This window comes from Cydia amplana, chromosome 26, assembly GCF_948474715.1.
Source record: "Cydia amplana chromosome 26, ilCydAmpl1.1, whole genome shotgun sequence".
NCBI lineage: Eukaryota > Metazoa > Arthropoda > Insecta > Lepidoptera > Tortricidae > Cydia > Cydia amplana.
In genome coordinates this window covers 7,501,492-7,573,580 of record NC_086094.1, presented here as the reverse complement: position 1 = coordinate 7,573,580, position 72,089 = coordinate 7,501,492, and the positions used below count along the sequence as shown (strand labels likewise).

General features: G+C 36.7%; 1 protein-coding gene across 1 annotated transcript; it reads left to right on the top strand.

Annotated features, from left to right (window-relative positions):
- The first annotated feature begins 22,302 nt into the window (after positions 1 to 22,302).
- On the top strand, positions 22,303 to 70,761 carry LOC134660205 (uncharacterized). Its single transcript, XM_063515931.1, has 7 exons — positions 22,303 to 22,470; positions 61,757 to 61,938; positions 62,565 to 63,136; positions 63,958 to 64,747; positions 66,616 to 66,764; positions 68,304 to 68,467; positions 70,335 to 70,761. The coding sequence occupies exons 1-7, from the start codon at positions 22,421 to 22,423 to the stop codon at positions 70,579 to 70,581; spliced, it is 2,154 nt and encodes a 717-aa protein (XP_063372001.1). The 5' UTR covers positions 22,303 to 22,420; the 3' UTR covers positions 70,582 to 70,761.
- Positions 70,762 to 72,089: the final 1,328 nt, after the last annotated feature.

The window sequence follows — 72,089 nt, the reverse complement described above, 5'->3', positions numbered from 1 at the left end:
TTGCTCAGTTTAAATTGTCTCTATTAAATCAAATAACTAGGTATACTGTTAGCTGGAGTATGGTATAAAGATGTAAAGTGTGAACATGGAGGACTTTATTTTTTGTAAAAAAAAGTTAGAGGAAAGATTTACAGTCGCCATCAGATATATCGGAGCGGCTAAGACGCTCACAAGTCACAAATATCTAAACACGCCTCTATTGTCAGAGTGTCTGTTCAGATATTGTGAACACCTTTGCCGCTCCGATAGGTATGGCAACTGTACATATTCTAGGATTTCTAGGTCCATGAAAAAAAACAGCACATTTTGTAGATTATCTTCCTCAACTGACCATAGTTATTTTTAGTAAGTAATTAAGAAATATTTAAATGTCTAAACAACAAAAACTAAAACACTTAAAAAAACCGGATATGTGCGTGTTGCGTGTCGGACTCACCCACCGACTTACTTTACTTACTTACTTACGTACTTTTTAGTATTTGTTTAGTAGAAATACATCATCTGTGAAAATTTCAACTATTTAGCTATCACGGTTCATGAGATACATCCTGGTGACAAACAGACGGACAGTGGAGTCTTAGTAATAGGGACCCGTTTTTACCCATCGGGTACGGAACCCTAAAAACTCAAAGGACTAGTACCTACTTTTCGAATTCAGAATGCTGATCGTGAGAAAAAGATAGCACGATTAAATGACAACTTTAACGTAATGTAATAAGATTCAAATTAGATTGCGTCAAATCGAAATACCTGTTCCATGACCGGCAATGAACTCTTGAAAAAGCGCGGGTAAACTCCGTACTCGTAATGATTGATACGAGCGATTTTCGACTTAATTATCTTACCGTAGAGTTCATTTTGATTTAACGGTATTTTGACAGATTTGGGAGGAACAATTTGTATGGAAGCAAGTTCAAATTAGGAAAATTCACACGTAATGAAAACCATATACACTTTGAGTATATATACATAATAGGAATCATATGAAGAAACCTACAAACGGAACATACAGTAAGAAAAAGGTTAGGCTTGTGTTTCTTAGTTATTCTTTTAGTGATTATATGCAAATATGTTTTAAATTTAGAAAAATTACAAAAATTAGAAAAAGCAGTAGAGTTAGACCAAGATAAGTCTACACCGATTTTGATAGCACACGCAGTGCAAGTGTTATTTTAAACGTCAAACTTCTATGAAATGATGACTTATGGGTTGTGCACAAATCACGCGAGGTGTTTTCGGCTACTTTTTGACCCTCCCCTTCCCCTTGGTGATATTTAGTGAGGTTTTGGCTACCCATTTTTGGCTACACGTGTGAGGTCTCTTAAATTTCCGTGCTTATAGAGAAATACATCAAAAAAATGTGCAAAAGTGCGGGAAAAATGTATAGGAGAGACAAAGTTGACTCTATCTATAGTGTAGGCTCACGTTGGTGTGCAAATTCTAAAAGTATACAAGCTGATTCCCATACAAAAACCTAACCCTAAGTGTAAGACCTGAGTGGACGCTCGAGTTGGGCGTGCAGCGGGGCGGGGCGTGCGGCGTGCATGTTAAACAAATGCAAGCGTATAGGAGCGGCCTTAGTGCACGCTGCTCAAATCACTTGGGAGCTCGACGCCACGCTGCACGCCCCGCCGAACGCTCCGCTTCGAGCGTCCACTCAGGCCTTACACTTAGACGGTTTATTTACACTTTTCTTCGGCCTATTTACATTTAGGTTCTACGGCCGGAGTTCAAATAGTAACATCCTTTCAGACGTTGAGGTTTCGCATTAACACGGTTCTTGCTAAACCCGCCATCTTGGATTTGCGAATATAAGTACAGTCGACGTCAAAGACGTAAAAATATTAGGGGACATCTGATCAACCTAGCCCAAACTAAAGGGTTGATTACCAGTCCGCCGGACGATATCGGCATGTCAGTTGTTCGGATCTGTCACTTTTTGCGTTTAACTGACAGGCCGATATCGTAGGTGACGATACACATACTTATATTAGACTAGCTGTTGCCCGCGACTTCGTACGCGTGGATTTGTATATTGGTGGTTATATATTCTACATTAGCTTAGAACATTATGCAGCAAAAGATCGCAGTAGGACGGTTAATCATTTGTTAATTATTAATATTACAACGCATGATACTTGTCTTTCACAAGCTTCAAGCCCCTAACTGAATAAAATTGTTCTCGATACAATTCCTCTCAACCAGAGGATTTTCATGTCCTCTATTTAATAAAATCTACTACTTAACTACCTATTTACGAAGTTTGATGTTCCTAGCTTTAAATAAAATTTGAACCCTATACAAACTTTCAACCCCTTTTTAACCATTTTAGGGGATGAATTTTTAAAAACGCTGAAATTACTTTTCTTGTATTTTAATAATATGCCCCTATACAAAGTTTACAACGATTCAAGTCCCGCACTCAAATGAATGTTTGACCTCCATACAAATCTTCAACCCCTTTTTCACCACCATGGGGATGAATTATCAAAAACTCTGAAATTAGTTTTCTTCTCTTTTGATGAAATACCTTTTTACGAAGTTTCAAGTTTGTAGCTTTAAATAAAATTTGAACCCTTTACAAACTTTCAACCCCCTTTCGACCCTTTAAGAGATGAATTTTAAAAACGCTGAATTTACTTTTCTCGTATTTTAATAAAATGCCATTTTACAAAGATTCAAGCACTCACAAAAATGTTTGATCTCCATACAAACTTTTTACCCTTTTTCACCACTTTGAGAGATGAATTTTCAAAAACGCTGAAATAAGTTTTTTTCTCTTTTAATAAAATACCTTTTTACGAAGTCTCGAGTTCCTAGCTTAAAATAAAATTTGAACCCCATAAAAACTTTCAACCCCTTTTTAACCCTTTTAAGGGATGTACATTTAAAAACGCTGAAATTACTTTTCTTGTATTCTAATAAATGCCTCTGTACAAAAATTCAAGCCCCGCTCTCACAAAAATATCTGATCTCCATACAAACTTTCAACCCCTTTTTCACCACCTTGAGATATGAATTTTCAAAAACGCTGAAAATAGTTTTTTGCAGTTTTAAATTAATACCTTTTTACGAAGTTTCAAGTTCCTAGCTTAAAATAAAATTTGAACCTATAAGAACTTTCAACCCCTTTTTAACCCTATTAGGGGATGAATTTTACAAAACGTTGAAATTACTTTTCTTGTCTTCTAATAATATCCCCAAATGCAGAGATTCAAGTCCCGCGCTCGAAAAAATATTTGATATCCATACAAACTTTCAACCCCTTTTTCACCACCTTAGGGGATGAATTTTCAAAAACGCTGAATTTAGTTTTCTTGTATTTTAAAAATATATCTTTTTACGAAGTTTCAAGTTCTTAGCTTAAAATAAAATTTGAACCCTATACGAATTTTCAACCCTTTTTTAACCCTGTTAGGGGATGAATTTTACAAAACGTTGAAATTACTTTTCCTGTCTTCTAATAATATCCCCAAATACAAAGACTCAAGTCCCACGCTCGAAAAAATATTTGATATCCATACAAACTTTCAACCCCTTTTTCACCACCTTAGGGGATGAATTTTCAAAAACGCTGAAATTAGTTTTCTTGTATTTTAAAAATATATCTTTTTACGAAGTTTCAAGTTCTTAGCTTAAAATAAAATTTGAACCCTATACGAATTTTCAACCCTTTTTTAACCCTGTTAGGGGATGAATTTTACAAAACGCTGAAATTACTTTTCTTGTCTTCTAATAATATCCCCAAATACAAAGACTCAAGTCCCACGCTCGAAAAAATATTTGATATCCATACAAACTTTCAACCCCTTTTTCACCACCTTAGGGGATGAATTTTCAAAAACGCTGAAATTAGTTTTCTTGTATTTTAAAAATATATCTTTTTACGAAGTTTCAAGTTCTTAGCTTAAAATAAAATTTGAACCCTATGCGAATTTTCAACCCTTTTTTAACCCTGTTAGGGGATGAATTTTACAAAACGCTGAAATTGCTTTTCCTGTCTTGTAATAATATCCCCAAATACAAAGATTAAAGTCCTGCGCTCGAAAAAAATGTTTGATATCCATACAAATTTTCAACCCCTTTTTCACCACCTTAGGGGATGAATTTTCAAAAACGCTGAAATTAGTGTTCTTGTATTTTAATTTAATACCTTTTTGCAAAGTTTCAAGTTCCTAGATTAAAATAAAATTTGCACCCCAAGACGAACTTTCATCCCCTTTTTAACCCTCATAGGGGTTGAATTACCAAAAACATTGCAATTACTTTTTTTTGTATTCGGCTATTATGCCATTCTAAGAAGTTTCAAAGCATTTGTAATGGATTCAAACTTTCAACCCCTTTTTAACCCTGTTAGGGGATGAATTTTCAAAAACGCTGAAATTACTTTTCCTGTCTTATAATAATATCCCCATATACAAAGTTTTAAGTCCCACACTCACAAAAATATTTGATCTCCATACAAACTTTCAACCCCTTTTTCACCACCTTGGGGCATGAATTTTCAAAAACGATGAAATTAGTTTTCTTGTATTTTAATTTAATACCTTTTTGCAAAGTTTCAAGTTCCTAGATCAAAATAAAATTTGCACCCCAAGACGAACTTTTCCCCTTTTTAACCCCCTTAGGGGTTGAATTTCCAAAAACGTTACAATTACTTTTTTTTTGTAATCGGCTATTATGCCTTTCTAAGAAGTTTCAAAGCATTTGTAATGGATTCAAACTTTCAACCCCTTTTTAACCCTGTTAGGGGATGAATTTTCAAATCGCTAAAATTACTTTTCCTGTCTTATAATAATATCCCCATATGCAAAGTTTCAAGTCCCACACTCACAAAAAAATTTGATCACCATACAAACTTTTAACCCCTTTTTCACCACCTTGGGGGATGAATTTTCAAAAACGCTGAAATTAGTTTTCTTTTTTTTTAATATACAATACATACATACATACAATACATTTTTACAAATTTTCAAATTCATAGCTTAAAATAAAACTTGTACCCCATACAACCTTTCATCCCCTTTTTAACCCCCTTAGGGGTTGAATTTTTCAAAATCGCTTCTTATCTCTTGTACACTTTATAAATGCAACCTAGTGTGCAAATTTCAACTTTCTATCTTTTGTAGTTTCGGCTCTGCGTTGATGAATCAGTCAGTCAGTCAGTCAGTCAGGACACTTGCATTTATATATATAGATACTAGCTGTTGCCCGCGACTTCGTACGCGTGGATTTGTATTATTGGTGGTTATATATTCTACATTAGCTTAGAACATTATGCAGCAAAAGATAGCAGTAGGGACGGTTAATCATTTGTTAAGTATTATACAACTTAATTATTAGATTTGTCTTTCACAACCTGGCTACGAAGTTTCAAGCCCCAAACTGAATAAAATTGTTCTCGATAATAAGTAATCCCTCTCAACCCCCAGAAGATTTTCAAGTCCACTATTTAATAAAACCTACTACGTAACTACCTATTTACGAAGCTTGAAGTTCCTAGCTTAAAATAAAATTTAAACAATCTTTCAACCCCTTTTTAACTTTAACCCTTAAAGGGACGAATTTAAAAACAAACGCTGAAATTACTTTTCTTAAGTTCTAATAATATGGCTTTATACAAAGATTCAAGTCCCGCACTCTCAAAAATATTTGATCTGCATACAAACTTTCAACCCCTTTTTCACCACCTTGGGGGATGAATTTTTAAAAATGCTGTAATTATTTTTCTTGAATTCTAATAATAAGACTTTATACAAAGATTCAAGTCCCGCACTCTTAAAAACATTTGATCTCCATACAAACTTTCAACCCCTTTTTCACCACCTTGAGGGATGAATTTTTAAAAACGCTGAAATTATTTTTCTTGAGTTCTAATAATATGGCTTTATACAAAGATTCAAGTCCCGCACTTTTAAAAATATTTGACCTCCATACAAACTTTCAACCCCTTTTTAACCACCTTAGGGGATGAATTTTTAAAAACGCTGAAATTATTTTTCTTGAGTTTTAATAGTATGGCTTTATACAAAGACTCAAGTCCCGCACCCTCAATAATATTTGATCTCCGTACAAACTTTCAACCCCTTTTTCACCACCTCGGGGGATGAATTTTTAAAAACGCTGAAATTAGTTTTCTTGTTTTTTAATTTAATACCTTTTCGCAAAGTTTCAAGGTCCTAGCTTAAAATAAAATTTGCACCCCAAGACAAAGTTTCATCCCCTTTTTTACCCCCTTAGGGGTTGAATTTCCTAAAACGTCGCAATTACTTTGTTTTGTAATCGGCTATTATGCCTTTCTAAGAAGTTTCAACGCATTTGTAATGGATTCAAACTTTCAACCCCTTTTTAACCCTGTTAGGGGATGAATTTTTAAAAACGCTGAAATTACTTTTCCTGTCTTATAATAATATACCCATATACAAAGTTTCAAGTCCCACACTCACAAAAATATTTGATCTCCATACAAACTTTCAACCCCTTTTTCACCACCTTGGGGGATGAATTTTCGAAAACGCTGAAATTAGTTTTCTTGTTTTTTAATATAATACATTTCCACAAAGTTTCAAATTCCTAGCTTAAACTAAAACTTGAACCCCATACAACCTTTCATCCCCTTTTTAACCCCCTTAGGGGTTGAATTTTTCAAAATCGCTTCTTATCTCTTGTACACTTTACAAATGCAACCTCGTGTCCAAATTTCAACTTTCTAGCTTTTGTAGTTTCGGCTCTGCGTTGATGAATCAGTCAGTCAGTCAGTCAGTCAGGACACTTGCATTTATATATATAGATATAAATAGATACTTACATACATAGAAAACACCCATGACTCAGGAACAAATATCTGTGTTCATCACACAAATAAATGCCCTTACCGGGATTCGAACCCAGGACCATCGGCTTCACAGGCAGGGTCACTACCTCACTACCCACTAGGCCACAACGGTCGCCAAGACATGTTTTCATCACCTATGTATTCCAAAGCTGTAAGGTGCAACGTGAAAAGAAAAAAGATGCCCAAAATCTTCGCTGTTCGCGGAAAGCCTCTAGTTTTTTTTAGGGGATTTCCGCCGGATCCGGACTTTTGTCAGGTTATTTTGAATTTTCATATTATAACAACTAGATACAATCTGCAGCAATAGTTGCTAAGCGGGCGAGGTGTTTAAAATGATCATGACGCGACTTTATTGTCAAGAGAATAAGAGCGCGTCAAGGTAATTTTGATATCGGACAGGATCATCGTCTTAACTAAAACGATATTAAACTTGAAAATCGATAACGCACCGGTAATAAATAAAGTAGATCCGTTTTGTATGAGATAAGATAAAAATACGGTAAAGGTAAAGGGCTCTTTCCCGTGTGCTTTCTGACCATTGATAACTAGATTACATACTATGTAAGCTTTCTTGAGTCCATACATACATACAACACCATCTATCAATTCCATACATTTATTAAATAGGTAGGTGTTTCATGGTCCCATATTGGGATACCCTCCTCCAATCCAGGGGGGAGTTAAATCTTCTCGAGGCAGAGTAGGGTTGGAGCCGGTATAGCTTTATTTGACGTTCATAAGCGCATTGTAATATGCCTACTTGAATAAACTATCTTTTATCTTTATCTCTTTATCATGGGTATATATGGGGTAATATATAAGCACTCTGGTCTTTCTTCGGTCACTTTTTTGCAAGTAGGCCTTTATTACTAACTAATTCATACCTAATTAATAAACGCCATCGAAGCTGCCTTGCCACACACGTTTTCTATAATTTCTAGAAAATGTTCGTAATCACTTAATCTTTGCCACCATTTTGAATGACCCTTTGCTAAGATGTAAAGTACCTATGAGAATAATCGAACGAACTTTAACACGATGCAATAGGGACCAAAACTGCATCAGAGTTTAATAAACAAAACGCAATAGTAAATTTGTCTCAATTTCAGTAAAACCACGATAAATATGCACTTTAAATTACAAACAGATCATAAAGTACACCTTAGGACTTAAGCAATAAAGTTTAATTTTAAAATAATAAAATTGATCAGCTGATAGATACCGTGGTCACACTTGGCGGGAGAGTTCAGGATTACACATTCCAGATTTGAAAGTCAACGCCTACAACGGTACCGCAACGGCCATTCGGTTTCGCGCGCTTTTCGCGACCTGAGATAACCGCAAATATATCTTATCACCAGGATTTACAGTTGATTTTCGTAGAGCGTTTTGTTATGCCACTTGACAGATAAACTTTTTTTCAATGACCGTAACAGATTATAGGCGATAGGTTTTTTTTCTAAGAAACATGTGTTTTTTCTAACAAGAACATCCGTTTTTGCCCATACGTTTAGACAGGTACCTACTTTGCAATAAATGTTTTGAAAATCTGTGCCGGAACAGAATGTTAAAAGGCGAACATTAATAGATACATTATTATTCTAAACAGGGAAACTACTGTTAGGTATATAATTATGTAGGTATAGGGCCTATTCTATTCGTTTACAATAAGCATTTAAAACAAATGGCCTTGTATTATTTTTAATAATAGCCAATTAGATAGGTATATACTTATCGTTTTCCTACATTATAATGATTTTGCATAGGGAAAACATTGTATTTATAAAGTATGCAATGCACATATGTAGGTTTTACAAATTATAAACACTTGACTCAAATCCAATTAATAGACTAATTAATACACTTCATAGTGTACACTTATTTACTAGTAATAAGTAAATAATTGTTTTGTTTTTGTTAACGCGTCCTGAAAGTACCTTTTTAGGGTTGACAACAACATTTTTTTGGATTTCTACCATTTTCTACCATAACCCGCAATAACTTGATTGAGAGGTACAAAATATTATATGAACACATAATAAAAGTTATAGTTATGAAATAGGTACCTACAACGTCTAGGTGCATTTTAAAGTAGGGCTTAAAAAAAGAAAAAAAGTAGGACTAGTGTTAGGGAACTCGAAAAAATTACTAAAATAGGTAGGAAGGTACAAATGTCTAGTTTAAAAAAAGTGTGTTTAAATTCAGAAAAAAAGTTGTTTGATCAATTTATGAAACATTATTTATAATTATAAAAATAATTTATATTTAAACTTTAAGAGCTATAAGTATAAATTCAATTAACAAGTGGCACGACAATATATGCAACCTCACGTAAAACTCTGGCATTAAGTTTTTGCGCTAAGAAATACCAAACTAAATGTAGGGGAAAGTGGGGAGGATTCGTACACTTTTTAACAAAAATAGGATGAAGAATGACCTTCACTTGTGCCTTAAGCGCAAACTCCTCGACATGTTCAGGCTGCCGATCCTACCCTGATTTATTAGCTTAGGGTAGGAAGGCAGCATGTATATACAATGTCGAGAACTTATATACTTATATAGTCATTAACTGAGGCTTTAAAGTTCAAACTCAAGGTTAGCCAGCGAGCGATGGAGCGTAGCATAGTATACTATACTAGGTGTTCGCAGAACTGATCGAAACATAAACACGAATCTACGCTCCAAAACTCAAATTATAGGTGTAGCCGTACCGCTAAGCTTAAGTGGGACTGGGCTGGACATGTCTACCTCATGCACTTGGAAAGGAGGGCCAAAATGGTCACTGAGTGGGACCCACGGAAAACCATAGATGGCGCAGGTCGGGGTGCAGGCAGGCCGAGAAGGATGACGTAACAACTTGGATGCATTATACCCGATGGTAGGAAAATACCAACGATAGGGTTGAGGGGAGGCCTTTGCCCAGCAGTAGGTAACTAAGATAGGCCAATAAAACTAAACTAGAAAACTAATCCTTGCCGTGGGAAGCCTATGCGTAGTCGCCCATACAAATATAATGGGGTTGGCCGGTCGAAGTATTTAGCAGATGGCGCCATCATTAGCTTGCCCTGTCAATCCCTAAAATTGTGTCAAATTTTTGTATTTTTAAAGCCCTGAAAACCATCAACCCTTTAAACCAAATCTCATAGTAAAAGGGGCAAACTATGATGGCGCCATCTATGCATCTGCCATCTATGCAAACCTTTGACAGTTGCGAACCCCATTGCGTCAGCACGTCTAATATCTCCAATACGAGTACGGGCACTGTACGAATGCTCGCTCCATACAGTCACCTGCAGTAATATGTTACACAACGAAGGCCGCAAACATATCTGACACGATCTTGTTTGTAGAGCCATAAGAGCGTGTCACATATTTTTGCAGCCTTCGATGAGTAATATATTATTGCAGATGACTGTACCAGTCTTCCCCACTTTCCCCTTAGTACTTAATGTTTTTCAGAAACTAACAGTGCTTACCTACAGCAAATATTGTTTACATAATAAGCAGGCACACAACGGTTCACGGCGTTTTGTGGCGAGTTACAGCTTCCATTCATTTACATTATTTAGTAGGTACGAGTAGAAAATGTTAATAATTATTTGTTGTACATTATTGTACAAAATTGTTGTTTAACTCCTTGTGATAATATTAAAGGAAAATACTAATTGCACACTGTTACCAATCAAATCCAAACTGATAATAAATATTTATCATTCAAAATCATAATTTAGAATTCAATTCCACCAGCTAACACGATAAAATAACTCGAAATTCACTCTTATGGATAAAATGCTACCTTTTTATCAGTTTTTAGGGTTCCGTACCTCAAAAGGAAAAAACGGAACCCTTATAGGATTACTCGTGCGTCTGTCTGTCTGTCCGACCTTTATCTCCGAAACGACTGGGTCTAAAATTTTGAAAAAGAATCCCAAATAGTTCTTTATCTATTATAGATGACAGGAAAACCTATTAGAAATTTGCAGTCAAGCGTGAGTCGGACTTAATGTACGGAACCCTTGGAACGCGAGTCCGACTCGCAATTGGCCGGTTTTTGAAGAATAAAGAGTACACGATATTAAACTACACACAGTTTAATAAAGAGTACCTTTAAAATCTTTCAATAGGAGCTGGTGTGAAGATATATTATGTTATATTTGTAAGGGTAAGGGTACCCTTACACATACTATCTCAAATCTCAGACATTCCATCAGTACGCGTGTTGTATCATCATGGTGTGCACGCGCAAAACTTCCGGTGCCCGTGCACCGTGTCTCCGTGGTGACGTCACTGATAGCGTAACGGCTGACTGCTATCTACTCAAACATATGCTTGGTCTTAACTTTGCACCGACATTGGCTCGATATGGTCAAACTTTGTATCCTAGATTTTAGCAAGGATATCTAGTACCAGAAATAAGTTATTATTTGAAGAAACGTCACTTTTTGACACTGACATATAATCCATATCGTATTTGGACGTAATATTTGACGTACCTTAAAGTTCGAATCGGGCATTTTTGAGGATGGTTTAGGGTTTAGGATGGGTGTAGGTATTTTGGTAGGTATAAAGCGTGGTTTGGAACTTTGGACTAGCAAGACCTTGCATGCAATTTTTATTATATTGCGGTATCTTATCAAACTTTTGAATGCAGTTTACCTTAGTAGTCGGCAATGTAACGTAAATTGTTTCTAACCATTCACAATGACAATTGATTGTTTATGGACGGAAATAATGACCATAAAGGCTTCTGTAGTGTTAACAGTAATAAACACTCAAAGACATTTCCGTTGAGATACAAACGATGACCAAATACGAATTCTTAGAACACAGCTCCAGATGGGAACAGTATTGCTCAAATACTTTGCAAGTGGGTATAGGAAGTATATAGGTATATATAAATAGTTTAACTTGCCGTACGTATGCTAGTTTTTACCCTTAGTCTCCTCTTTCGGAAACTTTGAGTTAAAATTGTTAAAACATAAAAAAAGCGGCCAAGTGCGAGTCGGACTCGCCCATGAAGGGTTCCGTATTTAGGCGATTTATGACGTATAAACAAAAACTACTTACTAGATCTCGTTCAAACCAATTTTCGGTGGAAGTTTACATGGTAATGTACATCATATATTTTTTTTAGTTTTATCATTCTCTTATTTTAGAAGTTACAGGGGGGGGGACACAGATTTTACCACTTTGGAAGTGTCTCTCGCGCAAACTATTCAGTTTAGAAAAAAATTATATTAGAACCTCAATATCATTTTTGAAGACCTATCCATAGATACCCCACACGTATGGGTTTGATGAAAAAAAAAATTTTGAGTTTCAGTTCGAAGTATGGGGAACCCCAAAAATTTATTGTTTTTTTTTCTATTTTTGTGTGAAAATCTTAATGCGGTTCACATAATACATCTACTTACCAAGTTTCAACAGTATAGTTCTTATAGTTTCGGAGAAAAGTGGCTGTGACATACGGACGGACAGACAGACGGACAGACAGACAGACAGACATGACGAATCTATAAGGGTTCCGTTTTTTGCCATTTGGCTACGGAACCCTAAAAATACTAGAGTAAGTCCAAAGAAAGTCTGCAGCGCTAGATTAAAAGTAGTTTTTAGAAATCGGTATGTGACAACACCACAGAAAATGGATTAAATAGTCTTGATACTTGTGATATTTCTACCATATTTACCGTCTATGAAAAAATTAAGCTGTGCATTATGGTTAAATAAATTTAATTCCAACAATAGATGTCACTATTAATAATATGTAGGTATACATATACACACTAATATTGATAAATAATATTGGAGGAATGTGACATTTGGCTTCATCAAAACTATTGAGCTTTTGTAATATCCGCGACGGCATAGTGGTAAATAGGTACAACTTAGAGGGGAACAAGGGAAAAGTATATAAGACAGTGGTGCGACCAGCCCTAACATACGGAGCAGAATGCTGGACTATGAAAAAAGCCCACCAACAACAACTGCACACGAATGAAATGAAAATGTTGAGATGGGCTGGCGGTGTGACACGCCTGGATAAAGTCCGCAACGAGCATATCAGAGGCTCCTTCAGAGTAGCTCCTATCGTAGAAAAAGTGAAAGAAAGTCGCTTACGTTGGTATGGCCATATCCAAAGACGCGAAGACGACTATGTGATTAAGAAAGTACTCAACATACCAAATTCGGCCAGGGGAAAAGGCAGGCCACCCGCCACTTGGTGGAATAACATTAAGAAAGAGATGGACCAGGACAACCTTACTACTCAGACAACCCAGAATAGAGTTCTCTGGCGCAAATGTACAGGGAGACCCGACCCCAGATAAACTGGTAACATGGGTTGGACAAAGAAGAAGAGGTACAACTTAGAGGGCCTACCGCGAACACCGAAGTTCGCAAATTGCGGGCATCTTTCTCTTTTACTCCCATTAACGCGTAGGTAGATTGACAGAGAAATTTGCCCGCAATTTGTGAACTACGGTTTTTGGAAAAACGAAATAAACCATTAAAACAATAAACGTTATATTAAATATACATTTAAGCTTTAACTAGTAGGTACCCATTCCGTGAGCATAAGCATGGAGGTTGTGGGTTCTAGCTCGAAACCCGGCTAGTTCCAATGAGTCTCTCGAAATGTTAGAGGAAGTTCATAAGTACCTATGCCTATACCTATTAGGTGTGTTCAATTTGCTGTGAAACCTTAGTCTAAATCAATATTATAATATACCTATACGAGCAATTCTTGTTTATTTATATATATATTTCGGCGATCTCGGAAACGGCTCTAACGATTTCGATGAAATTTGGTATATGGGGGTTTTCGGGGGCAAAAAATCGATCTAACTAGGTCTTATCTCTGGGAAAACGCTCATTTTCGAGTTTTTATATGTTTACCGAGCAAAGCTCGGTCGCCCAGATATTATTAAGTATTCGCCAGGTGCGAAGTCGGTGGAGGGGGAAGTGGCACTGATCGTCACAAACACAGGTAATCTTATGGAATGTCCGCCATTAGTACTAGCGGCAGCCGCTTGAACTAATTTTACTCCATAAGATTTAACGTAGAAAGTCTGCCAAAATGAGGGCAGCACCAGTCGTGCACCTAGCGAATATTATCTACATATGGTGCAAGTAAGTATTAAAATGTATCAGTCCACTTACCCGTCATCAACTCAAAATTTTGTAAACATTGTCGTTTTTGAGCTGGAATCGCCTCGTTCTATATTTACTAGTGTAAAATTATTCGTCATGCGGAAAAATAACTAGGCTAAATAACTAACCTAACCTAACCGCACGCCAGTTTTGTAAGGTTTCACCATGTTTTCTCCGTTCATCACAAAACACAACGAATATTTAAACGATTTTGACAAACACATACCATAGTGAATGACGTTTACTGACTGCTAAAAAACGTTGCCATATATAGTTTTTTAATTCGCTGTCAAATTATTGCGCTGCAGACTTTCTTTGGTCTTACTCTATTTACATACAATCGCCAAGATATATAAAAGCATTCAAGCCGACAAGAATAGTCATATGAACGCAGATTACAGGTGCTTATACTCTGTAATAAAATAATAATACATATTTACAAAGTGATTTAAAAATTAATATGTCGGTAAAGATAAGATAAGATGAAATATAGTTTATTCAAGTAGGCATATTACAATGCGCTTATGAACGTCCAATAAAGCTACACCGGCTCCAACCTTACAACTCTGCCTCGAGAAGATTTGAATCCCCCCTCAATTGGAGAAGGGTATCCCAATATGTATTTACCTACGTTATTTTTTATCTAGGTATCTTTTTTGTAGTTATAATTACGTTTCCTATCCATAGTCTGTCTAGAAGAGATGCAACATGCAAGTGAATAGTGATAAGACCACCCGTCGCCATGTTTCTTATTATTTTTTTAGCTTGTATGTTCACTTTGCGGACAATACAGAACATTATCTGAAAATACTCCAAAAACCGAAGTAGCAGTCTAAGAACAGCTTACTTATTTGCACTTTCTAACAAAACACAATGGACTCAAAGCACTTGAATAAGTTTAAGGTTTGTAACTTCCTGTGGGCCCTGGCCATTAATTGACACCTCAGTTCACCTTGACAATGACATGGACGGTCCATTGTGGCGTATGGTGGCTACGGATACTTAAGAATAAAATAAGATACTTATAAAAAACGCCAGGATGTTGTGATACCCGGTATGATACCGTTGGTACAGTCGCCATTAGATATATCGGAGCGGCCGAGGTGCTCAAAAATAAGTATCCGAACACGCACTTTAGCGCCTTGACAATAGAGGCGTGTTCAGATATTTATGGGAACCTTGGACGCTCCGATATATCTGATGGTGACTGTACTATTCAAAGACATAATTATTCTCTGTTTGTATATCCCGAGCATTATATAATCTGTGCCCGAGCCGATCCCCTGTTTCACCAAGATCACAATTGTCACATTGAAAATTCACTGTAGGTGATATTTTTACGAAACTCGCGTTCGGCTCATTTTAAAAACCCGCAAGCGTTTTTTAATGTATTTCATTATGTAGCAGACACATAAACTACTATTAAAATACCTAAGAAGCTAAAAGGCCTCAAATGTGACGTAATTCTCTAGGCCTAGGCTCATTTATGCGTAAACTCACGATTATCATAAAATTATTTCGACGCAATCAGCTGTTGGGACTAAAAAACTCATTTAGAACTGGTTTCGAACAGATTTATCTGATGATGCTAGTCAGCAAAAACTGGATATGTGCAGAAAACGTGTCACGAGGCTCTATTAGGATATACAGAGTGAGGCTTGACACAGGGCAAAAATTATAAAGGTTGACTTTTTTTTAATTTAGTCGCTTCCAGCTGTATGTCTGTCCCTACTCCCTATGTATGCTTAGATCTTAAAAACTAATTTTGATGCGGTTTTTTTAAATAGATAGAGTGGTTCAAGAGGAAGGTTTATGTATAATTTGTTGTAAACCGGGGCGGGTCGCTAGTTACTTATATTTTGTTATGCCATGAGAAATAAATATATTATTTTTATTTTCATCTGGTCTTCCCCTAATGACGTACGATACATAAACAGTGGATGCTGCGACATCACGATATCGTAATTAATTATCGTTAATTGTTAAATAAAAAGGGTCTCAAGTAAATAGCTTACTGACCTTTCAGTTACTTTACGATTGACGAATTTAATTATAAGAAGTCTAATTAATTAAATTTTCTACCATAATACAAAACGTAGTTGTTTATTGTTTAAGATGTGTAGCCTAATCGTGTGTATATGTATTATATATTGACTTAACACCCTGTTTGTTAATTGTTTGTTTATTCGCCATATACCTTATACCTACAGGGGGGCTACCGCGAAAATCATTCGCAACATGCATCTTTCTCTTTTACTCCAATGAAGGCGTAATTAGAGTGACAGAGACAGATGCCCGCAATTTGCGAACATAACGCGATTACACCTTCGATGCGACGAGATTCACGTTACACCTTGTATATTTAGGAGATATTAGATTCGTGAGAAAACTACAAATGAATAGCAATAAATAATATGACCTTTCATATAATAAAAAGCGGCCAAGTGCGAGTTGGACTCGCCCATGAAGGGTTCCGTATTTAGGCGATTTATGACGTATAAAAAAAAACTACTTACTAGATCTCGTTCAAACCAATTTTCGTTGGAAGTTTACATGGTAATGTACATCATATATTTTTTTTAGTTTTATCATTCTCTTATTTTAGAAGTTACAGGGGGGGGGGGACACACATTTTACCACTTTGGAAATGTCTCTCGCGCAAACTATTCAGTTTAGAAAAAAATGATATTAGAAACCTCAATATCATTTTTGAAGACCTATCCATAGATACCCCGCACGTATGGGTTTGATGAAAAAAAATTTTTTGAGTTTCAGTTCGAAGTATGGGGAACCCCAAAAATTTATTGTTTTTATTTTTTATTTTTGTGTGAAAATCTTAATGCGGTTCACAGAATACATCTACTTACCAAGTTTCAACAGTATAGTTCTTATAGTTTCGGAGAAAAGTGGCTGTGACATACGGACGGACAGACAGACGGACAGACGGACAGACAGACAGACAGACAGACATGACGAATCTATAAGGGTTCCGTTTTTTGCCATTTGGCTACGGAACCCTAACAATCGTAAAAATTCTCCCCGGATTAATGCTTAAATTAAGCGCTATTAAATAAAACTTAAATAAACAATAGGCTACATGACAAATTTTCATTTATGGTATCAATCAATCAGGTTTGTTTTTAGGATCAAATGTCTCTATGGGACCCATTGCATTAAAGTGATTAAAGCAATACAAAAGTCAGAAATCATAGTCAAAGTCTGACAGTCGACTTCACTCGCGAAACGCCCCGAACAAATCGCTATGTGAACGTGACGTCAAGATCACTGAGAGTGCATCTTGAAGTATGAACAAAACAAGAAAATCGCGTTTTTGTCGGTGAAATATTGCGCTTATTTATATAGTTGCTATACAATCTTTTTTGGGTGAAATGTGAGGAATCGAATGGTATCCTTACTTATTTCGTTTTTGAATGTTAAAAAAAACTTAAATTATGTAACTTTCAGCTTTCAGGTACTGTATTTTTGTATCATTTCCATGTATTTTTTTTAATTTCCATAATATTGGGATTAATTCCTCATTTGCTATCTATTTTACTAGATTTTGTTATAAAATTCAACATGTGTCATCATCCCTATTGCATTTGCTTGGTACGGTCCAAATTCTAATTAAGTGTTACCAGCGATACAGTAACAAAAAACTACCAACATTTTATTACTACATAGTATAAAACAAAGTCGCTTCCCGCTATCTGTCTGTCTGTCTGTCTGTATGTATGCTTAGATCTTTAAAACTACGCAACTGATTTTGATGCGGTTTTTTTAAATAGATAATAGACTGATTCAAGAGGAAGGTTTATGCATAATTTGTTAACCCGTGCGAAGCCGGGGCGGATCGCTAGTTTAAAATAAAAGATAGTAATACTGTATACTGTCATAGCTATAGTCGGTCAAACAAGTTCGTCAGTAGAAAACCGCGCGAAATTCAAATTTTCTATTGGACGATTACCCTTCGCGCCTGCATTTTATAAATTTTCCGCTTTTTTCTACTGACGGAAATGGCTTGACTGACTATTATGCTGAAGATATAAAGGCAAAACTAATCACTTTATTACATAACAGGCAAAATAACAAAAAAAAAACTATAAGCCTTTTATTCAATTTCAGGTTTTTTACAACTTTGCTAATCTTTCGGTGACTTTTAAAGCGTTATAACGTAATATCTGGATTACTTGTAATAGGTATGGGCTTTTTGTTCCTTCTTAAACTACTGGGCAGGTAGCATAATCGAACAATTGTTTTCTGGATGAAGTTTTTGACAGTTTTTCCTTAATTTTTGCATAAACCCCGTACTTGGTCGTAAACAAGCGAAATGAAAGTGATTGTTAAATAGAAACTTGCTAAGTTCAATTTCAATTCAGCAATCAGCAATCAGTAAAGAGATTATGTTTTAAGTTATTAAAAACGTTACTTATTATTTCATAATAACATTGGCAGGTGTTGGGTTAACTTTTGAAAATAACAAATCTAGTCTAAATAATAAGTTTTAACAGAATAGTATGCTCTCTGCTGTTACGTGGTTACGCCTTCAAGCTTCTATGGAGTTGTAACTTATAACTTGTAACAGTTGTAACCCGCATGCGAATTTAGATAATTGCTGGCTACGTAGATGCAATGCATTTATTTTGCAAGTGTTTCAGCTTTTCAAATGTTGTTAGAAGTCATACCGTTCTTTATTTTAGAAACAACCGTTTTAGAAGTAACTTTAAATAGGCAAAACGTGCTAATCCAAGATATCTAGTATTATTCCTTACGTCCGCGGCGGTCACAAAAAATACACAACGCTATCGGCATAACTTAGCAAGAGCGAATGGAGATTGGCTATTATTACCAATACCATGTGTGATAAAATAACGTTTTACTTTTATTATTACTTGTATATTTGATGAAGATTGAACATTCACGTGTTTTTACATAATGCTTTAATGTTAGGTATGTCTAGTTTACGGACTATAGTAATTTATTTTAATGACCGTTTTTTAGAAAAAGAAGGAATTTGATATTTTGGCAAGAAACCAGTGTGATTAAATGATTAAATTGTAATATGTCAAAAAGTCGAATGCTATAGGATTTCATTTGATGTAATGATGTATTCTTATATAGCTATTATCCTTATAATCATTGTAAATACCTATCATATGTCCTGTACTTACTGTAATAGATGCTTAAAAGTTAAGGAGTCACGCGACCCTATAGCTCTGCTGCTATGCTACCATACAATGCTAAAATAACACAATAACATAAGTTTCATGTAATTTTAAGCATGTCGTTATAAAATGAGAGCTTAACATCGATTGTATGGAATAGGAGCAGCTTTTTGTGACGGGTTCGTGAGACGCCTAAATTGTTTTTAATTTTATCAACACATGTAAGCGAGCTTTCAAAACGTCAAATCTTAAAGACCACATTCTAAGCCAAACTGCAGGGCGTGGTTTTACCCAAGCTTTAATTATTGCTTTAGGTAGATAAATTAACTTAAACACAACGTTGCATCTGCATTTAGGTTGTAGATATTCATCATGCCGAAAGATATAATATATCTATAGAGTTAGACCAAGAAAAGTCTGCAAAGATTTTGATAGCACACGTGGTGCAAGTGTTATTTTAAACGTGAAACTTCTATGAAATTATAACGTATAAATAACACTTGCACTGCGTGTGCAATCAATATCGTTGCAGACTTTTCTTGGTCTCTCTAGTTTAATAAAGTGATATGGAAAGTAAGTAGTTTCATGTATAGTATAAGATAAACGTCAAAAAATGCACGTTACTGCCCCAGTACATGTCATCTTTAAACTTACGCCGTTATCAATTTGTGACTAAAGGGTGTCATCTATTGGGCATTAGTATGTTGAGCACTGGGACGTTTACCTTACTTACACTTCTTTTTGTACGATTAATTTTAAATAAGTTTACGGTCATTCACTGGGCATGCCTCCATTTAGATTACAAAAGTCTGAATATTTCCCCAACACATATAAAACCTAAAATTATATCGCCAAAAAGGTCAATGAAGCGTCGAGGAGATCCAATTATATGAATCTTATAGTTGGTCAAACCAAATTGTCAGTAAATAAGAACAAAAAAAACTATACTCATCCTTTTCTTTCGGGTGCTAGTACTAGTGTAAGAGAAAGATAGTATGATTCTCACTGTCTATGTTTGAAATGAGACAGTCCTTTGACAAACTATAGCACATATCAGTATTTGCTCTATTTAGCCAAATATTGTCGAATCATTTCCCCGGAGTTGAGAATGCAACTTCTCGCTTGATTTTCTCTTCATAGGGACCTAAATATTAGATAACTAATAGATAACACGCTAGGTTTATCTACTAGCTGATGTTACACCTAATCTTTTCTTAAGTTACTTAATAATAACGACATATAGTGTGTCAAAGGACTGTCTCATTTCATACAATGACAGAGAGAATCATACTACCTTTGTCTTACACTAGTACTAGCAACCAAAAGAAAAGGACAAGTATAGTTTTTTTTGTTCCTATTTACTGAAAAATTGGTTTGACCAACTATATTTGACTTGAACTTTTAAACTAGATTTTTAGCTTAGGCATTAAAAGTGATATGTCCATATCTCATAATTCGAAGCATTGCAGCATTGGTGGTCCAAAAACATCAATACTCATTTTAACAATTTTATCTCTGCGCCGAAAACCGTTGCTGAGCCGATGCGAATTATTGGAGTCACACCGAAGCATAGTTGGCTCCAGTTTTCAATGTCGGCAAAACCAAATTTGTGGCGCTGTAAAGCCCTTACCAGAGACATTCCTCTTAGCACAACCATATGATTTGACAGGAATTCTCAGGAACAACCAAGAAGCATTTGCAGTTGTCAAAATAAAGTTAAACCAAGAATGTGCGTTACGTCATTTAAGTAAGTGCTGTCTTGTCAGCTGATCGCTCGCAGAATAACTTTGTATATTATGTATGAACTTAGGTTATTGTTTCTGTGAATTATTATATACCTTGTGCTGATTGTTTTAAGGTTTAAACTAGTTTGAATTGGTGTAAGGAGCCGCATTATCGTTTAACTTTGAATGCAGTAAGATTGTGTGCGTGCGGCGCGGGATAAAATCATATTCTGTTCAAAAAGAGACTTTACTTCATTGATATAAGGACTAGTTTGCTGAACGTGGTATGTCTTTGTGTGAGTGGAAACAGGATTCGTTTCCCATATGATTTTTGTATGACATTCCATTTCAATGATTACGGTAATGGTTTCGGTTTTGTGGCTATACGAATAGGGTTTTGAATCGCTTGACCAATGATTAAGATAGCCGATCTAGTTAGGTGGTGAGGCCAGACGGGTGGGCCCAGGCGCAGGATTTGTGGCCAGCTTCAAAAACGAAATCACAACTAAATATTTGAATCTCAACAGTTTCTAGACCTAAATTCAGAGTGTATTGGTTACTATTATTAAGATTTAGATTATATTTATAATTACATAATTAAAATTTCATTTTATTATTTTATTACATGAATTAAGTGTGTATTGGTTTGGTTAAAAAATACATATTTTAAATTGAAATAGTTTAAAACTTCGTTTTAATTCGCGTCATTGATAAAGTGATAAACATTGCCCTACTGTTATATTAAGAGACTAAAAGAGAGTTACAATTAAATAATAATTATAAATAAGTAAGTTAGGTAAGTAATTATGAGCTATGACGCTTAACAAATAATTCATGCGGTAAAAGGTTATGACGGTAATTAAAATAAATTTAATTATATAATAAACAGCTCAGAACGAATAAAATCTACATACTCAACATACATTCAGTAAATTTAGATATTTGTAGATTTTTCTGCTATTTACAATAATGCAGGTAGGTACTTAATATCTAAATTCCAATTACAGTATCTAAGTACATATATAACGTGTAACATTAAAGTCACATGGGTAATTACATGGCAGTCGTTTTTACTCGTAATGTTCTAAAATATGTAGTTTTTTGACATTTTGTTTGAAGTGAAATGAGTACCTACAGCATTATTGATTTATTTCCAATCAACAGGAATAAGCTTTATTTATGAAATAAAACATCAAGTACTCGTCATACAAAAAAATCTATTCAAAACTATTCAAAGCGTCCCTTGGAGTGGCCGGCGTTGGCCCATCGTGTAGAGGAGCCATTACTCGTTCCCAAAAATCTACCAAAATGGTATATTTTTTCTACCACGTCGCTCCCAGATCGCAGGGGTGGCACACAGGACGAAAACCGAAGGCACGGGAATTCAAATTCGTTCAGAGTTCAGCCGCTCAGTCGCTCGCCAACCGTGGTTCGGGTTGGGTCACGGCGCAACGCGCAACCAAAATAAAAATCAGCTGTGAGAGAGAAAAAGACTGATTAACTATGGACTTGTGATTGTGCAGTGAGAACTTTTAAGGTGTATCAAAATGTGGGGCGAAAGCAGTAAGAGTTGTGAAAATAACTGCCAGTGCTCCGGGTGAGTTGCTTTAGAAAAAAAAAGTTTGTTGTGGGCCGCGGCCGCCCTCAAGTAATGGGCTCAAAAACTACTCCATGCTATTATAAGTATTAGGTATATTATCTGTTTATTTAAACTTTTATACTTATGCTATGCTTATATTAACACGATAAGTCCATTTTAAATGTTTTAAACTTGCAAAACGTTTATTCAAACTAGTCTTGTGTTGTGTTTTTAATTTTGTATCCGCGTCAATAATGTTTTTTTTTTATTAAAAACATTGACCCATTAGGCATAAAGTTCCTATTGTGATATACAGTTTATAAAAGTTATCGCCGATTTTGTAATGAATTGGCCATAACAACACTACTAGGAGGCCGCGCTTTATCAATTCGTTCTACTTTTTTTAATGAAATGATGTTCTCTTAATGGTTCCCTCATTCATTGATAACTTTATCTTATGCATATTGATACATATGTAGGTATAAGTTTTCATTCATGCTTTTATCAATTTGCATTACTTATAGGTATATCTATTCCGGGTGGTCTAAGTCTTTGTTTATGTAGGTACATTATATTAATGACACTTAAATACATAGGCATAAGTACATTACATATCAATATTTAACAAAAACATGTTGAAAAACAGTTTTTAAAAAATACCATTTTTAAGGTTATGTCAAGTTGCCGCCAAGGTTGTATATCTGTCACGCTCGGTCTTTGCTATTCGTTGCGAGAGTGAACAAGAAAGCTATATAAACAGCCGGGTGACGTTTCATATCGATAAATTTGAATAACGAATATATTGACGTGTAGTGTACCATCGCTGTAATGACGTTAACTGACAGTTAGTAAACCTTATTACAAAAGGTATAAGGTCTATCGATAGTACATACTTTATTCAATAGGTATTTGTGACGCTATCTATGAAAAGGTATTTTATTGTCGATGGCACTTACGCCATAATTAACAATTCTCCAATATAAATACGAGGCCACGCGACGCCGTGCGGCGTAAGCGCCATCGACAATAAGGTTCCTTTTCATATATAATGCCTCATTTATAATCATACAATATTACATTATCAGGGAATGCGAATTCCTTGGGAAGTGTTAGATAAATTTTGATGTAGTTTTTATTAGTTTTTTAGTTCCCAGGTATTATGGTATTCGTATCTTGTACCTACCTATAAGGACATATAGCGAATATTACTATTTCAACATAAACATGTACATCTGGCGGTCCATTTCGACACCCTGTTCTATAATAAGCACATTACGTAACTACGTCGAAAATTTAAAGGGCCAAGGGGGGTTCTGTAAAACTTTGTTCGATACACGTGCGAATAGGTAGGTATTAGGTAATTACCAACTCCTGTCGTGTTTTTAATTAAATACGCCACTCGTTGCGAATTTCTTATTTTTCGCACTTGTATCGAAAATAACTATGATAATTAAGTATCTTCATACTTTATTTTCATCAATGAGGGATGAAAATAACTAGGTTTATCATGCTTATGAAAAAAATACCTAATCGGTATTAGGTACCAATTTTCACAATGGTGTACCGATAGCTTGTCAAAGGACTGTCTCATTTCAAACATAGACTGAGAGAATCATACTATCTTAGTCTTACACTAGTACTAGCACCCAAAAGAAAAGGATGAGTATAGTTTTCCAGGTTCTTACTGACTGACAAATTGGTTTGACCAACTATATGAACTATATCTATCAATCTTTTTCACACTTACGTCAGAAAAAGACAATTTATACAGTGTCACACCTTAGGTTAAATTCCTAGACTTTCAACTTTATTTAAAATCAATCTAAAATCAGTATTTTTGCATACACGTGTAAAAATGCCATAATATTATAAGCAGCCATTACATCACCTCCATTTTGGCTAGCCTTGACCATAGAGACCATAAAGTAGGTTCTTGAACTCTCTGGTAAAAGAAATGTTTCCGTTTCGTTGAAGAAAGCGAGAGTTTACTTTCGTCTTTCGTTGCGCTATTACGTTGGCAATAGTAACTAGAGATGCCCCGAATAGTGGTTTTGGCAGAATACCGAATATTCGGCCGAAGAGCCGAATATTCGGCGAACGAATAGTCGGCAAGACATGCGAACATTTTCAGTCACAATTATTATGAAAACTATTCGCCAACAAAGCACAACGTTGGCTAAGATATATTTTTTGTTTAGTCTGAGTAGAAATCAGACCCATGATAAAAAACAATAAAATATTTTATAATAAACAAATGCTCAAAAAAATGCCTTCGTATTTAACTATATTTACATATACAACATGTACAACCTACCTAGTTTTTTTTTTTTGTCATTTTTCTTTTTACGTAGGTGCAAGGTGCACCAGATATTCGGCATTCGGCCGAATAATAGGCAACATTCGGCCGATACCGATAATTCGGCAAAAGTGGCCGAATAGGCCGAATACCGAATAGTTGCCGAATATTCGTGGCATCTCTAATAGTAACCTCTTTTTATATAGTATTTTTACATACAAGCAACATTTACAAATCCAGATCGGTGAAAAACACATAACCCATATAAATAACCACTTGCAACCCCCACAAAAAAAAGCCATATACAACAAAACTTTACGGCTGTGGTCTATGGTGCGGGCCCACAATGGGCCCCTATGCAACACGTCTATTATCTGTGCTGGAAAATGAAACTTTGGTTTTGTTTTGTACGTAATAAAAGGATTAAATATAGCTGGTCAACCAAATCTTGTCAGTAAAAAAAGGCGCGATATTCAAATTTTCTATGGGACGATATCCCTTCGCGCCTACATTTTTCAAATATGCCGCCTTTTTCTACTGTCAAGATCTGGTTGACCAAGTATAGGTATTATCTGTTGGGGTACCAAGTAGGCAATATTTGTACAAAATACAGATGGTACAGTAGTCGCCATCAGATATATCGGAGCGGCCAAGGTGTTCACAATATCTGAACACGCACTCTAACGCTTGCGCCTTGACAATAGAGGCGTGTTCAGATATTTGTGAGCGCCTTGGCCGCTCCGATATATCAGATGGCGACTGTACTTGTGTATAAATTACTGTTACGTAGTAAACTAAATCTTAATTATAATATTTACATGCAGAGTCCGACCAAGCTAACACAGACTGTAGTGTTATTTTAAACGCGGATGACATTGTGACGTTTGAAATAACACTTGCACAGTCTGTGCTAACAAAACCGCTGCCGAGTTAGGTTGGTCTGACTCTACCTATGCATACAAAGAAAATACAAAATAGAGCGAGTTTTGTATGTTTTAAAATGAGAGCGTGAACGTTAGTTCGTGTTACTATAAATATCTGGGAGACCGAAAATATAAAAACTCAAAAATGCGCGTATTCCCAGAGATAAGACCTAGAGCTAGATCGACTTTTCGACCCCGAAAACCCCCATATATATATATATAGCAAATTTCATCGAAATCGTTAGAGCCGTTTCCGAGATCTTTAATATACTCGTATATATATATTTCCAGGTAAAACTACTTTTGACCAACATGCTCAGTCAAAAGCAGTTTTGCCTGTTTTTGTCGGTTGAAAGTTCTTTTGACCAGTTCACACTTTTGACTGCGACATAAATATATAAATAAATGAATATACAAGAATTGCTCGTTTAAAAGTATAAGATAAGATTTTGTTTATTGCTTGACGATGTCAATTTGACTGTTGACACGGCATCGGCAGTGACATTTGTTCCCTTTCTTTATTTCAACTTATTGCACAATTTGCGAAGTCGAAGCGAAAGCGAAGTTCAAAAAAAGTTGAAATCCGCTTTTAAATACCATTATGGTCTCGAAGATTCAGATCAAACCTACATCTAAGTTTTTCGTCTATTGCTTTGACTGTTGACAGTCGGCATGACATGTGTTTATCTAACGTACAACGTGTACGTTAACGGCGCGTCACGGTGCGCGGGCGCATGCGCGCAAGCGATGAGCGGCAGCGGGCGCGGACGCGGTTCATTGCGCGCCGATGCGTAACGCAATCTAGTCTTGTTTGGGGAAATTAACTTGTGTTATCGGGGAGAATGTTAATCGCTCTTGAGAATAAATATCAATAATTCAATATAAAAACCTTATTCAAGACAGCTTTCTGAGCTATACTAGGCTGAAGAACAAATATGTATTACATAATATTACATTTTTTTTAAGACTGTTTGTTGCCGAAATGATCCGAATTAGAAAAATAAAGTTAATTTTTCACCAGTATCCCTGACTTTGGGGGTAAAAAAAATAATCGCGGAAATATTCGCTGTATTAGGTAAGGCTGGTAAGGTCTTGGTAGCTCAGAATCTCAGATGGAAGAGCACCGGGCTAGCGATCCGGTCGATAGCGAGCGGTCGTGGGTTCAAGTCCCACCCAAGACAGTGATTTTTCCCTTTTACCGTTAATCGCTTTCGCTTATGAATCGGACCATACACTAACCATTTAGAATTTTAGACGTAACACACCGTTGCACGTGTCTTTTGACCTTTCTATACGGATTTTTCTTCAACACTTAAGTACTTCAATTGTTTCCGCAATTAATATAATGACAATAGTGATGGTGTGGGTTCGAGTCCCGGTTCGTGCAGTCACCGTTATTAAGTATTTATAGTATAATATTTTTCAAATAGCGTGGGTACGGTGACAGATGTCGTGTCAATACAATTTTGCGATATTTTACGTTTTAAGGTTATTTCGTACCCTGTTTGAAAAGCTTTGTTGAACAAGATATGTTTTTTTTTTGTAGATTTTTTTTGGTATACAGTGTGGAAAGATAAGTCGGGCCCTGGAGGGAATCTACCTTAATTCCTTAAGCTGGCTCATTTTACTTAATGGAGACATTCCTTTATTTTTAAAAAGAAACAAAACTGCATTCAAAGTATTTTTCTTTATTTCTTCAATTTGGCTTGTCTAAAAAAATCTTGAGTACTAAATATTACATTTTATGGATATTTTGTACGACAGACGAGTTTAAGACCTAATGTTTCTTAGAGAAATGTTATCATTAACATTAACTGTATCGACTAGTAGAATAAAATTGCGAGTTTTTATTTTTTGGAATTTTTAGTCGGTTCGAGTCCCGGGCGAGGCAAGCGAGTTTTAGAAAATCTTTGAATGCAGTTTTTTTATTTTTACAAATAAAGGAATGTCTCCTTTAAGTAAAATGAGCCAACTCAAGGATTTAAGGTAGTTTCCCTCCTGGGCCCGAATTATCTTTCCACACTGTATACTATACTATAGCTTGCTGGTTTATTTAAAATAAGGTGCTTGTGGTGTCCTCAACCCGCTCTTAATGTCGCGTGCTTGTGATAAATATGTCAGCCGATGATGATGATCAAATTAACAATCTGCATGTATCGTATGATACGACATACATTGTAACGTAATTGACATATGCGGTGCACACAATGGTGATCATGCATTTAAGTGTCATCATACAGACAGACAGACATACAGACATATTATTACATTTGTATGAGATGCCATTACAAAAATCACGACGTTACAAATACTTTTGTCCTAAAAAAACTTGTACAAAATATGTATAATGAAAGATTTCCTTATTAGCCAACATTGCGTGCGAAATTTCGAATCCCAAATTGCTGGCTAATGTTCGAAATTTGAAAGCGGTTTAAAAAGTTAAAAAGGTTCTTTTCTGTGCCGTCTTCAGTAATTCGAGATAAATTAAATGAGATACGATATCGATGCAACAATTCTCGGGGTTGCAAGCTAAATAAATTCACAATTTTATTTAGGGTGAATGGTGATACCACCTGCGTTTTGCAAAGGGTGTTTCCGTTAGCCAAAAATGTGCTTTATCAACACTTAAATTAGGTATAGTTTTACATCTATCTTTTTATAGCTATTGTTATTTTCATTGCATCAAATATCGATCTGTGCTAGTTTTCGTTTGGCTGTTTGGTTACAATCTAAAACGCGTTCTGTAAAAAATAAAAAAGGAAGGCATAGATAGAGGTAATGGCCGCGGCCGGTTTGTGTCTGGAATGTTGCTGGATTAGAAGGAATTGTGGGAATAGACAAGGATAGGGTAGGTCAGTTTGTAATCTGGTTTAGTCATCTTGCTACAGCCTCCCAAGTCCCAACGTCCTTTTAAGAGGACAAAATCAAATCTAATTTTGAACTATAACGGAATAAAAGAAGGTTTCCATATTCAAAACTTCATAATTTACTCTGGGACTTAAAGAGGATAGAGTTACTAAGGACTGATCGATAGATGCCGACAGTAAATTCGGGATTGCGCGTCTTATCCTTATCTACCAACTTTAGTATATTTGAGACACTTTTCAGTTTATCTCTTAGAAGCGATTAATTCTGTTTCTACCTTGTTACAAGTGCAAATAAAGTACAATAGTTTATTTTACCTTTAGTCCTAATTACTAAAGGTTGTCTGGAAGACGCTTTTTAGAGATAATACCGCCTGACCTAGTCTTAAGCGTGTACATCGCTTTCTGTGTATTTTTAGGGTTCCGTACCCAAAGGGTAAAAACGGGACCCTATTACTAAGACTCCGCTGTCCGTCCGTCCGTCCGTCCGTCTGTCACCAGGCTGTGTCTCACGAACCGTGATAACTAGACAGTTGAAATTTTCACAGATGATGTATTTCTGTTGCCGCTATAATAACAAATACTAAAAACAGAATAAAATAAAGATTTAAGTGGGGCTCCCATACAACAAACGTGATTTTTGACCGAAGTTTCGGGCGCGGTTAGTACTTGGATGGGTGACCGTTTTTTTGCTTGTTTTGCTCTATTTTTTGTTGATGGTGCGGAACCCTCCGTGCGCGAGTCCGACTCGCACTTGGCCGGTTTTTTAACTTTATGGTGCACAATAATGAATATTTACTTACTTACTAAAGCCAAGAAACAATAGTTATTTTCCTAGTTTTCCGTCACACCCTGCTAAGTATAACGGCGGGGGTAAGTACATCTGTCGGGGTGAACGAACGGCGCACGCGCAGGGTCGTAGACCAGGGGCTGTTAGATCGATACCAACGCTTCCCCAAACACAACTCGGGTACAGATCGAAATATGGCCTCAGTTTTTGTATATTATACATATACACTTAAAATTAATGCATCTATTTCAGTACTTATTAAAGCTTCCCCAAATAATCGTGCCATAGCGATGCTTTGATTACACGTAGCCGAAATACGCCATAATATAAATCAAAAGGGCCATATCTTGATGTGTACCCTAGCCTTTGTATATACGTACATATATACTTCATGCTGAAATGGTATCTAATTCAGTAAAAAGCTTCCCCAAATAATCGTGCCATAGTGATGCTTTGATTACACGTAGCCGAAATACGCCATAATATAATTATAAATCATCGTTAATGTCAAATTTCTATGTAAAGTATGCTAAATATGACGTTTCTAATGACACTCTCTGACTTTGTTCTATTCAAGACGGGCTCTAGCCCAAAGAACTATAAAGAGTAGGTAACTTAACCGTGACGTCATTTGCTAGTGTTTCATATAATTCATATACATTCCTTAGTGGCAAATCGTTTTGACAGGAAAAAAGAAACGCTTTTAACAAAAAATAAATAAAAGATAGGAGATTTAAAAAAAAATGGACTTGTAGCCAAACACCCTATTTTATATGCTTTATCTTTAGATGAACTCTGACTTGTACGTTCATCCCTTTGATTGCCCGCCATCTTGGATCTAACGATTTGAGTTGAATGCCGAGGCTGGCAAAGTGTATGGGACGGGGACTCCGAGCGGAGCTGAGGGCTCTAGAGGGCGTAATGGGTGCGCGCACGCATGGGGGCTAGGGTTGTCACAGAGCCTTTGTTTATGATTTTTTTCAGAACTTCTGAGCTTAAGGTCACTTGATAATACTTTACCGAGACAATAAGATTCAAGATCAGTATTTCTGAAAAAAAAACAACTCGTGTGTGATGTGCTTTACCCGTAATCCCGCGTGAAAGAAATGTGGCAACTTGGCAAGTCTAGATCCGTTCAAAAATTTGGTATCTCGTACCTACTCGTAGAAATTAAGATTAATATTAAATCTATATGTACAGTCGCCATTAGATATATAGGAACGGTCAACGCCTTGACAATAGAGACGTGTTCAGATATTTGTGAGCACCTCGGCCGCTCCGATATGTCTGATGGCGACTGTCCTTGCTTATAAGAATCCTATGAGATTATATTGCTGAACTTGGTTTATCCTCAGCATATTGCAAGCGTTTTATTCGTTTTTATCTTTTTTCAATATCACTACAAAAAAAGTAAAATTACCCATGTTACCCAAACTATTAAAGTTTTTTTTTACGTTAAAAACTCTAAAAAAAAAGTTACATTTGTGTTTTTTTTTGTTAACTGGCAACCCTGGTCCCTTCGTCCAATCACGTAATCTCCCATAATGGAGGGCATTGGTAGTCGTGAGGCGGCTCTATAAAGGACCTAAAAAACAGGCCTTTGTCTATATGGTCCACGGACCTGTATAGATTCCGGACTGAGGAAAAAAAACTAGATGGTCTCATCTCGTTTTGATTAAGCAATGACGTCTTAGACTATTGCCAACATTATAATAAGCCAATAGACTTAGCTAAGTCTGCAACGATTTTGATTAGCACACGCAGTGCAAGTGTTATTTATACGTCATAATTTCATAGAAGTTTGACGTTTAAAATAAAATAACACTTGCACTGCGTGGGGTATCAAAATCGCTGCAGACTTTTCTTGGTCTAATTCTAAGAGACTTAGATAAGTCTGCAACGATTTTGATAGCACACGCAGTGCAAGTGTTATTTTAAACGTCAAACTTATATGAAATTATGACGTTTCCGCGTGTGCTATAAAATCGTTGCAGACTTGTCTTGGTCTAACTCTACTGTCATTTTAGTAGTATTTATAGATCTGTGATGTATTTAGATTACACACAGATTTGAGCATTAAAGGTTTTAAGCATTAAGTTACGTTTGGAGGATACTAATAATTTTTTTACATAACTTTAGTAATCTTACCTGTATAAAATAACTACTATCTCTTTCAAAAACGCGTTATCAGCTATTTTAAGCTCAAGCCGTAATCATGACATAAGAGGAATGTTAAACGTAGAGAGAGACGCGAGATGAGACGCAAGATAACGGCTGAATGAAGCCTGTTCTAGCTTTTTGTACTCAATCTGTGTTTTTTATCTGTGGTAAGAGAAAATGACTGATCAATAAACGACCTTATGTAGTTGAATTAAGGTTTTCGAATGGTCATTAAGTGTGGGAGATGGTAGGTAGGTAGATACGACAGGTACTTTAAAGTGTAATACAGAAAGGTCAGAAAGTCTATGTGTAATTATGAAAAACCGGCCAAGTGCGAGTCGGACTCGCGCACGGAGGGTTCCGCACCATCAACAACAAATAGAGCAAAACAAGCAAAAAAACGGTCACCCATCCAAGTACTGACCCCGCCCGACCTTGCTTAACTTCGGTCAAAAATCACGTTTGTTGTATGGGAGCCCCACTTAAATCTTTATTTTATTCTGTTTTTAGTATTTGTTGTTATAGCGGCAACAGAAATACATCATCTGTGAAAATTTCAACTGTAGCTATCACGGTTCGTGAGATACAGCCTGGTGACAGACGGACGGACGGACGGACGGACGGACAGCGGAGTCTTAGTAATAGGGTCCCGTTTTTACCCTTTGGGTACGGAACCCTAAAAATTAATCAGGTTCATACACATTTTATAGTATGCTTAGCTAGTTCGCGTCTTTTCTGTTGATATTTTTTACACGCGAATTTTTAATTTGGGGCTACGTCAACTAATTTCCTATACAAAAGAGTTTGAGAACCGCTGATCTATATATGCCAGCGGTACTCAATCTTTTTTTTTGACGGAACCCTTTTGGAAAGCGAAATACTTGATGGAACCCTACCCCTACCCTAAAATTTTTCGAGGCGAAGCGAGGCGACTAAAGCATAGTGTTCTAAATTCTTGCGGAACCCCTGCAGGGGTGTCGCGTAACCCTAGGGTTCCGCGGAACACACTTAGAGTATGGCTGATATATGCTATCAAAATCGCTGCCGACTTAGCTTGGTCTGACTCTATAAAAAAGTCTTGTTTACAACAAAATCCCGTTACTAATTTGTTTATTATTGTTTATTACATGTATTTCCCGTTTCCCTGTATCGTGTCAAGCTGTCAAGGCTACATTTGATATGAATTGGCGGAAGTGGCCATATTGGGAATATGGGCGAAGTTGGATGGAAAGGAAAAGTTTATTGTTCATGTAACTGTACTTGCTTGAGAGTAAAAGTATGTAAGCAGATGGGATTAGATCAGCCATACTCTAAGTGTGTTCCGTGGAACCCTAGGGTTCCGCGACACCCCTGCAGGGGTTCCGCAAGAATTTAGAACACTATGCTTTAGTCGCCTCGAAAAATTTTACTATGCCGCCACCGTATTGTAGGGTTCCATCAAGTATTTCGCTTTCCAAAAAGGTTCCGTAAAAAAAAAGATTGAGAACCGCTGGATTAGATGATGAGACTAACAAACAACTTAGAGTCCCCGGCAAGCTCGGCCTTTCACCTTCCCATACAAACGGAGTTTTGTTCCCATTTTAAAACTACGTGTTGTATTGTAATGAAACTTTGCACATACAATGACATGAGGTATATCTAGTTCTGTAATTAGTTTATATAGCTCCAGTTTATAAAACAAACGAAATAGAGCAAAAACAAGTTATGACTGACTTCGCTTACTTACTTAAATTCTTAAATTCGCTGTAACTATGGTGTCAGAAGCTACATAAACTAATTACAGACATAGATATACCTTATCCTTTTGTAAGTACAAAGTTTCAGAGCAATCTAACCAGTCGTTTTAAAATGAGAGCGTAACTATTACGTTTGTATGGAGAACCGAGCTTGCAGGGAACTCTAAAATTTCAAATTTGTCACATATTCGACCGTTTCCCTGTAACCTGCCATAAAAAAACACTTTAAGCGTGAAAAGCTACAAAAGGTTTTTACCTATTCCAAAGACACTTATGGATTAGTTTGTAAACGGAAATTCAAAGAAATGGTAACCTTTTCAAATAAATAACCTTATACAGCCAAATTGACTTGACGAGCACGTTCGACTATGGGGTAGTGACGTCACTTCCTATTACATCATAAGCATGCCGCTAGTAAAAAACACAAGGATGTATGTATATGTATGTACGAGGGGTGTTCAAAATATTCTCGGTATGAGAATGAAAACAAACAAGTACGAAAAGTTTGATATTTTTATTTTTCAATATACTCCCCCCCCTATGTTCATACACTTAAAAGATCGATCAATTATTTTTTTTAATCCTGCATAAAAATATTTTTTATCTTTGGTGTAAAAATGCTCCTCCACTGCCGCCTTCAATGCTTCATCATCGGAAAATTTATTTCCACGCAGATCCTTTTTAAGATTGGGGAACAAAAAGAAGTCGCTGGGGGCTAAGTCCGGACTATACGGTGGGTGAGTAACAGTTTCAAACCCACATTCAACAATAGCTGCCTTGGCAATATGAGCAGTATGGACGGGGGCGTTGTCATGCAGAAGCATAACACCTTTGGTTAACTTTCCTCGCCTCTTTTCTTTGATTGCATCCTTTAATTGACGTAGAATGTTAGCGTAGTACTGTCCTGTGATATTTACACCTTTTTCTTTATAATCGATCAGTAATACTCCTTCACAATCCCAAAATATCGTGGCCATGACCTTGCCAGCTGAAGGGATGACCTTGAACTTCTTGGGATGAGCTGAACCCTTAATGTGCCACTGCATGGACTCTTGTTTACTCTCTGGGTCATAATGATGAACCCAGGTTTCATCTCCAGTAACTATTCTTTGCAGCACCTCATCAGGATTTTCACCGCACAGGTCAATAAAATCGGAACAACAAGCTACACGCATGTCTCTTTGAAGCCGAGTCAGCATTCGCGGAACCCATCTTGCACTTACTTTTGACATATTAAGATGGTCATGGATAATATCATGTACGGTACCAATAGAGAGATTGGTTACTTGTGCTATAGATTTTACCTTCACTCGACCATCTTCCAATATAAGTTTTTCCACTTTATCAATATTTTCTTGTGAAGTAGCTACTACAGGCCGGCCAGGTCTAGGGTCGTCTTCAACACTCTCCCTTCCACGTTTAAACTCGCTTGACCACTTTTGAATGGTAGATAAAGAAGGAGCAGACTCACGGTAAACACAATCCATTTCCTCTTTTATGGTTTTTTGATTTTTATCCTGTTTTGTCAAGAATTTTATCACGCATCGATGTTCTAATTTAGTTAACATTGTCAATTCCCACATAATGTTCATGTTTGTTCAGCAATTGCAGAAAAACAAAAGAACATCTCGGTTCGAATTATACTTTTTTTTAATGTCAATGAATAAACCTTAGCGGCCAGTAACGAAATAAATTTTAGAAGAGGTTGTAAGATATCAATACCGAGAATATTTTGAACGCCCCTCGTATGTACGATTAGAAACGGCTTACCTATTACATATAATATATTTTTTCTACTCCCGTACCATGGTCTAATAAAACATGGTCTTCTCTTTCCAGAGTGTCACTTGCCTACGTCACAATAACATTGCCACTTTATTTCAACATAACATGTTACATGGGTACATTATATCTATGGTTAATAAGTTAATTTATTTCTTTATAATTTAATAATTTTCATTTATATGTATTTTATCTTAAATTTTACAATAACACGTCATTTTTAATTATTCGTTAGCAATATCTTCCGATTCACGAAAGAAATTTCAGACGTTCGGGTAATTCTGTTTACACTACTGGCAACACAGGATAGCGCTGTCACATTTGACAATCCGCCATTTTGTCCCTGACCGACCGTCCTTGTCGAACGCGTGTTAATTGTTATTTCCTTCTCGCTCAGTGTCAGCAGTCGCAGTGTTTTCCAAACTTTTCACGTCGTAAGCTTCGTAATTAATGTTTTGTTACGAAAATGGTTGGCTGCTCTATTCGGAACTGTAAGAGTAGGAGTGAAAAGTGCAGTATAGATTTGTTTTATTTTACTATGTTTCTACATGAATAACTTAAAATTAATGCCGTTAAAATAATTTTCACTGTTGGTTAAAATTCTCCCACATTTTAAAGTTTGAGAACCTGTAAACAGCATGATGACGTAGGCAAGTGCCAGTTAGGTCATTCGCGAATCTCGGAATAGAGTACCAGGCGGAGTATATTATTATACCATGTCCCGTACTTTTATTTCTCATTTAAAGGGTCGTGCACACACCTTTAAACCCCTCTCTTATAGTTGTCAAGACAAGTCTTTAGTCTATTCCCCAAAAAAGTATTTGTGCATACACGCAGTATCTTTTTGGCACTTTTACGATACTTCGTGTAATCACCACTTAAAAAATATTGTATGGAATTCATTGTTGCCAACCTAATGTCATTGACATTTCTGACAGATGAGTGAACCATAGACATGTTTTAGTTAATCATCATCATCATCAGTTTTCATCTTTATAGGGCTGTATCTCCTAAACCGTGCGTCGTAGCGCAAAAATAATCAAATTTTCGTTCCCCTTTGAAACCCATAAGTAATATTTAAAAAACACAAAAAACTAAAAAAAAATTAAAAAAAGAAAGAAAAATGTTTATGGGTTGTATCTCCTAAACCGTGCGTCGTAGCGCAAAAATATTAAAATGTTCATTCCTCTGTAAGAATCCCCTAATTAATATTTAAAAAAAACACAAAAGAGAAATAAAAAAAAAACAAAAAAAAAACTTTATAATGCCGTATCTCCTAAACCGTGCGTCGTAGCGCAAAAATAATCAAATTTTCGTTCCCCTTTGAAACCCGTAAGTAATATTTAAAAAGCGGCCAAGTGCGAGTCGGACTCGCCCATGAAGGGTTCCGTATTTAGGCGATTTATGACGTATAAAAAAAAACTACTTACTAGATCTCGTTCAAACCAATTTTCGGTGGAAGTTTACATGGTAATGTACAGCATATATTTTTTTTAGTTTTATCATTCTCTTATTTTAGAAGTTACGGGGGGGGGGGACACACATTTTACCACTTTGGAAGTGTCTCTCGCGCAAACTATTCAGTTTAGAAAAAAATGATATTAGAAACCTCAATATCATTTTTGAAGACCTATCCATAGATACCCCACACGTATGGGTTTGATGAAAAAAAAATTTTTGAGTTTCAGTTCGAAGTATGGGGAACCCCAAAAATTTATTGTTTTTTTTCTATTTTTGTGTGAAAATCTTAATGCGGTTCACAGAATACATCTACTTACCAAGTTTCAACAGTATAGTTCTTATAGTTTCGGAGAAAAGTGGCTGTGACATACGGACGGACAGACGGACAGACAGACAGACATGACGAATCTATAAGGGTTCCGTTTTTTGCCATTTGGCTACGGAACCCTAAAAACACAAAAAACTAAAAAAAAATTAAAAAAAGAAAGAAAAATGTTTATGGGTTGTATCTCCTAAACCGTGCGTCGTAGCGCAAAAATTTAAAATGTTCATTCCTCTGTAAGAAGCCCCTAATTAATATTAAAAAAAAAAACACAAAAGAGAAATAAAAAAAAAACTTTATAATGCTGTATCTCCTAAACCGTGCGTCGTAGCGCAAAAATAATCAAATTTTCGTTCCCCTTTGAGACCCGTAAGTAATATTTAAAAAACACGAAAAACAAAAAAAAATTAAAAAAAAGAAAGAAAAATGTTTATGGGTTGTATCTCCTAAACCGTGCGTCGTAGCGCAAAAATATTAAAATGTTCATTCCTCTGTAAGAAGCCCCTAATTAATATTAAAAAGTCCCATTAAGAGTCCCACGCACTGAACAACCTATCATATTAGGAAATTAAACAATCATCATCATCCATTTTTATTATTATTTCATTGCATTTCAAAGTAAGTGCTTGGTCGTAGAAAAAGTATTGTATGCAACGTTGTTTAACTGAGTCAAAAAATACTCGTGGCGTCTTTATTAACAATTTTCGGCTTCGCCTCAAATTGTTACTCACGCCACTCGCCTTTTTTGACCCCTCTTAAACAACGGTTGCATAAAATACTATAACATGATAGGCACTGGTTTCGGTGAAAAAATGTTTTCTGTTCACTTAAATATTTATTTTATTCTGTTTTTAGTACTTGTTGTTATAGCGGCAACAGAAATAGATCATCTGTGAAAATTTCAATTGTCTAGCTATCACGGTTCATGAGATACAGCCTGATGACAGACAGACAGACGGACTGTGGAGTCTTAATAATAGGGTCCCGTTTTTACCCTTTGGATACGGAACCTTCAAAAGGTAAAATTTGTTAAAAAGTTGTGCAGTTTTGTTATAGGTATTATGATGATGTTTTTTATTGTATTTTTCGAGGAATTCGATTCTTACAAATCATACAACACATGTCCAGTGAGCCTTATCAACGCTGTTTTAAAATAAAACCATGATTTTTCACTGTTAAGTTCTACGAACTATAAAAATACTCAGTTTTATATTCCTAACTCGTCTCAAATAGTCAACGCGGGACTATGATAACCTTTTACTACTCTTAAAACTTTTTTTTTTAAACAATCCTGATGGGCGAAGGCCTCATTTGAATGCCTCAGCGTAACGTCTAAACACGTTTTAAAAAAAGAATATGGGAAAAGGACTAGTACAAAATCAGTGTCTTAGAAAAAAACAACCTGCTCTATGGAACAGGCTTCAACGGTCGTCCGCTATCTCTTTCTAATCTTACGTCTCTGTTGCGCGAGTTCAAAGTCGGATGAAAATGATGTGGTTTTTTATTGTTTTGTGTTTTTTTTTTATATAGATATTTAAAGACTAGGATTCATGGGAAAGACCTAAAATTAGAATGTAGAACTTTGTTATGTGTAAAGTACAAAATTTACCCGTGTTGGGGGTCTTTAGTTGTTATTATAATTATATTCTTATCTTATATGATTAAGTTAAGATTAACTATTGGTGTTTAAGTGTTTTATTTTAAGGTAAGAATACTAATTCTCTCTTAGTAGTGGTTTGGAAAAAATATTATACCGAGGATATAATATTGAATACCTACCTATTTCCTGTTTTTGCCCACCGTTCGTTGATAAGGCAATTGGGTATCTAAAAGAAATACATTTTATAACGTGCCTTTCTGATTTCGGTTAAAATCGTAATTAAAAAGCAGATGATAGGCGTTAAAATCGCATTAAAAGATCATGCGTGAAGGCCCTCCGGATTCAAACTTCGAACAGGAAGGCCGTTAAGACGTTGGCATTTGAAATAGGAACGGGATTTGAATTTCGAAAGCCGAAAGCGTTTACTTTTTTAATAAGTGCTTTAAAGTGTCAAATAAGAGTGTTAAAAAATGTTGTAACTCCTACATTTTACTTTGAAAAGCTACAAAAGGGGGTTTAGTAACTTATTTGTCAATTTTGTTGCACGTTGCGTTCTAATTTTGACGGAAAATATACACTTAGAGAAAGTCTGTTTAAATAACGACTGTATATTTTAAGTAAACTAATTGATTAGATAGATAAATAGATCTTTATTGTACAACGAGTTTCAACGGTAACCCAACTCGGGTATACAATGCACACTTAAAACTAACTTAAAACTAAGAAACACATAACTATTGTACACATAAATAGCATGTATGAATTATTGATATTAATATAATTCAAAGAAATCCTTGCGAGAATAGAATTCATTCTTTATAAGCCATTTTTTTAAACTACGCATAAACTCTATGTCATCTAACATTTTTAATTCGCCTGGAAGCTGTTTAAAGACGCGAATGGCAGTAATATATGTGCTTTTATCGTAAGTTTTATTATTGACTAGAGGCAGTTTTAAGTTATACTTATATTGAAAGCGAAGGTTGTCGCGGAGGGAAGCTAATATTGTAAAATAATTCTTGTTGCTCTTAAGAAATTTACAGAGTCCGTATATATATATGCCAGTTAAGGTTAGAAAACCTTTGTCCCTGAAAACATTCATAAAACAGTTGACAGTCATAAAACATTTAGACTATTTGGAGTTTTATAATTTCGCTACAGTTACAATACTATCTGTACTTTACTGTAGGTGTAGGGTACTTTCCTACTAGTCAAATCAGTTTCTTTTTTCGGACTTCACAAGTGACGTCACGGTCAAGTCACCTACTCTTTTTAGTTCATCTGATTTATTAAAAGAAGATTTTCTCATAATTATCTTATTTCGTGTATGGTGTGGTCTGATAAAATTTATTTTAAATACAGGCCTATTGCATTTCTCGCTCCATATATAATGATTGACACTTTGATTTTTTCTAACGCAGAGCGCGGGAACTTCTCGCCGAACCATAGACAGCTTTTGGCAAAGGCATTATTCCACCGGGGTCACGACCTTTCCCGTGCGAATCTGTATCATCTGATTTGTCTATTGTTATTTTTTTCGTTTCTCAAGCTTCCGCATTGCATTGTGCAAATTTAGGGGCTTCCTTAATTTTTATAACTCTTATTTATTTAGCTATAAGGTCGAAGTTTGCGTAATTTTTTATGATAATGGCAATAAATTTAAAGGCGCGAAATTGTTTCTGTTCTCTATGGTCAGAGCTTCCCAGGAAGCTGGGTGTAGGGTTGACCAAGATTTTGATTCGGACAGATGTTTTCGATCTAATTTTGGACAGATGTCAGTGTCCTGTCAAAGTAAACAATTTAATGGGATTATTGATTATATTACACTTTTGTATAGTTGCACGGTCTCGGTAAATAAGATGATTACCTAATGCATCCTAATGTCTTACTGACCTCATAATCGATTGTTTATTAGAGCATATATTATAATAAAACTTGAAACAAGTGTTACCGAAATTTCGATTTCGACAAAAACAAACATTTTTCGGCCTATGGTTCGGTCTCCACCAAAACTGCCGAAAGGGCCGCGCCGAAAGTTTATTTTGGGCATAAAAATCATGGGTCGGTCTGGTTTCTTTTAGGTTATTTGTACAAAAATACTTACAAAAAGCTACAAATTGTTTTGTATTGTCTTTATAATAATAAAACAGAAGAAAGCTTGTCAGTACGGCTACCATCAGTGTGGCAGTGACATAAACGCCGTCGAGAACGTAATTTGCTTTCTTACATCTTGCTCGTACTCGCATATTAGTGCAAACGAGATGTATGGAGAGTAAATTACGTTCTCGATAGCGTAAATGTCCGTTTTGACACTGTCAGTGACTCATGGTACGGGCTCAGGACCCTTCTAGTCCCAGAGTGAAACAAAACAAAGCTTGTTTATTGCCTACATCCTGTCGTTGATAAAGTTAGACCGGGGTCATTGACCGCTAATTTGAGCTTTCAACACGTAGGGTATGTCACCATACAAATATTAGCCATACAAACAGCTTTTGGTTGGAAACTTTTTAGGGTTCCGGGCCCAAAGAGTAAAAATGGGACCCTATTACTGATTCCTCTGTCTGTTATACCAGGCTGTATCTCATGAACCGTGCTAGCTAGACAGTTGAAATTTTCACAGATGATGTATTTGTTGCCGCTGTAACAACAAATACTAAAAACAGAATATAATAAATATTTAAGTTGGGCCATACAACAAACGTGATTTTTTGCCGTTTTTTGTGTAATGGTACGGAACCCTTCGTGCGCGAGTCCGACTCACACAGGCCGGTTTTTTTAATTGGATACTTATCTTGGGATTTTTATTTCGTGGTAGCATTACAAACATCGAGAACTATAAGGTACTTAATTTATTTTTGACTTTACCTACTCTATACAGGGTGGCCCAAAAATACTTAGATTTTTTTACTGCGGTTTTTTGTTGATATATTTTAACCAACGTTTGTGTAGGTAACAAAGCTGAAGGAGAACATTATGAAGATAATACGATTTGTAGTTTAATGTAAGAAAAATATTACAATAAAAAATTGTCGACGTTGATTTAGTTAGGCCATCCCTGTATTTCATAATTTTCATATCACTTTAAGGCAAACCAGCCTCTTATAATTTGTATAAAAAAAATTGCATAAAAAATGCAAAGCATAAACAAAACGTTGAACCAAACTAGTTTCTATTGTCATAGACAAACCGTGGCAATAGAGTGCGGAATAGACAATAGAGCACCCTTTTTAAGGAAGACGACAATAGACAACTTTCTAGCAGGTTAGCGACACATTCATTTTTATTCATTAAAAAGTTTTTTCTAGTTCTCACGGGACTGGATAATTAGCATTTTTTGCGCACTTTTTTGGGGCATGGGTTGAGCAAAAAGTTTTTTTTAACTCATTAGACTCATTCATTACATCAATTTGGTTGGGAATGTTGGGATATTTAATTTCAACTATTAAAAAGCGGCCAAGTGCGAGTCGGACTCGCCCATGAAGGGTTCCGTATTTAGGCGATTTAAGACGTATTAAAAAAAAACTACTTACTTACTAAGATCCTCGTTCAAACCAATTTTCGGTGGAAGTTTACATGGTAATGTACATCATATATTTTTTTTAGTTTTATCATTCTCTTATTTTAGAAGTTACAGGGGGGGGGGGACACACATTTTACCACTTTGGAAGTGTTTCTCGCGCAAACTATTCAGTTTAGAAAAAAATGATATTAGAAACCTCAATATCATTTTTGAAGACCTATCCATAGATACCCCACACGTATGGGTTTGATGAAAAAAAAATTTTTGAGTTTCAGTTCGAAGTATGGGGAACCCCAAAAATTTATTGTTTTTTTTTTCTATTTTTGTGTGAAAATCTTAATGCGGTTCACAGAATACATCTACTTACCAAGTTTCAACAGTATAGTTCTTATAGTTTCGGAGAAAAGTGGCTGTGACATACGGACGGACAGACAGACGGACAGACGGACAGACAGACAGACAGACATGACGAATCTATAAGGGTTCCGTTTTTTGCCATTTGGCTACGGAACCCTAAAAATCTAACTAGAGTACCATTTGGATTTACGTAGAGTGTGCCACGACGAAACGAACGAAACGAAACGAAATGAACGTAAGTACGAAATGGTACTGAAATTAAATTCCTTGACTTATAAATGAAATTGATTAGATTTAGAACTTATTATAGAAAAACCGGCCAAGTGCGAGTCGCACTCGCGCACAGAGGGTTCCGCACCATCAACAAAAAATAGAGCAAAACAAGCAATAAAAAACAAGCAAAAAAAACGGTCACCCATCCAAGTACTGACCCCGCCCGACGTTGCTTAACTTCGGTCAAAAATCACGTTTGTTGTATGGGAGCCCCACTTAAATATTTATTTAATTCTTTCTAATAATACGAAGTCGTAACCTAAAAACACAACTGAGTCCTACATGTTGAGTATAAAATAATTCGAAAAATATGGTTGTTTCTAAGTTTTTGCAAAAAACCGGTTCCGATCCCTGGTTTTTAGTATTTGTTGTTATAGCGGCAACAGAAATACATCATCTGTGAAAATTTCAACTGTCTAGCTATCACGGTTCGTGAGATACAGCCTGGTGACAGACGGACGGACGGACGGACGGGCGGACAGCGGAGTCTTAGTAATAGGGTCCCGTTTTTACCCTTTGGGTACGGAACCCTAAAAAGACAGATTAGATTAGACATTCTAGATCTAGACTATACTATTTAGAAGAAGCTTTGCATAGTTTGCCGTTCGAATTATTTTAAAATAATTACCAGACATTTTAATGTCTTTTTTGTCATTCACCAATGACCTATATTGCATTCAGTTTCAACCGCTCCTTATCATCAAGGTCCGCCATATTTATAATTATTGCGATAAAATAACGGTCGCTCTGTTTTGTTTAGATTATGAAATCTTCGTCCTGTTTTGTTGTAATTATGAAACATAATATTATTAAACATATGCGTATGTAAACATTACTTTGTTTTAAAAGTCCACTGTTTAACTGAGTTAAATCCAACTGCAACCAACTAGGTATAGTCGCCGTCAGATATATCGGAGCGGCCAAGGTTCTCACAAATATCTGAATACGCCTCTATTATCAAGGCGTTACAGTGTATGTTCAGATATTTTTGAGCACCTTGGCCGCTACGAAATATCTGATGGCGATTGTACTCAGCTGATTCATTTATGTAATGACACTTAGTCCATAAACTCAGCTACCTTCTAATCTTCTAAAGTCTATTTTTTTATTCGGTAGACTAAAATGACATTTCATTGTATGAACATCATGTGTCATTCCATACTATGAAATGTCATTTTAGTCTACCGAATAAAAAAATACACTTGTATATTTCAAACACGAAGGGTACGGTGACAGGTGTCATCTTAATACAATTTTGCGAGATTTGGCGTTTATGTTAAAAATTCTATGGAGATGACACCTGTCACCGTACCAATCGTGTTTAAAAATATACCTACTTGTATATAGCTGGTAGGTGGTACAGAATAAGTTCGTACGAGTGCTTTTTTTCCCAAATTTATATTTACTTGTTGGCTGGAATGGCTGGTAGACAAATTTAATATTCGAGTAACGTACATTTTTTGAAGTCTAGATATTTGATCTATGTACACTAGTGCTTGTAATCTATTTCATTGTGATGAGACCTAGTATCATTAGCGATTTCTACGAAGTCCCATTGAGCATATAAATAAATAAACATGTATGTGCGGACCGTGAGAACGGCGGTGTGTTATGTGGTGTTTTACATATATTATACCTATGTGATAATATCGAAACAGGTTTTGATTTATTTTGACTAATATTCTGTAAAGATAACTCTGTTTCTAGATAAATAAAATATAAAATTAGATGAGTAACGTACTTATAGTATAACTTAAAAAAAATGGAAGTAAAAAAATTTCATACTAAATTGTTGCCATGTTTAAGCATTTTACGTCAAAAATGTGACAGTTAAGTGGGAAGTGGCGCCCTACATAATTTTCTCAATTTCTTATCGGACTATACATACTTATAACTTACCTGGACACATTAAAAAATGGCGCCCACTTTTTGGTAAGCGCATATCGGAGTACATATATGGACGAATGCAATTTTATTGAGCTTCTAACTCAGCTCAGTCTACAAGTTCATAAATATTTTCTAAAATATAAATCGTTGAGACGACGTATTTTTGTCAAAACGGTTTTTGTATTTCAAGAATACACCCTGTATAGTGTTTCTTATTATAACCACATAAAGTACTCTTTATGAAGCTAGCCAGTCATAACTCATAAGTCATAATAAACCTAAACATTCCATTTTCAAACTGTAAACCCAAACGGTCGTTCTAAGTTTAAAACTAAGTCGTTTCAGGCGGTGACGTCAGTAACGGTTTCGAGTTTCCCGTCTCTTTCTTATCTACATGGCGCTATTGAGACGGCAATACAGCTCGCACCCCCAACTGTGCGATATGTTCCAGGAAATAGTACTGTATTTATAGGATATTAAAGTTAATATTTGAATGTTTTGGGTTTATCATGGATGTTGTTAATTTAAGATGAATGAGTATAAATAGAATGTCACTTGTTTATGTTTCGGATTAGATCTAAGAAGTTATTAAAGTACCTATTAAGTTAGGACTTGGGACTTATAAAATTCTTTCAATTCGATAATTACAATACATACATAGGTTACTGATGAAAACTGATGCGATGTGAACGTTGCATTTTATCCACAAGAGTGGCAAAGTATTTAGATGCAAATTTCGAGCTGTTTCTAATAGCGTTTGTTTGGATTTGATTTTCCTCGCGTTGGCGTGTTGAAAAATGTGTTTCATTCGATAGCAAAGTTTGTTTCACCCTCTCAATGCTCTTGATTCCCATTTTCGATTCACTTGCTCCGATCGTAGCTAAAATTTGGGATATTTAGCTTGCTCGGATATCAGTACATTTATTAGCACGAGAAGTTAAAAAACTTTGCCCCCTTGTTAAACAAATAACTATTGTTTGATAATCCAAAGATAAACATAAATTATACTTACAGAGAATAGTGAGAAGAAATAAAAACAAATAAAAATGGTCACAATGATCTCATTGTATACCGACCTACTTGTTTAACTGGGCCACTTAGTGTGATTAGTTTTATCGCCGAAACAGCTCAAAATGAGGTCGGCTCTAAAGTCCATAGACTAAAATTGGGTATTTTATAGTTTGACATGCCATTTCAAATCTAAAATAGGCCCACAATAGGCCCTTGTTTTTCTAGTAAAAAAAATTTTGGTGGGCGGAATGCAATTTTTTTATTTTTTTCTGCTTATTAATCGATTTCATAGACAATTGGAATGAGAAACGCTTCTAAGTTCAGTTGCTGGCCTATGGTCTAACAAATTACTCAACTGATAAGCGGATACACTGACCCATTTAGATCAATTGACATTTAGGCCAAGGAAGCTGTCAATGCCATAGACAAGATAAAAAATGGGTGACAGTTCATTTTGATAAATTATTAAAGTTAGACCAAGTAAAGTCTGAATACTATTACCTACTTATTCTGTGGCAAGCGTTATTTGTACGTTTTCATGGAAGTTTGAGTTTAAGAATAACACTGCGTGTGCTATCAAAATCGTTATCGTTACAGACTTTTCTTGGTCTAACTATATTTTTTTCTTTTAAATTCGGGAAGCCAATGTGGTTATAATGCGTACTAGCGAGTCTAGCGACCCGCCCCGTGCGAAACCACTAACGATAGGTGGAAATCCGTTCAGTAGTTTTTGAGTTTATCGCGAACATACAAACACACAGCCTGACGCGGCGGGGGACTTTGTTTTATTAAGGCGTGGTGATTGTAGGGCATTAAATATTGATTTGTCTATTTATCTTTATTATTCAACATTCTAATGTCTATCTTTGTCTTTTGTTTGTATTATATTAATTTTGTTGTTATATTCATGTTACCTGTCGTGATTGTTTCACCGGATGGTCTCAACGGAAGATCAGCGCTGGAAGTCGCCAGCAACATGCTGAGGTGAGACCATTTCGTGGCACCTTCTCCTTTTTTATGTTTCTCTGCTTGTGTAATTTTCTTTTTTGTGTTTGTGCTCACGAATAAAAATATTTCTATTCTATTCTATTCTATTCTATTCAACGTCGATTTTTTTTCGTTATTTTAACAGCGATTTTAAAGCAAAATAGCCTGTAAAGTAATAGATATAAGAACTTTGCAATGTCACAAAAGCTGGCCAAATTTCGAGGATGCCATTCAACCAGTCATAATTAAAACATTAGTCAAAGAGTCTCGAGAGCATCCTGTTTTGGATGGGTTCCAAAATGGCGTCTTGTCAGTTGGGAAAGGCGGCAAATATGCAAAAGGTTTTTTATTGCGTGAGTTATGGTAGTTTTTGCGGGTACTAATAATCTCTTAACAGTCTTAACGGCTTTCAGAATTTTAGTTTACATGCAGAGATGATAATGTTCCCAAACAGAAACCAAAACAGTAATTTTTCCACTTTTAAATTTATCATAATGTTGGTCAAACACAAAATGTATCTTCTTTAATACGTAAATGTACAAGTTTAATACGAAATTAAGTATCAGTGGTATTTATATATTGATTTATCTCAGTTTTTCTTCTTCCATTAAAAAAAAAATTTAGAAAACGTCGTCTTCTTCGAATTTCAAATGAAAGTCACACCTGACCAGAGTGACCAGGCGGTCTAGCATGAGTTGCGTTCTCGCGCGCGACTCCATACATCTTGCGCGACTTCAAGTATGGAGTCGCACGCAAGAACGCAACTCATGCTAGACCGTCTGTGCTATATTCGCGAAAATCGAAGTTCTCAAATTGCGGGCATTGTTCTCTGTCACTCTTATTACGCCTTCATTGGAGTAAAAGAGACCGATCCCCTGCAATTTGCGATTTTCGGTTTTCGCGGCCCCTCTGAACCCCTAGTGTAAATTTCATTCAATAGCGTGAAGCGTGACGTGCGTTCGCGTTTGCGTTATCTCTATTTTTGTACTTATATTGGATTTTGAACAGCGCGCCAAGCATGTCCCACTTGGCTTTGGAAACTCAAAATGACACTTAACGCAAACGCGTAGGTACGTCACGTCACGTTATCGAATGAACTAGGGGTAAACGGAGATATTTGAGTTAAGTTTAGATCATAGTATGTAGTCGAGAGCTTTTGGAGGTAGGTAGTTTTATGATACCTACTTCCAAGAAAAGAAGAATGTATTGCAGAAAAAGTCCAATGTCATTAAAATACACTTCGTCTTACATTGTTGCAATCATTATCATTAAATATGGCTTCAGCACCAAAGTATGGCAACATTATTAAAATGAGATGCGATTCTGCGGTGTCAATTAAAGAGTAATAAAATTTCTCGTTTTTATAGAATGTGTAAGTAGTCCTGTCCAAGATGTCATGCACACAACAACAACATGTAATGACATACCATAACATGACATGTATGTATTGTTTTTTGCATGCACTAGGTTAGTTTATTATTGTACGCCCGAAATGGGCAAGCTGATGGACTTTTGTGATATTAATAAGGCCTATGTACCAGCTTTGACAATAAAGAAATCTTATCTTATCTTATCTTATACCAGCTATCATGGTCGCATTTTTATCACTTGTCAAGTTGTCATACCATGCGTCATTTTCACACTTACATATTTGATAGAACGTGACAAGCCATGGTGACAAATGATAAAGAGCCTGCCATCTTAGAGGGAGTTTTTAAAATTACATAATATTAATAGGGTATTTGACTAATAGTCAAATCAGTTTCTTTTTTGGAACTGTCAAAACTTAAAATTTCTACTATGGAATTGAAATTTGAAAACTTTGAAACTATGATGATGTGACGTCACAATCAAATTACCTACTTTTTATAGTTTTATACGGGTTTTAAAATAGAAATTGTGTCTAAAAATAATTGCTGTCCACGTTTCTCTAGCTAGTGCTTTATTTAATGCATGGTGTAAAAAAAAATATTTTTAATACAGTCAAATACCATTCTTATTCTGGATATATAGTAGGTATATACATATAGGTAGGTTGATTTGTCCAACTCCAAACGTCCAGTATCCTCCTAAGACCCACAGTAATTTTTGCAGTTTCGAATTTGGAACCTTATTTTATTCGATTCAAAATTCGATTTGATTTAGTTCTTTTAAAAGGACATATTAGGGCCTTAGATAATTAAGTTCTTCACGAAGCCTCTGGATGTAGCCAGTCATGTTCTCAATTACTAACCGGATGTGGCATCAACGCCTTATCCTTTCCGGTCAACGGACAATGGGAGCGAACTTATCTTGTTTATGGTCTTTCTGTGGCCTGTCATTTAGTTCGGCTTACGGTTTTGAATATTTTTGGAATACCATTTCTATTGCGGCTGTGCATTAGAACTGTTTATTTTTAACTAGCGACCCGACCCGGCTTCGCACGGGTTAACAAATTATACATAAACCTTCCTCTTGAATCACTCTATCCATTAAAAAAAAACAACGGGTTGCACTCAGGGAGTGCCGGCAGAAGTGAAAACTCAATCACTATTGCAAAATGTCTGCAGCACTATGTATAATTAAGGTTAACGCCATCTAGCGTTATTTCGTCGCATTACTTGAAACCCCTAAGCACATCACTGTTAGTACTCGAGTTATATCAATACCAGTTAGATCGAAACTCACTATAGATGGCATTTAAATCAATAAATAAAAACTCAATGACATTGAAGTAACAGTTTTTCGATCAGGTCACGTGATACGAGTTTAACATTTTTTCTTTTTTCCCCATCACAAAAAGTGCACAGCGCCGCTAAAGAAGTTTTCACTTCAAAAACACATCAAGATTGTTTTTCCTTTTTCTAATTCTAAAATACAAATTAATAAACGAAGTTTAGTAATTAAAAAACAGAACATAATTATCTGAAAATAAAACACATACATCCCTCTTTAGGAACAGATGACATTTCCCCAAACCTATAGGCATTTTTTTTAAATAGACTAATATTTTAATATGTTACTAAGAAGTTACGTTATGGCTTCATAACCGTTAGTGTAAGCCAATATTTGACTAAACATGCAAAATTTCATGTTCCATTGCGTACGCCATATGTTCTACGCGTGAGGGCGCCAGTGGGAGGTCTCATACATACATACATACATGCAATATGGCGTCCAGTCCAGAATAAGCGCTTTGCGTGTGACAAAACATTTATATTTCATATTAATAATAGAATAGGCATAAACTAAAATGACTAGAATCCTTTTAAGCTGATTTTGCACTGACTTGAATAGAACAAAGTGAGGGAGTGACATTATAAACGTCTTATTTTAATAGAAATTTGACATTAACTAGCGACCCGCCCCGGTTTCGCACGGGATAACAAATTATACATAAACCTCCCTGTTGAATCACTATATCTATTTAAAAAAAACCGCATCAAAATCCGTTGCGTAGTTTTAAAGATCTAAGCATACATATGGACAGACAGCGGGAAGCGACTTATTTTTATACTATGTAGTGATTATGACATTGCCACACTGTCATTGCTAATGCGATGCAGAGTTAGCTTGGTCCGACATTAACATTAAAATGGCGACAAAAATAAACTAAACACAAAAACTGTGTTTTTTTGGTTGGGTTCTTGGAAATCGATATTCCCGCAAAGGTTGTCTCGAAGAGATCCCTTCAATGATAACGCAGCATCTTTAGCCATGACTGAAAACATTAACATCTCAAAATAACAGTAGCCAGACTTCAGACGCTGATAAAAAAAGCTCTAATCGATGCCCTTGAACTGTACACCATAAAAAACCTAACACGTGTTCGAAACTCAAAAATGGAACGCAAACTTAAGGCGTGGCCGGGAAAATTTAAAATCAGAACACTCATTCTAAATTTAAGTTATATCAAGTTGGGTATACTAATCAAATCAGTTCCTTTTTTCGAACCGTCAAAACGATTTTGCTACTATGGAATTTATCATCGTCACTAGCATGTGAAGTCACAATCAAATCACCTACTCTTTATAGTTTTACGGGTGTTAAAATGGAAATTGTGTCTAAAAATAACTGCTGTCTACGTTTCTCTATTAATCTTCTGGTGCTTTATTTCATGCATGGTGTAATTTTTTTTATAAATACAGTCAAATACCCTATTCTCTCATTCTAAATTTAAATCATACCAAGTTGGGCAACAGCAGATGTTAAGTTGGCAGCTCTGGAACCAATTTGAATTTTAGTTCGGGAGGCTGAATGGTGACGATGGTGTTTGTCTATGGTTTAAGACCACACACGCCTTCTCAGAAATGTCAGGTGATTTTGGGTTTCCGGTAAGAATTTTTAAGTAGGTACATGGTATATGGTATGGTACTTGAGTTGGGGCAAAGTGGTGCATATTTTATTGTGTACTTAAAGAAAATTTCATGTTTCCAGCTAAAGTCGTATAGATTGTTGTTGTTGTTGTAAATAAAGTAACTAAGACAGTGCATGAACTGACTAAGTATCTGTTTTCATTTTGGTACCAATCATGATAAAATTGATAAAACCTTCAAGAAGAGCGCACTCCCATCTTAATAAAGGCCGGCAACGCTCTTACAAGTTTTACAACATCTCTGGTGTTGCAGTTGTCCATGGGCTAATCGCTTACCATCAGGCGATGGGTTCTGCTCGTTTACCACCTATAATCTATATAATATTAAAAAAAATGCTCAATAGCGAATTGCCAATATTGACATCCGAATTCCTTTACACAAAGACAATTCAACCCGATAAAGAACCTCTTTAAAGTGAATGAATCCGTTGCTAGTTTTAAAAAGGGCGTATATCCATAATAAAGGTATGACACTTAGGTTGTTAATGGGGGGGTATTCAAGAGCGGATGTCGTGGGCGACCGCAGGATTCAAGCTTGGCTTGCTTCTAGCCCCTTGTGCTGTGGCCATCAGGACGGAGATTTCCGTCTACAAATTGCGTTATATTTTCTGGTTTTTAAGCTTTTCTTGGTAGATATACCACTTATAGTAATAACGGGGGGGGCAAAACTTTATATCATTATCTGATACGAGTACTTTATTTGCCTATTTGTACAGTCAGCAACAATAGTTGCTAAGCGGGCGAGGTGTTCAAAATATTCTTGATGCGACTTTATTGTTAAGAGAATAAGAGCGCGTCAAGGTAATTTTGAACACCTCGCCCGCTTAGCAACTTCTGCTGCTGACTGTACAGTACGGATGTCTCATCTTCCTCGCGTTGTCCCGGCATTTTGCCACGGCTCATGAGAGCCTGGGGTCCGCTTGGCAACTAATCGCAGGAATTGGCGTAGGTACAAGTTTTTACGAAAGCGACAGCCATCTGACCTTCCAACCCAGAGGGTAAACTAGGCCTAGGAGTTAGTCCGGTTTCCTCACGATGTTATAAAAATAATATTTTCTTAGGCGTTTAAATAATATAATATACTAACTGTTTTGAATAAAACGGTTGTTATTTCAAGGATAACTAATGGTTTAAGGAAATCCAATTAATCACAATATTGTACTAAAAAAAAAAACAAATTAATGGTCAACTCAATAAACGCAACTTGTTCAATAAAACCAACTTATTCTTGCTAGCGAACAAATTACCAACAAACTTAAACCTCATACAAATCCCACGCACACTTCGTTACAAAAAACAACTAATAACAGCAAATGTAACTTTGTAGAACCACAGATAGTCAATACGTCATAATACCATAATGCACCCTCGATTTTGAATATGTTTTGAATAGAGAACAATGCACAATGGCGGGTATCGATCGTTAACGGTCCCGGCTGCGGGACGCGAAAAAAAAAAAGTCCGGATTGTTTTTGGTTTCGTTCGGAAATCAGTTGAAACAATAAGATGTTCGATTGAAAAGGTACTTTATCATGCGCTCTTTTTTTTTTATAGATGTTTGTTTTGTATACCGACTCTCGTTTTTTTTATAAAAAACACATTTAACTGATTTGCAAGACCGATGTGATCCCATAAGTGTACCGCGAACAAAGTTTGTGCAGTACACTAAAAACTATGTTTTTATTTTCTTTTATTTGACGTGAAAAAGTTACGATTTTATTTAGTTTTGTATTAAATATACTTGAACAGTCCGGTTATAAATTAAGCATCAAATTAAGCATAATTATCGTATGCTTAATTTGACAGCTAACGGCTTAAACTAATTATCATATAAAGGTGTCAATAACCAAGTGTCACCATATACCATTGTTGTCATACAACTCTTTCATACATTCAATGAAAGTGAATCGGATGCGTGATCTATTATTTGAATGAAGCGCACGTGCTCTTCCGGTTTCATTTTTTCGCTTTCAATTGAGGTTTAAAAAAAAGTTTTTTGTCTATTAGTACTTCTGTGAAGTATTTGTGAAATAAAAAAAATGGATTTTATTTTAAACCAAATCTGTTTCCTCAGGTATGAATAAATTTGTGTTAGAACAAAGTGAGGAGGGTCATTACAAACGTCGTATTTTCATATAAATTAGATTAGACAATAATGATGACACCTGACACATGCCCCACTTTGCCATTGCAAAAGCTTGGTCCGATTCTATATTATGTCCATTTCTTAAGAAAATTCATTTGGGGAGACTTGTAGTATGGTCTCTTTTGTAAAATAATATATAAGATGCCTTTCAGACTATGTAACGTTATTATAAGTATAACGTGTTTGGATCAAGCACAGATCAGTGATCATATAACCAACCAGCTGCTCGATACACTTGTTGTACCTTATTGTTGTTGGCAGATGTGCCTCCCCCGCACGCGCCAAGATTACAAATAAGATTGTCTATGGTTTAAAAAAAAATCGATTCTCAACATTGTAAGAGATTTTGAAATTCGAATGTTCCCCTCGTAAGATAAAATGCACTGAATGCAGTTGGGAATAGGGTGTAAAGTGCGAAAACCGTTGCTGAGACCTTTGACCTAATGTGTTCATTGTTATTGTGAAGATGCTGACTTTTATTGATACGTAACGTCTTTTCCTTCCTTCCTTATTTGAAATATCATCTGCTTCCGTAATAACGGTCTTCTAACAGTTCTAATCTAACTTAAGGTTTATTAATAGGTTAGATATAGATTGAATAGTCATGGTTAATAACTAAACCCAATCTTTACTTAGACGTATTGAACTTTAGTTAAAAGAAATTTCCATTTTAAGAGCTTCTTGAAGAATTGAATGAAAACAGTAAGTGTATTTTCTTCCAAAAAGATGTCAATATTATAACATCCCTCTTTTTGTGTCGGGGTTTAATAATTATAAGAAAATAATTACATGTAATAAAATACATGTCCGGCTTATAGTATGTCAAGCTGGATATGTCAGTAGCAATGTAAAGCAAACTAAAGTATGGTATCCCTAGGAAACGAACAAAAAGCAGCAATGTACAATGTACATCGAACAACTATGAAATGTAAACAAAACAGTTCCACAGATAAGATATAAAAATAAATGACACGCGATTTTCGAACAATTAAAACGTAGTGTTGCTAACCCGCGATTTCAAATTTGCCGCCTTTTTCTACTGACAAGATTTGCTTGACCAACATTATCTAATGTATACACATTAGATAATGTTGGTCAAGCAAATCTAATGTGTATGGCTGTCATGCTCTTTCTTATCATTAACTTACTGTATCCAAAGGTCCAGTCCAGTTGTACCTTAATGACCTGAACTGAACACCCCTCAAGCTCTTACAGTAAAAACATAATTCTTACGGCACCCATAAAAGCTATGAAAAGACGTCAAATTCACAATAACTTCCGTCATCAGGTCATAGGTAACGGCGCGTGCTCCCACCGCTCCCACATCTGCCAACATTACGAACTTAACGTAACAATACCATAGATTATGCGACAAGTGAATTTTCAATCTGAACGCAGCTGTACCAGCTGCCGGTCGCACCTTTGCGTCTTGAGACGAAGGCGTTACGTTCTGCCCTATTTTTTTTTCTTTTTTTTTTTGGTGGTACGATGACCTTTGCAGGGTTTCGCGTAGATTAGAATTTTATCGCTTTTTTTTTAATTTATAACCGTTTGGTACTCAAATTGGTGTTGGCCAATTGTTTCTTAAAGTCCGTCAACCAAATCTTGTCAGTAGTAAAAGGCGGCAAATTTGAAAAATCGCGGGTTAGCAACACTGTGTTCGAATAATTCCAAAATGCGTGTCATCTGTGTTTTATCTGTGGAATGTGGATCGTGAACGACAGCCGTCACCTTATTTGTTTTCATTTGGTTTTCATTCTGAATCGTTTCTGTTTCAAGAGATATTTCTGCTGTCACCATTAAATACCAATACATTAAATAAGAATAAGCAAAGCTAAGGGGCCTACAATGTAGTGGGCGTTCGTAGTAGAAAGTATCTCTTCAGACAATACTTACCTATGGCGGTTTATATACGTGTACAACGCAACCAAGTCGAAAAGTGCCCCTTATCTTATTTACCTTTAAATTAAATAAACACCCAAATATCAGTTGTTTTATTTTTAATATGTATATTGTACAATATATACCAATCAAAAAAATTACACAGGTATGTCATATTCATTCAGAACAGTACACTAATTTACATTAACAAGTGGCATATTATATTGTAAATAACAAATATATGCACTATCTAATTATCTGCATTTTGATATGATTTTATTTTAGTAAACTTAGAAGACATAGGGAACAAAGAGAATATAAGCACTACGATAGAGAGTTGTTTTTGATATCTTTAAATTTGTTCATCATTTTGATTAACATTGTTTTAACATCGCTTTTAAATTGTCCGTCCATGTTTCAATTTTTTTCAATAAACCGCGAGTGACAATTTGAATTGACGTACGCAGGGCGCGCTCAGCGGAAAAAAAATCTTATGGTTCGATGTACATTGCTGCTTTTCTTAGCGCAATACTGCTCTTTGAGTGTTGCCCTACTTTAGTTTGCTTTACATTGCTACTGACAAGATTTGGTTGACGGACTATATTTATAGCGGCGTTGATATCAATAATTGTTTACTTATCTGCTTTAAGTGCGATTCATGTTTTTTTTTCGACATTGATTATCATATTTATAGGTTCCTCTAATGACTAAGTGATGTCATCCTCATCTATAAATATCTAAATTATACTTTTTGCCTTTTTTAACCGACTTCAATTCCAAGAAGGAGGTTCTGTATTCGGTTTTGCCTTTTTTTTGTATGTTCACCTAAAATGTTTGCACTAATGTCAAATACTATTGCATAATTTAATTATTACAGAAATAATCTATAAATAAACCTAGAAAACTGATCGGACTTAAAAACTAAATCACGTAAAAACATTGACCAATAAAACACCCAATAATTATCGCAATCTTTTTTTTTACTGTTGCACTAGGGTTGGGCCGAGGCATTACCAGTGCAGCCGGTAACGGTTTTTCGATCGATTTTCGCCTCCCCAAAGTTGTCTGATGGCGTTTTATAGGGTTTGATTTAATCATGTTTAGTTTTTGTGGATTTTATTTAATTGACTAACGATATTAGTAGCATCTTTAAACGTCATTTTTGTTTTGTTTTACTATTAAGTTTTTGCTATGAGAAAGATATTGGACAAATGTATGGTTAACTAATATCGAGGAATGGAGTACGTATGATATAACCGTATATTACAAGGAAATACCGTTGTACTAGTGTACAATTTATATGTTATATATTTTAACGGTTTCCGTAGCCTAGTCGGTACTGTCGGTAGTGCCTAGATTAAAAAAAATCCCGGTAATATTTTATTTATGTTCCTAAATTATGGTGGTTTTATGTACCTTAAGCTGCAGAGATAACTGACCCTCCTGCAAACACGTTTATATGCAAGGGGTGTCAGTTATCTCTGCAGCTTACTGTACATAGCCGTGTCTCCATATACTATATAAGTACTTGTCTGTATATCGTCGTCTATAGTCCAAACCACAAGCTTTATTAGGATTACTTGGCACTTATTGGTACCATACTATTTAATGTTTTATATGGTTTTGAACATACTGCAAAAATGTTGTAAAATTCGATTTGACTACTATTTTCGTATAACCAAAATAGGCAGTTAATTCTAGGTCTGCGCCTGCGCAGGTGTTCTCGTGCGGTAAAAACAGGAAGCCGCGCTACATTTGAGCCGATATCCTTCCTACAGCCTTGAATCTATATTTGGCTGACACATGTGGTTTCCGAATCTCTTGCCGTTCGCGTTCTTCATAAGTGACAACCGCATTTATACTTCGTTTTTTTTTAGCATTAGAAAAAGACTACGCGATCTTGTCGTGTTTTTAATTGAAAAACGCTGTGTATAACTCTTAAATTCGATATAAGCTATGTGTATAAATCTATTTTAAATAAATTCTGCTTTTAAATGATAAGTTCTCACAATACATGATCGTTAGTTTGATTAAAGCTCATCAAAGCATCAATAAGTCGTGTCATTGCAACCGCCATATTGCCCACGCGCATACTTCTGCGTAAGCGCCGGTGTTTTTACACAATTTTAAACTCTACTTACATGTCATAAGGTTGAAAATGCAGCGTAGGTCAATAGTCGCTTAATGCGTTATAGTAAAATCATGATTGCACTTGATTCTGAAGACCAACAAAAGACGTAACGTACTCTGATTTAAATAACTGACAGTTAAAGTGTTTTGAACCTTAATAGTATAGTTTTTGGGTCTGGTTTGTATATTGATTTGTTAACAGTAGGATGGGGTATTGATTTTTAAATTTGTTTTTTATTGAACTTGTATTAGAAATAAGTTTTTATATAGAGATTTAATTTAGTTAAGGAATCCTACATTCTTATTCGTAATAAATCTATGCCAAGATATAAACTTGGTATTTTCTAAGCTCAACAAAATGGAGTAATTTAAATTAAAGACGGAAATTTTGTAAAAAAAAAATATTTATAAAATCGAAGACCGAGCATAGCGTCTAAAAGACAAAAACCGGTGAAAAGAAATCTTACTTTTCACCGACTTGAATAAAACAAAGTGAGGGAGTGTCATTATAAAAAACGTCATATTTTCATAGTAATTTGACATTAATAAAGACATCGCCAGACTTTGTTATCACAAATGCCATACCTATAATGCTATATACAATGCTTATTTAATTTGTCTTTGTCTCGAACTTGTGTTTGACTTACGTGGGACACATGATGTCCCAATACATAACAAGAAATAAATATTATAGGACATTCTTACAGTGATTGACTAAGTCCCACAGTAAGCTCAAGAAGGCTTGTATTGTGGGTACTCAGACAACGATATATATATAATATACAAATACATAAATACATAGAAAACACCCAAGACTCAGGAACAAATATCTGTGCTCATCACACAAATAAATACCCTTACCGGGATTCGAACCCAGGACCGCGGCTTCACAGGCAGGGTCACTACCCACTAGGCCAGACGTCAAACAATGCAGAATTAGCTTGGTCCGACTGTAGTCATGTATTCCGTTAGTACCGTTTAACGGCATTCGTTGAGAATCCGCAACTCCCCTTGCCGTTAAAAAAACCACCCTTGACATTGTGATAAGAAACGGTAAGTGCACCGAATGCAGCCATTGTTGGGTGAGGCTGCGCGCGCGCTGACGGGAGGAGCGGGGAGCGGAGCGGGAGCGGATACTACGGAACTACCGGAGGCCACAAAATAACTTTTCGGTGTGGATGATTGTGAACACTAGGGTCCGTCTAAGATAACTACACCGATTGGAACAGAACAAGTTTAGGGAGTGTCATTAATGTTTAATGTCATATTTTCATAGAAATTTTACATTAATTATGCAAACTTCATGCAGAGTTAATGTGGTCCGACTACTCCGACTTACTTACGAAACTAACCGTGAATCACTCAAAACTGTTAATCTTGATATATTATGTAGGTGATTAATTATGTACTAATTGAACTTATATACATAAATCGTATCATCTTAAGATGCCCCCAGGTACGTATTTCAGGATTTTTAATAGTAAATCACTCGCAACCCTTTAATTCAGAAGATTGTCATAGCAACTTACAAAAAGATGTTAAATCCCACCAAAAACATTTTCATGTAAAATGTTGCCAAGACGAAACCATAAGGCTCGCACTGACAAAAAGTTATCAGATCTTGTAGAGCCAAGCTTCTAACTCTACAGGCCCTACCTTCACAGACTCTACACCTTAGTCAAAATATGTGGCTTGGTAATTTCGTCACATGGGCGTAAGGTGAAAAATGTATTTATTATTCATTATTTTTATTATAAAATAGTTCTTGTTATTTTTTATTATGAAACGGCCAAGCCACATATTTTGACTAAGGTGTAGAGTCTGTGAAGGTAGGGCCTGTAGAGTTAGAAGCTTGGCTCTACAAGAGATCTGATAACTTTTTGTCAGTGCGAGCCTTATGGTTTCGTCTTGGCAACATTTTACATGAAAATGTTTTTGGTGGGATTTGTTTTACCGAAAACACTTTGCTTTCTTCTACATCCTATCGCTGATCACATTCTATAGCCCCCTCCACACTCTTGTCACTTGTGGAGGGGGCTTATAATGTAAAGTAAGTTTTGTAAAGTTGAGGGTAAAACGCTTCCGCTTATAAACCCGCCGCCGTCACTGTGGACCCGCCTAAAAGCCGTCCGACGACAGAAATCCTGCTCCGACAGCTCAACCCTCGGTGTCGCTAACCGTTGACGTTGATGTTTTACTCATTGTCGACAACTGTATACACTGATAATAACCTCTTAAACAAATGCTCAATTGAAGACGATAAGCCGTTTAAAAAAAACAATTCAAGCTGTCTATAGACAAGCCAAATCAAACCAATTTGTCAGTATTTACTGACAGAACTGACTTATTTAAAACAAAAAAAAACTATACTCATCGTTTTCTTCTGGGTGCTTTCTGAGTGCTGGTACTACAAACTATATCTTTCGCTTGATCACAGATCAGTAAATAAGAACAAAGACTATTATACCTTTCTTTTCTTTTCGGTGCTTGTACTAGCTTTAGACAAGGACAGTTATGGTTCTCTCTATGTTTGAAATGAGACAGTCCCTGTCCAAACTACACAAAAAATGGATTATTTGATTGGCCATTCTACCAAATCTGCCTAGTCAACGTTTATTTTTGTACATAACCAGACAGATTATGGTATCAGAGCTTGAGGCAAAGCAAACTTAAAAAAAAAAGTTTTCTTTCTGTCTATAAATGAAAGAAAGAAAGAAAATACATTTATTTATGACAAACACAGATGACAAAAACTTGTTGACAAATATACAATGTATATATAACCTATAGAGCAAATGCCATAAAAGGGTCACAACTCAGCATGTAGCTGGCAAGCCAGCGCTGTTCTTCCGCTTTAAATGAGATCAATGTTTAAAAAAGTTAACAGCTAATTTACAGTTTACACTTTTATAAGCTGCAACTGCTAAAATGCATTCTTGAATAAAGTTTCAAAACCTTTGAATTAAAGAAAATCCGACCGTAAAAAAACAAGAAAGTTTCCGTTAAAAAATCAAAACGGTTATTCAAAAACCGATACTAATGAATGCGGGACACCCCAACCCTATTTTGTGTGATAAATATTGATCGCGTAACCGATTTGCTTGTTAAACGTATTACCTATTGTAAATAATGCACATAATTCAATAAAAAGCTAATTTCTTTGAGCGTCTTTTACGTAATAAAGGGAGGCAATGATTATGCTAATGACATTTATATCTAGTCCTTTAATATTAACAAAATTCCAGCGATCAAATACAGAATGGAGTAAGTTATGGAGGTACTGACGATACCGTTTATCTACCTATAGTTGGTCAAACCAATTTGTCAGTAAATAGGAACAAAGAAAACTATAGGATAGGTACTCATCCTTTTCTTTTGGGTGCTAGTACTTGTGTAAGATAAAGATAGTGTGATTCTCTCTTTCTATGTTTGAAATGAGACAGTCCTTTGACAAACTATACCTATTACCTAGTTAGAGAAATGAATTAGCCATCAAATTACATTTAATTACTTAATAGAAAAGATAAGGCTATCAAAAACGTTGAGTTTGAAATGGACTTTAAGTGCATATTTGATTTTAATAACATTATGCATCATTTATACTTGGTCAACCAGATCTTGACAGTAGAAAAAGGCGGCAAATTTGAAAAATGTAGGCGCGAAGGGATATCTTCCCATAGAAAATTTGAATTTCGCGCCTTTTTCTACTGACAAGATCTGGTTGACCGTCTATATTAATTTTTATTTATCATTAATTTTAATCTTCCGTAAGTCCGTAACAAATACACATAAAAAGTCTTAATGAAAAAATTTAGGTGCGAAGTTTCCAAACGAAACGCAACTTGACAGCTCGACGAAAAAAAATCTAAAGCGCGCGAACAGCATATCGCTCAGCTGATTCATAATCTCAGTCTACCTCAAACATTCTCGTTAAAACCCGCTTTCCGACTCAAAAAACGTGTATTACAGTGAAATATCGCGTATGACAATCATTTCCGAATGTTCGCACGAGATTTTGACCTTAAAATTCAGTTTAAAGTTCTCATAACCTTAAAAACTTTCGTCTTTTGTTATCTTCGCTGTGAAAAGTTGAAAACACAATAACGATAGGACAGTGAAGGGTTTCGGTAAGGAACTGGTTATTTTCGATTTATTTACGACCCTTGATAGGATATTGATGGCAGAGGGTCCCGATGAGCTTAAGGGTAGAATTTTATTGTTCGCCGCACTTTGTTTAAATTTACACCCGTGGTGGTAGAATGGATGGCTATTTGGGTTTTTTGTGAATTAAACCGTGTTTGTGTCACTTCTTCGTATCTGTGGATTGTTAGAAGCAGGTATAATTTTATAGCATGAGTTAGTACAACCTTATAATAGTTTTATTAAAGCATATAATTTATTTATCTACTTCTTTATTTTAATTTTATTATTAATTTTATATGCACTGCCAAAATTATAAATCTTTTCAATTGAACAAATTAGTAAAGGAATTTGAATCTTCTTGCTTGAGTAATAAGGTTGATATTCAAATGTATTTTTTTTTCTGAAAGTTTTTTTAACGAAAGTACTTTAGTTGGTTTGATTATAACAATTAAGTCTGTAAAGTATGAACATATTTAGTTATGAGAGAATATCATAAATTAAATTATTTTTATGATTTCTCTAACACCTAGTACATAAACATTTTCAAGCAAAAGTTAATAAAGTCAATACAATTTTTATAAAAAAATGGAGGCTTTAAATAAATAGAATTCTATGTCTTGTCACGCAAACATAAGATAAGGAACCTCAAAACTCACTACAATTTCCACCGTACCATTCCAGCCTCATCACGGACACGTTCACCATCAACAGCGGCAACAGCGCGAGCAAGCGGCGGCGCGATGAGGCGCTCCTGACCAGCTTCAAGTATAAGATGACCCCGCACAGCCTCAACCTGTCCCCGAAGTCCCCTACGCCGCCCAAACGGAGGCTGGGATCTAAGGAGAACTGCTCGCCTAACATTGGTGAGTTGAGTTATGATTCTTTTTTTATTCAGCTATTGAAATAGCCAGCAAAAAAAAAATAGGTTAATTCGCCAGTAACTGGCCATCCTAAACTAAAAATTATTCTATTAACCTATAAACAGAATTCTTTTTAGTATAAAGTGGCTAGTTATTGAAGTCTGCTTATACTAAAATGAATTCTGTTTATAAGTGAATAGAATCATTATTACTTTAGGGTGTAGAAATCCAGAATTAGGTACCCTATTAAATAAAATTATTTTTTAGAGTCTAATGTGTGATTTGCAGAACTCCCGGAGATTTTCTAATAAAAAAGTAAATAAGAGAATACAGATTTCTAAAGGGTCAGCAACATGCTTGTGATACTTCTGGGGGTCGCAGGCGTCCTTAGGCTACGGTGACCGTTTTCCATCAGTTGATCGATACCTGCAGATATAATAGTAAAGTACTTAGCAAAATTTTCATATTAAAACCGAAATTCTTAGAATTACTATAAAGTAATTAAGATTATCTTTTAAAAACCTGTTTATTTAGTAAAATTACCTTTTTTCCTTTATTTAATTTATATCAATCTATTTAACATAACCATAACGTTTGGCAAAGTTATTCATTGCCATACTCTGTTCCAGGACTCTCATACGAAAACAGGATAGAAACAAGAGAGTTCCCACTCACCCCGAAACCTTACAAAACCCACACATATGAGAACCAGAAGTCACCGTTCAATCTGACACCGAGAAAAGTCCTCGGAGAACTCCAGAACTCTCCGTTCAATCTGACACCGAGAAAAGTCCCCGGGGAACTCCAGAACTCTCCGTTCAATCTGACACCGAGAAAAGTCCTCGGAGAACTCCAGAACTCTCCGTTCAATCCGACACCGAGAAAAGTCCTCGGGGAACTAGATAACTCTCCGTTCAATCCGACACCGAGAAAAGTCCTCGGAGAATTTCAGAACTACTCACCAAAATTCACACCGACATCTCCGGCACCGAAAAGAGACTTAAGCTCTCTGACCCGCTCTCCGCTCTTTAAGTTACTTGATACACCAGTGTTTGAGTCTCCGGTGAGCAGCCAGCGGTCGTTCAAGAAGATTAGCAGGATCTTCGAAGAGCGGAGTCGGTTCAAAATGGAGAGTGAGAGGTTTGAGGAGGAAACTAGGGCTCCGTTACAGTTTGAGCAAGAGAACTGGACTGCTACTAAGGTGAGTTGTCATTTTAGCACTAGAGTAGTGATGGGTAGGACATTAATTTAAAATGAGTTTGTATGAGTACCTCATTTTCTAAAATGAGGTGTTACAATGTCTTACTTCAAATGAGGTGAGGTACTAGCATATTTTCAGCGTCGACTATTCCATTAATTCCAACGGCGACAAAATTTAATGTATATACATATTTATGTATTCATCACTTCCTTTATAAATAAATAAATAGTAACATTTAATTGGAGTGCAATTCTGGAGGTTAAGAATAGAACTTTTAAGAGAAAGATAATTTTAGAATCAAGGAAATGAATAGAGGAGTGAAGTAAGACATTTTTGCGGTACGAAGTACTACGACAAATTAACAAAATGAGTGGTACAAATGAGGTGCCTCACGAGTGAGCGACTCAACACTACACTAGAGTCCTTCTAAACTAACTTTGCAGTCTTTGCACTGACTAGAACAAAGTAGTAGTTTGCTGTTTGGTTTGCTGGCTATAGATGAGGTCTTGGTGGCTCAGATGGCAGAGCGCTGGAGTATCGATCCAGAGGCAGTGAGTTCAAGTCTCACCCAAGACAGTCATTTTCCACTTTTAAATTTATTCTAAGCTTAATAGCATCGATCGCAGACGTTTCTGCTTGTTAACAATTTAAAAAGTAGTAGTGACATTATAACCCATCACATTTTCATAGAAATTTGATATTAATGGTGAGTTGATGACGTTGATTTTGTCGTTGCAAGTGGCATGCAGTAGCTTGCCTTGCCTTGCCTCCATATTAATTTTTTAATTTAATTTATTAAAACAAATATTTCTCATTTCCAGTTGGACTTCACCGACGTCCTCCAAACGTCATTCAAAGAAGATTTCAAGACTGAAGACTCTTTCGTCCCCGAAAAAGAAGAATTAGACCCAGAATTCGACACACTCCACGACTTAGAAGCAGAATTCGACAACGACACATTCGACCAATGCAACAAGTATGAAATCATCTCCACCGACAGCCCGGACATCATATCTAGAGGCAGGAATCCTTCGAACCGGAAAATAAATGGCAGTTTTGTCTTCGGAGCACCTTTAGCGGACACCGAACAGTCTACATCCTTCAACCGCCCAGCGAGAGCCTTAAACTTTGAGGACAGCTTCGAATTCCCTTCGCCGGTGATCAAGAAAAGCTCAAGCTCGGGCTCGGTTAAGAAATCCCTCAAATTCAGCGAGACACCAACTAAGGACTCCATGAAGCGGATATTCACTTCGGACAGCACCACCTCGATGGAAAGCGGATTTGTATCCGAGTTCGATGACCAGCTTTTAGATATAGAAGAGTCTAACTCTCCCAAAGTTGCCAATTTTGATAATTTGCTATCGGGACCGATTAAGAATAATGTTAGTAATGTTAAGCAACCGCTGTATAGGAGTAAAAGTTATAATCCGGCCCAGTCGAAGGCCAGGGTGTCTCTGCTGTCGATACTGGAGTCTCCGCAGAAGCGGAGTCAGAAGAGAAGTGAGCCGGCTGAGGGGGGGGAGAGTAAAAGGAGGAAGTGTGAAATAAGGCCGGTACTACAGCGGTGCTTCTCTGAGAATAATGCTTCGATCATGTCCGCTTTGGACCGATGTGAGTATACTTGTATTTTAAGAGCCAACAGGAGCTAAGATTTAAATATTTTAGGTAAATATACCCGTCTCGCTAACGGAAGCGGCTCCTAAAACTAGTGCGATAAGGACAAGGCGAAAAATCCTGCGTAAAAATCTCAAAAATCGAGGTTTCGTACTCGACTGTTTCCTCCTCCAAAACTTAACCAATCGTAACCCAATTTGGAAATCTAAATGATTATAACATTATCTGTGTCGGACCGTTTTGCTTTTTTGACTAATTGATATCAGTTTTGAATAGCACGCCTCTCATTGCGGCATAGTCAATTAGGCCATTTTGGCCATTTTTGAAGGGCTCTAGCGCCTTAAAAAACAAAAATATCAAAAAAAGCAAAACGGTCCGACACAGACATTGACAATATTAATCTGTGTTGAAAAAATTATTGCTCTAGCTTCAATACCCACGGAGGAAACAGTCGAGTACGTTTGTATGGAGAAATGACCACTCCTGTTGGCTCTTAATTGTAATAAATAAATATAATAAACAAGCAACAACGGTTGCACTCCGGGAGTGCCGATAGAAGTGAAAACTCGCCTCACTATGTTACCGACGCCCGGTAACACGATACATACGTTTAGCGGAATGCTATTTATTTATTATATATTATTATCATTCTCCAATAAGATCACACTTTTTCATTGACATGTTTATTTACATACTGCCATGATAACGTCAAATTATTTGAACATAGGTAAAGAGTCTTGAAAAGGAGTCCGCAACATAAATGTCAAATAACATTGAGTTTTTCTTTATTGATTTAAATGCCATTTCAATTATAAGTGGCCACCTTACGGGGCTTACGGTCACGTGATCGCCTTACGCTGTCTCGAGTTTATCATTTTTTCCCCACCTCAAAAAGTGCCCAGCGCCGCTAAAGAAGCTTTCACTTCAAAAATAAATTAATATTATGGGACATCTTACCTCTAACAATGGCCACCCATGACTCAGGAACAAATCTGTGCTCATCACACAAATAAATGCTCTCACCGGGATTCGAACCCAGGGCCATCGGCTTAACAGGCAGGGTCACTACCCACTAGGCCAGACCGGCCGTAAAATATCGTGTCCCCAGTTTCACAGGCGAATAAGGATGCCTCACGCTAGACCGGACCGGGCCCGGGCCGAGGCGTCCGAAATGTCATTTTCTATGACGGCTGATCGGTGATCACGTGGTGCTTTCCAAAATGAAGCCCGGCCCGGGCCCGGTCTAGCGTGAGTTAGCCTTTAGTCGCAATACGGCGGAATAGTACGTTCTATGGTATTACTAAGACTCCACTGTCCGTCTGTCTGTCTGTCACCAGCCTGTATCTTATGAACCGTAATAGTTACACAGTTGAAATTTTCACAGACGATGTATCTCTGTTGCCGCTATAACAACAAATACTAAAATACTATTTGTGTATTTTTTTCTAAATTTTAAACCCAGTAGTTTCGGAGATAAAGGGGGGTAAGGTCGGACAGACAGACGCACGAGTGATCCTATAAGGGTTCCGTTTTGAGGTACGGAGCCCTCTGGTCCGAGTCCGGCTCGCACTTGGTTTTTAGGGTTCCGTACCCAAAGGGTAAAAAACGGGACTCTATTACTAAGACTTCGCTGTCCGTCCGTCCGTCTGTCACCAGGCTGTATCTCACGAACCGCGATAGCTAGACACTTGAAATTTTCACAAATGATGTATCTCTGTTGCCGCTATAACAACAAATACTAAAAATAAAATAAATATTTAAGGGGGGCTTCCATACAATAAACACGATTTTTTTGCTCTATTTTTTGTTGATAGTCCGACTCACACTTGGCCGGTTTTTTTGTTAATAAGCCATTTGTTCCACAGCGGATGTGAACCCGGACCTTATCGGAGACTTCAGCCAGCCGTTTGCCCTGCCTCTCACTAGAGGGAGCCACTCGGACCTGAAGAGCATCTCGTGTGACACCCTGGCCGGGCTCATACGGGGGGACTTTCAGAACGTCACCGAATACCAGGTACATATGTGACGTTTTCTATGAAAAGGGACCTTACCCAAGTAGCATATAGTGGCAACATCAATATACCAGCCAATTTAGAAATTAGAGTAATTTAAGGGACGTCTAACCACTTGACCGTCCGACGATAGCATAGTATCCGAAACCAATATGCTCTTAACCGTCCGCGGGAACCTTACTATCCCAAGGGGTGGAAGGAACGGTTGATTTCAGAGCCATCTAACGGAATATTTCGGCATTAGGCCGGACGGTCAAGTGGATAAGGGTGTCAGAAAAGATTTAAGCTGTATCACAGACAAGACATCCTCCAGACTGGGCATAGTAGCGCTACCCCCTCTGCCACAAATATACGGTAGTTTTACTCGATCTTCGAGTCAAAATGTCTTTGTGTGATGTCCGTGTTTTTGAACGGACCAATCACGGCACGGGACTCGCTCGCCTCGTCCCCCGCACCCCAATATTGTTGGCAGCATCGGTTTCATGAAATAATTGCTCTAAACTCCGTCTAGAGGATTCCTAGTCTATGAGCTGTATAAAAGGTATTTTACAGCTCAAGCTGTATAAAAGCATTGTAAAGGATTCTGCGTAAGCATGAGGTGCTTTATCAAAATATAAAAAATCTACTATAAAACTGACCTGAAGAGCATCTCGTGTGACACCCTGGCCGGGCTCATACGGGGGGACTTTCAGAACGTCACCGAATACCAGGTACATATGTGACGTTTTCTATGAAAAGGGACCTTAACCTTAGTTAGGCGTGGCTCACTCCGCGATTTCGTCGCTTTGCTACAGGTAGCTAAAAGTACATCCGTTCGGCCCCAATTTTGGGGAAAGCCATAAGCCGCGCGTGGCGCTGTCGCCACCTAGCGGCCATATCTGTGCTGATCGTAACAGACGCGTTTTGTTAGAGAGTGAGTCTTCTGTACTTAGTACTATTATTTATTCTGTGCCTTATTGTCGTTGGCGCTTACGCCATTATTAACGATGCTCCGATATAAATACAATGCCGCGCGACGCTGTGCGGCGTAAGCGCCATCGACAATAAGGTCCCTTTTCATAGATAATGCCCCATATAGGTACCCATATAGGTACCTAAGACTTAATGTACTACAATGTACATATTCGTGCAATCTAATAGGGAATATTACGCGGAAGTCTGCGTAGGGGGCGCCAGTTCCACAATATGTCACAATCTAAGGGTCTGCCACAAACGAGAGTCGTAATTTAGTTACCTAACCTCTCTATCACTCTTGCATATTCGAGCGATAAAGAGGCAGATAGCTGAGTTTCGATTTCACGTTTCCCGGTAGGCCCTTTGTAAACAAACCGCCTTGATGTATCAATGTCATATTTGATTGTCTGTGAAAACTTGTCAAAAAACAGTTTAAGGTACAGTATGTATAAGTTACTCTTACTCTGGTATACGTAAATAAGTCACTAGTGCTGCACTCTGGCGGCAAAACATTGCAGTCATACTCCCTATTAATTAATTTTATATGTCTTTTTGTGCCACGCCATAACCCCTCCCCCCTTCCCCAGGTGATCGACTGCCGCTACCCTTACGAGTTCGAAGGCGGTCACATCTCCGGAGCACAGAACCTGTACACCCCCAATCAGATACTGTCCCTCGTACAAGGTCCTAGGCCGCAGGGCAAGGTGCTGGTGTTCCACTGCGAATTCTCCCTGGAGAGAGGACCTAAGCTGTAAGTAGACTTTAATCAACCCGTTTTTGGGTCGGTCTACTCGAAAGACCTGTGGTCTACTCGAAAGACCATCGGTCTACTCAATAGATTTAGCTGTAAGTAGACTTTAATCAAGGCTTTTTGGGTCGGTCTACTCAAAAGACCGTTGGTCTACTCGAAAGACCTTCGGTCTACTTATAAAACACCTACCTACGAGTTCGAAGGCGGCCACATCTCCGGAGCACAGAACCTGTACACCCCCAATCAGATACTGTCCCTCGTACAAGGTCCGAGGCCGCAGGGCAAGGTGCTGGTGTTCCACTGCGAATTCTCCCTGGAGAGAGGACCTAAGCTGTAAGTAGACTTTAATCAACCCGTTTTTGGGTCGGTCTACTCGAAAGACCTGTGGTCTACTCGAAAGACCATCGCTCTACTCAAAAGACTTAGCTGTAAGTAGACTTTAATCAAGGCATTTTGGGTCGGTCTACTCAAAAGACCGTTGGTCTACTCAAAAGACCTAAGGCCTACTCGAAAGACCTTCGGTCTACTTATAAAACACCTACCTACGAGTTCGAAGGCGGCCACATCTCCGGAGCACAGAACCTGTACACCCCCAATCAGATACTGTCCCTCGTACAAGGTCCGAGGCCGCAGGGCAAGGTGCTGGTGTTCCACTGCGAATTCTCCCTGGAGAGAGGACCTAAGCTGTAAGTAGACTTTAATCAACCCGTTTTTGGGTCGGTCTACTCGAAAGACCTGTGGTCTACTCGAAAGACCATCGCTCTACTCAAAAGACTTAGCTGTAAGTAGACTTTAATCAAGGCATTTTGGGTCGGTCTACTCAAAAGACCGTTGGTCTACTCAAAAGACCTAAGGCCTACTCGAAAGACCTTCGGTCTACTTATAAAACACCTACCTACGAGTTCGAAGGCGGCCACATCTCCGGAGCACAGGACCTGTACACCCCCAAACAGATCCTGTCCCTCGTACAAGGTCCGAGGCCGCAGGGGAAGGTGCTGGTCTTTCACTGCGAATTCTCCCTGGAGAGAGGACCTAAGCTGTAAGTAGACTTTAATCAACCCATTTTTGGGTCGGTCTACTCAAAAGACCTGTGGTCTACTCAAAAGACCAATGGTCTACTCGAAAGACTGTTGGTCTATTCAAAAGACCATTTTAAACACGAATACCGTATTTCTATATTTCTCGTGTTTTTCTTGATATTTAAAGGCGTCTTTATTTTATGTTTTAATTTAAATATCTTATACCGCCATCATTTATCCTTGTATCCTTAAGCTTTGGATTCCTCCGAAAACGGTGCCGTCATATGACGGCCGCTATATAGCGTTGAATGACGTCACTAGAACGTTGTCTATGTAAACAAGATGGCGCGGTTTCCTAGACGGCGTTGATTGTCAACGTAACGTAAAAAAGCGGTGCCGTCATTTGGAAGACGGCCGCCATGACGGTGTCGATAGTTTCGTGAACGTTTTATTAGATAGCGGTGACGCCATTTTGCATAAATGACACGAGATTTGAATAAATGATTCCGTACTACGATTATTTTCCTCTTCTGATGATATTTCATCCTCCAAGTAAATTATAGACGGTCAAGCAAATCTTGTCAGTAGAAAAAGGCGCGAAATTCAAATTTTCTATGGGACGTTATCGCTTCGCGCCTACATTTTTCAAATTTGCCGCTTTGACCTTGGTGGCTGACGTTATGACGCCGTGGTACTTTCCACATGTCGTCACCGTAAAGACGGCCGTCTTTTGCGGCCGCTATATGACGGCACCGTTTTCGGAGGAATCCAAAGCTTTAGTCGAGTTAAATTGTTTGATACAAAAAGATATATAAGTACTTAATTATAAATCTTTTCTCTCTTTCCAGCTCTCGCTTTCTCCGCTCCTCCGACCGCGAGAAGAACAAGGAGAACTACCCCTCCCTCCACTACCCCGAGGTCTACCTCCTCCACGAGGGCTACCGCGCCTTCTACCAGCGACATCCGGACCTCTGCTCGCCGGCCGGATACACCGCCATGTTGGATCCGAAACACAGGGACCTGCTGAGGCAGCACCGCTCTGTGCAGCAACCGTCGTCTTCTACGCATCATAGGAGGAATCGGCTGCTGTTTTAGAGGATAGAATAGCTTGGTCTACTGGAAAGACTGGTGGTCTACTGAAAATACCGATGGTCTACTGGAAAGACCAATGATATTTTGATAAGACTAGCTTTTCTGGACTTAGTCTACTCGAAAAACCCACGGTCTTCTGTACATTCTGGCTATCTTAGCTTCATTTACTTTAAAAACCTACGATCAACTGCATAAACTAAATATTGTACATCTGAAATACTAAACGAAGTAGGTCTATTGGAAAGACCTGAGGTCTTTTAGTAGCATGAGACGTCCGAGTCCAATCACGAGTTCAGGGGCCTAGTTAAGATGACAATCGTTCATAGGAAACGCCAATGTAAACTGAAATAATGTATGGAAATCAGGAATCTGTCATCCCGTTACATGTTTCTTGGCTAAGCCCCATGGTTACTAACCATTTCTAGATTATTGAAAAAGGTCTGATTTTAGAGTACTCGTTGCGTGGTATATTGGAAAGACTGGTCTACTGAATAGACCGTCGGTCTACTTGGTCTTTTCAGTAGACCATGGTCTTAAGACTTAGGATTTGGTTAAAACTAAAGCAATAAGACTCTAATTTAAATTCTAATTTGTAAATACGAAGAATGCCATATTATTGTTAAAAACTAAGTTTTTAGTACAAATATAGGCTTAAAAACTAAAAAGTATATCCCACCTTTAGTTACGCCATAGTGTAAGTTTTCATTTGACGCAATATAGTTGTAGTTTAGGAGAATCGGGAATATATCCAATTCAAATTGAACTTTCCTGTTTGTATGAAACTTACATACATACAAATTGTAGGAATTGTTTGTTTGAGTATCCTATCTAAACCTTTCAATTGGTTATAAAACTTGTTTAGAAATTTGTGTGAATATGGAATATTACGCGAAACTCTGCGTAGGGGGCGCCACTACCACAATCCGTCACAATCTAAGGGTCTACCGCAAACGAGAGTCGAAATTTTGTTATCTAACCTCTCTCACTCTTGCATATTCGAGCGATAAAGAGGCACATAGCTGAGTTTCGATTTCGCGTTTCCCGGTAGACCCTTTGTAAACCGCCTTGATGTATCAATGTCATATTTGATTGTCTGTGAAAACTTCAAAAAACAGTTTAAGGCACAGTATGTATAAGTTACTCCATGGTTTACGATGGGTGCTAGTGCTGCACTCTGGCGGCAGAACATTGCAGTTATACCCCCTATAGAAATTACACAATTTTCTACGCAAGTTTGTACCAACTCCCCCCCTTCCCTTATACTCGTATAGGTGAAAAGCTTTAATAAAAAAATGTGCCGTTATAAAACAAAGAAAAACTGTATATAACTAGTTAGAAACTATTCTATTCGTGTTTTAAGTATAAGTCTTGAACTTGTTTGCAACAGTTATATTTATTTAAAATTTACACAATTTCTTGTCCTTATTTCCAGTGTATTTTTTGATTTTTTTTAATGCTTATACAGTAGAATCCGTTTATTATGACTCCGCTTATACTGACCAACCGCTTAC

Excerpts from the sequence above, each read along its gene's own strand:
- LOC134660205 (XM_063515931.1), top strand. The coding sequence starts at position 22,421 with ATGTGGGGCGAAAGCAGTAAGAGTTGTGAAAATAACTGCCAGTGCTCC. Across the intron at positions 22,471-61,756 it reads AATAACTGCCAGTGCTCCGG|CCTCATCACGGACACGTTCA; the intron begins GTGAGTTGCTTT and ends GTACCATTCCAG. Across the intron at positions 68,468-70,334 it reads CTGGAGAGAGGACCTAAGCT|CTCTCGCTTTCTCCGCTCCT; the intron begins GTAAGTAGACTT and ends CTCTCTTTCCAG.